The sequence below is a fragment of the Falco biarmicus genome, chromosome 1 (genome assembly GCF_023638135.1).
Source record: "Falco biarmicus isolate bFalBia1 chromosome 1, bFalBia1.pri, whole genome shotgun sequence".
NCBI classification, from domain to species: domain Eukaryota; kingdom Metazoa; phylum Chordata; class Aves; order Falconiformes; family Falconidae; genus Falco; species Falco biarmicus.
In genome coordinates this window covers 119266614-119338702 of record NC_079288.1, presented here as the reverse complement: position 1 = coordinate 119338702, position 72089 = coordinate 119266614, and positions in this window count along the sequence as shown.

Genomic DNA, 72089 nt, shown 5'->3' with positions numbered 1-72089 from the left:
CTGTAGTACTTTAGGATCATCACAAAAGACTCCTTCTTTAGCCCCTCCCCTCTGTTTAAAAATTTCTGCCTCTTGAATTTTATAGTAGGGAGATCCATAGCCTGCTTTCCCTCTTTTCAGGTGGCACTGTGGTCTTGCTGAATATTTTATGATCAATAAACAGAAAAAGAAATGCATTAAGGATATTCTGTGAAGGAACTGCTGCTTCAACACCTGTCATCCATTCAGAGGAGTGAGAAAAAAAATATGAATTTTGAGTCTTCTCTATAATTTTAAGAAATCTCTCCAAGGTGAGATGCTTGGCAAAGATGTGTTTCATTCATTGTTTCTGTTTTAGTTACTTATGTGTTTTATAAGATGCTTTTCAGTGTCACAAAGCATGTACATTTTCTACACCTCCCTTCCAAGTTAATGTTAACCAACATAACAAGAAACAGCCAACATGTATAGGGCATAGCATTATGAGCACTTTTTAACCAGACTGAAGCAAATTCGCAAAATGTCATTTTTAAGTGCCTTCTGAGGTCACTAGGACTTCCAGGTTTCATGTGTCACTGGAGATCTGCCTTGTTGTTGTCAGAGAGGGCTAGCCTTTGTATTGAGACAGTACGGTGTCTTAACCAACTGCCTCCAGAAGTGAAGGGGATTTATGGCAACTGTTCTGTCCAGCCTCAGAATGTTGCCTCTCCAAGGCCTTTTTGGGCAGAACAGTGACTTCTATCCCCTTTACTTCTAGAGGCCAAAAGGGCTGCCTGTCCCTCCCCAGACAGCATGTGTCTTGGCTCACTGTAATGAGTTTGCATGGCAAGGTTTTGGTAGGGGGGGGCTACAGGGGTGGCTTCTGTGATAAGATGCCAGAAGCCTCCCCCCCCGTCCAAGAAAGCCAATGCCAGCCAGCTGCGAGATGGGCCCACCACTGGTCAAGGCTGCAGCTCCTGGGAAGGGTGCACGTCAGAGAAGTTCCTGGGGAACTGTCTCCCGTGGGGGGGCCGCGGGCTGGGGCAGGGCAGGGGTGAGGGGGCAGGAGCGGCAGAGGCTGCGTGTGCGGGACTGACCCCCCATCCCTGTCCCCTGCGCCGTGCGGGGGAGGCGGGAGGGACATCGGCAGTGAAGCTGAGCCCGGGAAGAAGGGAGGGTGAGGGTGGAGGTGTTCTTAGATTTGTTTCTATTTTCTCATTACCCTCCTCTGATTTGGCTGGCAATCCATTACGCTAATTTCCCCAAGCGGAGTCCGTTCTGCCCGTGCGGTAACTGGTGGGCGCTCTCCCTGCCCTTACCCCGACCCACGAGCGTTCCGCTCTGTGTCCCCCCTGCCCGGCTGAGGAGGGCAGGGACAGGCGGCTCCAGTGGGCACCTGGTGTCTGGCCAGGGTCAGCCCACCACAGGCACAAAGTTGTGAATTAGTGGAGTAGCCCTGTTGATACATCCCTTCTGATATATTATTGAGTACTGTCGTAGTTGTATGCTGTCACTTCTTTGCACTGGACTCACCATAATTATTTTTTTTCCTGTTTGACTGTATCTTTGTCTGAATAAATTTTCAAATTCTCTGTTCCTTTGATATCAGCTTTCAGCATTATAAGCATTCTTGTTCTCAATGTTCTGTTAAATGTCAACAGGTGATGACTCGTGCTTTACTGTTGCAATCTTTCACTTTATCACGCAAGATGTGCATTTTTTTACTCCAAAATTTAGTATTTAGTGACACTATTTAGGACTGTTCTGAATTTATGGCTTCGTGCCCAAATTGTCTGTACATCTCTGAGTGAAATGTAAATTCTAAACTACAACCTATTGCCAGATATTATTGTAAATTTGATCCTGTGATGTAAAGCCAAATTTCACAAAAAATCTGTCACTGTGTCAGTGCTAGTATCTTCTTCATGAACAGCAAAGGTGGAATTTCTAGTTAGTGTTGTCTGCACAGGTAGCACTAGATGATTGGTATGGGAAGATGGAGCATCCGTGAGCAATGATGTTTTGTTGATCCATAAATGCTAGCTAGACTTTTGTAAGATGGAGCAACCAAGTACTTAGCAGAGCTGGGTTCCGAGCAGCTTCAGTGTGCCTGTTCCTGTGCCAGGCAAGGATGTTGTCCTCTACTCAGATGGATGTTTCAGGTTTAGTTTTATTTTAGTCCTTAATGTGAAACTGTTTTTTAAGAAACCATGAGCTGCTGCAGAGGAGGATGACTTTAAGCATTTCATTAGAGCCCCTTTTCATTTTCCCACAGGTGGCTCTGTGCTGTACAAAAACAACACGGGCACTGCTTACGGTGGAATGTGTTTAACCTTGAAGGTTTGCCAATCTAGAATTTATAAATAGTGTGTCAACAGAGGAAGCCAGGCCCCTAAATATTAAACAGACTCAAAATATTGAGTGTTAAGGAAATGAAATATCCTGCTTTTCTACTTTGGCTCTAAGTAATAGGCTTTTTGGAGTGAAGTTAAAGTAACTCACTCAGTATGGCAGGGACCTGCTCATGACATTTCTCACACCTCAACCTTTGTTTGAAGCAGGAGGCTGATGAACATTTGAATATGTGACCATCTTGGCATGTGTAGGTTTTAGAGCTAAGAATTAGTGATGTTTTATAACCTCAGTGGAAAGAAGCTTCAGTGAGTTGTGCTGAAAAATCCTCGTTTGATATTTGAAAATGGAACAGCCAAAGAAAGATTTTGAAAAAAAAATTGCTACAGGCTTCATCTTGCAGGCTTTCATAAAAAGGTGAGATGAAAGACAGCAGATGGATTTATCTTTTCACTTAGCAGCAAAACTATGAATCAGCTTCGTATAAACAGATCTCAGCCAAATATAGCTTGACAGTAATTCTATAAGATTCATCAAGTCAAAGGAAGTGATTAGGTCTGATGCCATGAAATAATATGAAAGTAGGATATCTGATATGATTTCAATATTTCAGATGTGAGTCCATTAAATACAACTTTCTGATGAAAGCGCTACCCTGTGTTGCAACAATTTTCATCTTCATGTATTCTACAGAATGGTGCACAATTCTTATACCTTTCAAATTCTCATTTCCAGTAATCTTAAGAATTACTGAAACAATTTCCAAAGTGCAGATAATACTGTGGCTTTCAACTTCTGTAAAATGGTGAAGGTGAGTTTTTAAGCTTTTAAAACAGTTTTTTTTTAATATTAGTCTAACCGGTATGTTTTACATATTCAGGCTCTCAGTACAACTAATGTCTTGAGCTGCAAAAACTCCAGACAAAACACACAGTGTAAGATACTTAATGAGATGCATCACAGTCTTGCTTGCTTTCTTTTGTAACACCTAAAGGTGAGTCTGCACTGCCATGAAACAAATCGGGCATTTCCTGTTGCATCAAGGCTCTCAGATATAATTTATTCTAATGAACTGTCAAAGCTCCTCAAATGGCAAATTTCTATTTAATAACTTCCAAAAAAGCATGTATTTAAAATATTCTTAGGTTCTCACGTGTTAAACCATATAGGCTCCTAACTCTCATCGGCTCAGTGGGAATCAGGTGCCTAAAAATGCCTTTGTAGGTTTGACTTAACTTTCCTTACAGGTTTCACTGCATATATTGTCCAATGTACCTAAGTCCCATTTTTTAGGTGACTTAAAGTCAATTTGAAAAAAAAAAATAAATTAGATGCCTTAGTATAAGTTTGCTATCTCAAATTCACATATGTACCTAAATCTGTATGTACCTAAATCCTGGGAGGTAGGTAGCTAAATGCCTTCTGGATGTGTTACTGTTAGATTTCACATTAGTTACCAGCACATATTAAATAAGAGATGTGTGGAAGTGTTTTATTGCTTTGCTTATTTGTATCTTGTATTATCTAAAGCACGCTGTATTTTTTTTGGAAACCATTACAAGGTTTGTGTACTGTTTGATTCAGCTGTCATGTGTCTTTGAAATGATTAATTGATGACCCAAAGCACAGCACCAGAAGAGGATGTCCTTGTTAATGAGTCTGGAAGATCAGGTCTGAACATGCAGCGTTGGGGGGGTTGTGCTGCAAAATCTCATTTACACAAACAGATGGCAGGCAGAGGTGGCTTGTGCACGAGAAGTGTACTGGGCAAGCCAAGGAAAGAGCTGGCACTGTAGCCTGCAGAAATTAGGCTAGTTGTTGGAGTGCGCAAACTCAGCAATCTGGTAAGTGCCCAGTTGCAGGAGCTCTACCAGGCCAGTGTAAAGGTGAGTTTTGCCGATATTACATTGCCAAATCATGATTGTCCAACTTGAGGCTAATGACTGTGGATACCGTACCTTCCAGGTCCTCAGTAATTACACTGATCTTGGGCAGAATCATCTCTTTCCTAGCTATACTGAAGAATAAAAATCTAAAAGTTCTGTAATGAGTGTGAAATTTCTGAGCAAATGAATAGCATTAGTGATGTTGGCAGTGTCTCGTGGAGGAGAATGATTAATAACAGTCCTTCTTAGTGACCTCTTTCCCACTACAGAAGAGGCTGGATGTGTTTTTTAAGGACAAATTTAAAGCAGATTTCTCTGAGCAGGTTTCCAAACCAAGCTCTTAGGGGGATGGTCTTTTTCGAAGCATATGTCTCAGGTTAGATATCTAACCATGTAGTTAGGCCCTTAATTAGAGTTCTCTTCTATAAGGGCTCCTGGGTGACTGCAGGAGTCACTCTGCAGGGAGCTCTTTGTAAAGCTAGGTCTAAGTGCCTCAATTTTCAGCTTCACCTCTGTGAAAGAAGTCCTGCGCAATACGTAATGGATTAAATCCGCAGAGTTCTGTTTAATAAAGTTCTAGGGACTTCTTTAAGGACTTATAAAATGCTGGTAAAGCGTGAGAGAAAGGAAAATGCAAAAAAGAAGGTAGCTTTCTCGGAACTCTTCCATGTCAATTCACTGTTTTCAGAGTGGATTGTTTTAATGGCTTTTTTTGGAGATGTCCCTGAGGATAACAGCAAAATGAGTTGCAGAATGTCTGCTTACTCTAGCAGAAGTATTCCGCACTGGTGTCTTCACTACTGCTTGCAATTAAATAATCCGTTTGGAGTTTATCAGTTCTCTGGGCATTGTATACTTATCAATCAGACAAGCGAGCTGCCCTCATACTTGTGAGATGGTATTTCCTTGGGAGAGTGAGGGCTCAGCCATCATGCGTTCCCCTGTATGTGCTGACTGGGCTGTCGAAAGCCTTATGGAAGCTGTTAAAACCGACAGTCTCTAGATACATCTATTTGGAAGGTTCATTCAGCTTACTGTGGGCTCTTTGAAACGTGCACTGGTGCTTGCCCGAAGAAGGGGGAAACGGCAAAGGCAATCGCCATAATCTTTTAACGCAGTATGAGGGTTGCACAGTTAAAATCACAGTAATATTAATGTTAGGACTTTGGTCAGGAGTTCATCTATGTGTTTTACTCTGTTGATTGCTGTTTAAAGCAAGCTTGGTATGTCACGATGTAGTCTACGGGCATCATCATGATGGAACACTGAATAAACCATATAGGTGTGCTTCAAGTTTAAATCTTAGAAAATTTGCCAAATAATTTCTTTCAGATGAAATCATGGCAGTTGAGGGTGAGCTTCTGTTTATGCGGAGCATATTATGGGATACTTACTCCTGTGGTACGCTGGTTAGCAGTGCTATAATACCTCATTGATTACATTGTTTGCCTAAAGCGAGTGCGGGGCATGCTTACAGCTTTGCTGCATTCAGGGACTAAGATGTAAAGTTTAATGACAGCAGCAGCAGCAGGAAAAAGGGTACATGCTTGGGTACTGTGACTCCTAAAAGAAGGAAAGAACATAACAAATATAAAAAGGGGAAACATCTTGGAGGCTATCATATGCATTTTTCATTTAAGTCTAATGAATAATGCTGAAAGGAGACCGAGGCACTTGGCTTGTGTACTTCACATGGAATAAGAAAGGCTGTTATTCCAAGAAATGCTATTGGCTACAGCAGGTAACAATCCCAGCTCAGTAACATTAAATACCGTGCAGCAGTCGTATGCTTGCCTGATACGGAAAGAAATAAGTAAGGGAAAGAGCTTCCTGAGAACCTGCACTACATAGTTAACAATGCTTTTATTTTTATTAACCAGAAAACCACCATTCTTTTTCATACTTTGAACATTATCTTATGAGATAAATGCAGCCTTTAAGTGTTTGTCTTAGGTGGAAACATATTCTACACACTAAACTTAGCAAGAAAAGAATAGGCTACATCCTAGTTTCAAGCAAATGACTTGTTTCGCCCAGCAATTAATAGCTTAGTGCTCTGGTGGGACAGAAACAGCCTTCAGGTGAAACTAATGAGTGTTTCTGATAAAAAGAGGGACTGCCAGGTGCTATCAATGATTGTATATGAGGAAGAAAGGTTGGAAGTTTCTTTTGTTTTCTTCTTTCCTCTTCTGTGCCTGGAGGTTTTGTTTTTGTCTCTGGAGGAAGGAGGTATGTTTGTTCTTGCAGAGACAGAAGGGCGTTCTGGGCAAGGGAGCTCTTTTAGTAGTTCTCACACAGAAAAATGCTGCAGGACTTGTTGAGCCCTAGACCATCTGATGGTGAAGCTACATTTTCTCTGGGTGTGGAGCTGGGCAGCTGCCTACGGGACAGTAAATGTTAGTGCTGGTTCCTCTTATCACTGTTGATTTAGAGATTTCCCAGTCTTGCTTAAGAAGTGGTGTGGTGAGCAACTTGAATTTCCAGTCTTTGGCAATTGTGCAGTGTCCAAAATAATGCTGTGATGACTAGCTGAGTATTGCTAGTGGAGACAGTCTCATAGTACTGTAAATAATATATATTTTTTTCCTTAAAAATGACCAGTCTTCTAAACAAGCTTGTTACTGGAAAGTGTTGCCCTCTTCTGCTTGAATTGTTTAGTGCGCTGCTTACTTTAAAATACTTCAAAAACTTTTGTCATTTACTTATGTAGGGGTTGATTCAGTAAGAAAAAATCCTAAATCTTTTTTTTTTTTAACATTGAGAGCCTTTTAGTCACTGTAATGCAACAGACAACTGTCTTAAAATTCGTGAAGCGTAAGTACTAATTGTTATTCCATTAAAACAGTGTTGCTTCACAGACCAATTTTAGTCCTTTTCTTTTTTTCTCCTGCTTCTCTTTTCTCTAAGATTTCAGTGATGATGGTTGTGAGGTTTCCCATAGTAGAACAGAACTGGTAATGTAGCAATTGCTTGCTGAATGAGGATCTAGTGTCTTTGATAGTGTATCTAAAGCTTGCTTAAGATGTTGGTCTGGGAACTTACTAGGACTTCAGCTTTCTAGTATTTCCCTGTCACAGTGCTGTGTGCCGTTGAACTTCTAATGGGGTGAATGTGTGCAGGTTCTCTGACTCTCCTGGCTTCCAGGAAAGACTCCACTACCTGTGAAGACTTTGAGTGAAATCAGGAGTTAGCCATGACTATTGTGGCTGTCATATAGATAAGTCAAGTAAATGAAGAGAGATTTTTGGGCAAGGATGTTATTTTTATGACTCAAAATATCTCATAGGAAGTCTTAATGCTTTCCATATTTTATACTGAGGAGTGAGCTGTTTTTGTGAACTCAGATATGTGTGTGTAACTACTTGAAGATATCTGTTCTTTGTTGGTTTATGATGTTATGGAAGACTAGATTCAAATCATGATGTTAGTAGTTAATGATGTCTTGAGTGAAGACAAGAAGACTGGGAAATATTTGAAACATGAACCCAAATTTAACAACTTACTCAGTGAAGCAATCTTCTTGCTTTGTGGTGTAGATATAAAACAGCTTAAACAACTCACTTTCAGAAGGCTTGAGACGTAAATGAGTGACAAATGATCTTAGTAGAGATTATAAAGGAATAATTTGTGGTGCAATATGCCAAAATGAATATGTATGGCAGGCTGCAAATGCATTCATGGAACTTTCTTTTATCTTCAGGAAAAAGTCTTTCATGCTGTTCTGAATACGGATGATGATTACTTGTATCGATCCACTTCCTTGAAATTTTAACTATGCTTTGTTTAGATGTTCTTTTTTTTTTTTTAAATATGCAGTACAATCACTAAATTAATTTCTCTGCCAAGAGAGTAAGGATTCTTATGAATCTCATTTCTACACATGCCATAGTAACTTTCTGGAGATAAAATATTGTGATCAGTAGTTAAAACAGTTGTTAAGGGTTTGTGAATTTCAGATCATGCAAATAGTAAATGAGGAAGGGTCAGTAACTGTTGGTGAATTCTTGGTGCTACAATCTATTGTCCTGGACTTCTATCGCTGTAGCTGTCTACTGAATTGTAAATGATGTATTTACTTCAATGCTACCTAACAGTCTTTTGTGACTGAAAAGATGAACAGTTGTGCTGATAGTAAATTGTACTGTACATATTGATCTTTTAATAATCCCCAATTGTAAAACTATGCTATTAACTGATTTCTTTCTGCAATGTAGAAACTGGATTCTGAATATCTGTTTTGCAGCACAGTGGCTTTTCAATAGCACGAAGTATATTACCTAACTTTACTTTTTAATTATTGTCATGCTTTTCTCTTCCAGTTGTCCTAGAAGAATGTGCTCCCATTCATACATCCCCTGCAGTAATCTGTTAATAACAAAGCCAAAAAATATCCTTGCCATTAGTTAACTGTATTGTGTGAAAGTACTTGTTGGCAGCTGCTGCCCAAAATGACACTTTTTTGGCAATCTGACAGCTCTTGGCTACTTGACTCCTTAAGTAGTATTGAGGCCCTCAGTGCCCAGCTGTATTCCTACAGAAATGTTAGAAATCAGCCAGCTTTTGAATACTGAGAATATGGTTAACACATGCCCATGCTGTCTTCTGTCAACTCTCTTTCGCTTAGGGATGTTTGATAGTGCTTAATAGTGTTTTCAAAACTTCTACTAGTGAAGTCATAATCCCAAGATGGGTTAACATGTCTTGCTCTGGAAGGTACCGTCAAACTAAGTATGATCTTTCATGCGTTTCTAGTGGAGTCACAAACTAATTCATCAGAATATGAAAATGTGGTGGTTGGTCAAGGTTTTTTCCTGCCAAATTTTAATCTGAATATATGTATTTTTTAAAAATACAGTTCCCCTTTTGTTTTGATTTCCTGAACTCAAAGCATTTATTAACAAACACACCAAAAGGAAGCTAAAAAAAAAAAAAAAGCTAAAAAAAAAAGAACAGTTAGCAGAATTATAAAGGGAGGTAAGTAGCTAAAAACTTCCCCTTATAATTCTGCTAATTGTTCATTTGTATCTGCTTATGAAACTTCAAAACCTCACAGCATTTCCTTGAAATAGACTAGTATATTGATCTATGGTTTTTTTTTTCTAAAATTACCTTTTTCTACAAGACTTAATTTTTTCACTTTAAAAACTGTATGTTGAGGTCTTACTTTAATTCTGGGTGTGTTAAGAGGACATAAGGTAACCATGATGGACTAAGAAAGATGCCCCTTAATTTCTGAGTGAATGGCATGTTACTCGAGTTACCTTAATATTGCCTAGTTGATAGTTGATTGTGTGTGTTAAATTAAAAGGGAAGAAAATTTTGGGAAACTGAAGAATATTCACAGCCAGTTTTTAATATTAGGAAAAATCAGCCATTCTACTACAAGTCTGGTTGACAGGTCTGGTTATCTAAGGTCAGTCTTTGGTTTCCATCAACTTACTGTAACACATTCCGAAGAAAGGTATAGTCTAATGTGTTAAAGACTCTTTTGGAAAAAGAGAGAAGCCTGTTCAGTTCGCATGAAGGAAACAGAACTATGTAGAAAGTTTTACATATGATTGATAGATAGCAGGTTGAAAGTGTTCAGTTTTGCTGCTGCTTTAGCATCTCAAAGTATAAGGTAGCTTAAAAAAATAATCAATTATATCTCTGGGGAAATCAGTATGCTGAAAGCAGATGACAATGAAATCTGCAGACTGACAGGTATTTTTACTCAGCAGAGGGCTTTAGAGCGAGGAGGTGCAAGAACTTCAAAAGAAGCCAGCATGTCTCCCTCCCTACGTGGTGTTATGGAAGAAAGTAGGATAATTTTAAAGTGGCCTACAGTGGTAATTGTATGATATATCTCAAAAGATTGAGATGTCACACAGTGGCTCTGCTGCATATAAATTGTCAACATTGCATGTAATTCTTTGCCTTTTCTTGGAGCACGTATTGCGAAAATGAGATGGCTAGGTGTCTAAATCACATAAATGGCTATTTTGTCTGTCACTGTTATAGATAAAAGCCAATAACAACGAATAAAATAAATGACCTGAAAGAGAATTTTAAATCAAATAACTTACCACTTTTGTATCTCTACTGATGACATTTATTAGGAGAGCTCTAATAACAACATGCAGCAACTTATTGAAACATGCTTTCACAGCAGTACAGTAGGGAATGTCTTGCCTTGGTCTCATTACTGCTACCAGAATTTAAGGCCTTATTCTCTACCTGTTATTTTGGAAATTTTACCTCATAGTGTCTTAAGAATTTGAGGAATAGAAGGATGCCTGACAACTGAAGCCTTAGAAATGAATGCTGACAAAGTAAAGCGTCCAGCTGCAAGACAACTTTCTTTTTTAAAAAGTGGATATTCCATGTCGCTGCTCAAAGATAGGATTCTCTGTCCCTTGAATAGGATTGATTCTCTGTCCCTTGAATAGGATTTCTTTAAGCAGATATTGTTCTTATTAAGTGTGTGCTACCTGGAGAAATTAAGTTGTAATCACGCTTCAGAGACCTACCTTGTATCTGCTGGTTAACAGGTGAGTAAAAGTGAAAAGTTTTTGCTTCTTGTAAAGTTTCTGAAAGTTGACATGGCAAAGTGAAAATATTTGGATTTCTGTGCTTAACATATCCATGACTAGAGTCATTCATTAATATGATTGAAAGAAAAATTATATTTAAAAGACCATTGGAATGTGCTTATCAACACCTATCATAAAGCCACTCCGTGGATACTTAGCTTTCAGCACTTGTGCAATCCTGTTGATCTCTACTAAGCTAGTGATATAATTAAGCGAGTGTTTTCTAGTATCCTTTGGTGGCACAGGCCCAAAGTATCAGCTCTTTTTCATCCCTTTTTAGTATCTCTTTTACTTAAAGTAATAAAGTGAGATCAGTTTTTTGATCTCTGCTGATCTCCTTATCCCCATACTGTTGCTTTTAATAGTACTTTAAGACTTAACAGCTTGCAAAGAGAATTAGTTGGGAATTTTTGACTGAATGTTCTCCTTCACAATACAAATTTCTGAAACTTAGTTATAAAATGCATTCTGTTAAATTCAATTTCTTTATGGTTGGAAGAAAAGACTTGTTCTAAAAAAGTGATGTAACTTTATATCTTATGTCTGCATATGGCAGCATGCATCCACTCAAGGAAAGGGTTCATTATTGGGCCATATTTTTTTATTCAGATTAGTTTACTTATTTGGTAATGGCTGTGTTTGAGTAGCTGTACCTTGAATTTGTGAGGCTAGTGTCTGTCAGTTTATTGTTTGTCATGACTATGTTTTGCTGAAGAATGTAATTTAACTGAAACTGTGATTAAAGACCATTTCAATTTTTGCCAAGTTGATTGCTTGGCAAAGCGTCAGCATAAAATCAGCAGCTATTGCACAAAAAATAGCATGTTTTAAGTCAGTGGTGTACAGTGGGTCATATTATAGCATTGGCTTAGCTGTAATTGTTTCCCTGGAAGTGCACCCAGATTTAAGTTGGCTCATTATTTTAAGGCAAAACTGCATTATTTGCATTGAGGGCATCATTAGGGTTTTGGGGCATGCAACCCCACAGTTAATGAATGACATAGCACCGGGTTCAGTTGCCAAGACTTTTTTTTTCTTTTTTTTTATTATTCCCCTGGGGAAAACTTGTTAAATGTGTTGGAAGTTTAAAGCCAAACTGTTTTATTTGAGGAAATCCTGGGCACCCCAACAGTGTTCAGATTGATTTTTATCAATATCCTGTTAGTTTTGAGAGGTGTCTCAGCCTTTGATACCGTTCCTAAAATTAAACTGTTCTTTGTGTGTGTGGTGGTTTACAATTAAGTGCCATGGAACCACTTGTTCAACGTCTCTGCCCCGCCCCGTCGGATGGGCAGTAGAATCAGAAAGAGGGCAAAACCCATTAATTGAGTTAAGAACAGTTTAATAATTAAAATACAATGAAATATAATAATAGTAATGAAAAGGGAGACGACAAAAAGAGAGAGAAAGAAATAAAACCCAAAAAACCAAGTGATGCACAATAAAATTGCTCACGACTTGCTACTGATGCCCAGCCAGTCCCACAGCAGCAAATGGTGGCTCCCAGCCAACTCATCCCAGTTTATATACTGAGCATGCTGGTCTATGGTATGGATTATCCCTTTGGCTAGTTCGGGTCGGCTGTCCTGGCTCTGCTCCCTCCAGCTTCTTGTGCCCCTCCTCACTGGCAGAGCATGAGAAAATGAAAAGTCCTTGATTTAGCAACAGCTAAACCATCAGTTCTCAACATTATTCTCATAACTAAATCCAAAACACAACACTGTACCAGCTACTAGGAAGAAATTTAACTCTATCCTAGCTGAAACCAGAACAGTGGGAAAGGATATAGATGTGTTTGGTAACCATAGCCTGTGTTTTATGGTACCTTGTCAGGCTGCAAGGTGATTAAGAGCGTGGTGTCAATAGGCTTTGGCTTCTTTGACTGTAACCCGTTTCATGTAAACACATTTAGGTTCAAAGTAAGTAATACCATTATATAAAATGAGATGGATACTGTATTAGTTCTTTGGTGCTAATTCCCAGTATGATTAAATAATTCCAAGTTGTTTTGTATTAAATGACAATATAACTGTCTTGGTCGCCTTAAATAATATGTTCCTTGAACAACCATATTTTAGAGCATTGCCGTTATTTTTATCGGGGCCACCAAAACCACGTTACAGGTAGACATGGTTTGAGAGAGGTGTTTTTGTTGTTTGTTTGTTTTTTTGTTAAACTGTTTTGAAATCAGATCGAATTGCATCGAGAAATGAGTAATGGTAACTTTTAAAATTTCTTCTATACCACTGTGGTGATGGGTGAGGAAAAAGAACTGTTTGTCACTCTGCAAGTATTCTGCTGACTTGTGCTGGGACATTTCATGAGTTACACTCTCAATTGAAATAAATTCTGTCTGTGGCTAATGGTCCTTGCCTTATGTGAACAGAACTGAAAAATAAAGAAATAATAACAATGAAATGGTGTTTAATGACACTGCAATTGTCTGAGAAGCCACTGCAAGTGTGCACCCTAACTAAGCATTTATAGGAAGATAGGGGATGCCTACATATAGTGTGCTGAGGTCTTGGGAGTACATGTTCAATTGACTCCTAATCATCTTTCCTTTATTAATGGTTGTTTGTGACTTCAGTATTTATGTGATTTGATGGTATGAAAGACACGTTTTGTAAAAGATGGTAGATTAAAATAGCTGTTTTTCTGGTAATTGCATATAATACATTAATAAAAGGAACTTGCAGGGGGCTAGCTCTGATTATTTCATTGACATCTCCTGAGTTAAGAGAGAAAAATGACCATATCCATGTTTAGACAATTTGTTCAGTAAAGGGAGATGTTTCCATACAGTGTTTTGGTTGATAGTACTAGTTCTAATAATAATGCTCTTTTGTTAAGTATTATAAGAAAGGAGTGATGTCAGCCCAAGAATATACTAACAATAGTTTCCTAAATTACTTAAACTCCAAAATATCAACAAACCCAAACAAAAAAACCTAACACCCACAATCCGAAAACCCACCCAACCCACTAAACCCCCTCCAAATCTAAAAAAAAAAAAAAAAAAAAAAAATAATAAAAATCCCCACCTGTAGAGGAAACCTTTGAATGCTCCAGACTCTATTCTACTTCTCAGATATTCACCATGAAAATAACAAAAAATTATATATATTCTAATTTTCAACAGTGTGGTTTGGTTTTTTTTTTTTTTTTCTAATTTACGTTCAGGTTAAATTTTGCTAGGTTGCAACCACAGAACAGTGGGCAGTTCTGGGTTCAAAGCCATTCCCTTCAAAACCAGAAAGTGCAGGCAGGGGGTTAGCTGCAAACGATGTTTTACTCCTCTGTAAAGCACCTCAGACTTTACAAAAATATAGTATATGTGTTAAAAACAAGTCTCACCGATGCTAATGTGGAGGAGGGAGGGGAAGCTTTATTTCACACTGAAAAACAATAGTTCTTTCTGTGAAGTTTTTGTGTGTGTGTGTGTGTGTCATTCCGATGTGTGTAGGTAGAACAATAAAACTGTCACTCATGTATTTTCAGGTTTTTTTGTAATCCTGAAATTGTGCAACCCTACAGCAGAGACATTACAAAAGGCTGAGATGTTTGTGTGTTTGCCCATACCTGCTGAAAAGCTAAGAAAAGGTCTGGAAAGCAGGGATAGCAAGCCTGTGTGTGGGCTTACCTGTATGCAGAATTCTTGCATTACAATCTGAATCTCTGTAATTTGCCTTTAAAGCAATATCTGGAGGTTATTTGCTCTAACACAGGCATGCCCCTCCTGCCCCCCACCCCCCAGGGTCAACTGAGAAGAGGTTGGCCTTTGAATATCTGTGGGGCTCTCCACAGCTTCTCTGGACAACCTGCTCCGGTTTTTCATTACTCTTCTGCTAGACATTCTTTTTCTGCCGTCAAAATTTTCCTTGTTGAAACTTTTCCCATTGCCTCTTTTCCTTTCACTGCATGCCTCTGAGGAAAGTCTTACCTCCACCTTCTTCGTACCCTTCCAATAGATAGCTGACCATCAATAGGAGCAATAAGGTTACTCCTGCAGTAATTTCAGTTTTCTTTCCTAAAGTCTTGATTCTTAAAGAAGATGTAGACCTGTATCTCCTGTAATGAGATTTTTTTCTTTCTTTTGGAATTTGTGTCAGTACTCATACATAGCTGTGAGAAGTAGCTGAAGATGTTAACGGCTGTAAATAACCCAATTATTTTTAACTATGGGTGTGTAACCCGCAAAACTGTGGTCAGTGATTCTGGAAGGTGAATGAATATAGTACAGGGATATGTTGAGATGAAAAACGCAGTCAGTGTCTGTTTCTTTAGGGACATATTTATCTCACTCTGAAAGAAATATGTTGCAAATACATTTTTATTTTGAAGTACTAGCTATTTGTATTTCCTTACATCTTCAGACATATGCTGATAAGGTAGCCTATGCTTGTTTATTTGCATGTGGCCCCACTGGGCTTTTCCCAGGTGCTAAGGTGAGCACTACATCCTCCAGGATCAGTACGTTATGGAGCACTTAGATCAGCTTGCACAGATGCTAAGCATCCAAAAGCTGTACGGGAACACGGGTATGAATTGGCCAGTCTGCTAGATACTTAACCTGTCATTCGGTTCAGTTTTCAAGCTGCAGGAAGGACAGATTGTTAATTTTTTAATATTTTTTTTAAAAAAAGGCACTGAGAATACATTAAGAGGAAGTAGTCTCCTATAAAGAAAAATGTCTAACCCCTCCCCCCCCCCCCCCCAAACCCCAACAGAACAACCCTCCATAAAAGAAGATGATAAAGTAAACCTAGTAAATTTCTTAAGCAAAATACTATCTCTTTCATCTGTCTTTGGATACATTGATAAATATTCAGCAGTGGATGTTCATTATATTTTTTTGTACTTGTAGAAGGATTTTGGCAATTCATTTCTAAGTGGCTGTTTAGATAACTCATCGTACTGTGCAAGACAAGATCTTTTTGTATATTGAAAAAACTACAAAACATCATCAGAGAAGGAATGCATGGTACATTTTTCAGTATGAAAAGCAGCAGTAGGCATTTTTCCACATCAGGGTCTAGGTTGGCAATATCAAATGCTTACTGTTGATCTGTGAAGAGGAAAAGGAAAAAACCCCAAATAAATAAAAAAACCTAAGCAGGAGACAACATATGTAGTTGACACAAAATTCCAGGATATTAAGGTTTTTAAGATAATTTCTGCTGTAAAACATATGCTTCCGTCCTTCTCTTTCTAAATTAGTAGTGACAAATTTAGGAAACATTCCCTATTAATGGATTATTTTATAACTAACCATTATGGAGATTTAACATGGCTATACTATCTTGTTGCTAGGATTTCACTGACCACAGGATATAGAATAACTTTTGTAGAAGCACTGCAAAAGTAATAGCAGTGTTTGCTATGACACTGTTCCTGTTTGAAAAGCACCTATGATGCAAAGCTAGTTCTACAGTGTCTATAGGCATGCTGAAATGGCTTACTAAATAGGTAGCAAAGATATTAAAGAAATATAAAACCTTTTAATTGTTTTATGTGGATAAAATGCTTGTAATATTTACAAATGATGAGCAGATGTAAAATACAGGCTGTGAAAACTTGTAGTACTATATATGTTCCACTAGGAAGAATTGTCAGAAGGTCTTGAAAACGTTTTTGTTCTTCGTGTTGCCAGTGTGACTGTCAACTGAAAATTCAGATTTTGAAAAATATTCTGAATTTTCAAGGGCAGTTAGCAGGATGCTAACATGTTTTGTGGCAATCTCTAGGGAAGTGATGGGTGATAACAGCAGAGTTTCCAGATATTTGTGGACGTGTCTGTTTCAGATACCTTTCTTTCCTTTAATTACTTTAGTATATGTGAAAACAGTACTGTGCTTGATTTTGCTGCTGATGTGCTGGCATCTCATCCCTTCAATGTCACTTCAGAACACTCTTCAAGGGCTGTGCTGCAGACTTGTCTAACATCCATAAAAGCAGTGGTAGCAAAGGAGTGGAAATAATATGTCTTCAGACTTCTGTGCTCTGTCTCTGAAAATTTAACCATGATATCAACTACATGTATCTTGTTAGCAGTGTTTTTTGGTAGTTGCTGTTGCCACAGTCTGAAAGCAGTACTTGTTTTACTAGTTGCAGGCGCACAAAATCATACCAGCTCAGACTAAAGGCAGTCCTACTAGTTCAGAATTTTTGCTGTTGAATGTGTCTAGTGGTACCCTGCTTCCCTCTATGGCTGGTGTCAGGGTTATGGCCTCTATAATTTGATGCTGTAGCTGCCTTGATTATGCTGCTAGGACTCATGAAGGCATAAAAATTATTGTAGAAACTAGCATTTGGATGTCAGCATTACTAGGTGTGTTTATAAAGTTTTCTTAGTCTGACATAAATGAATTTATAAGGCTTGCTTTGTTAATAAGCAGATATTGTGGAGAATGTCATTACGTGCACTGATCTCCTGCTGTAGTCTGTTATGCAGCCAGTTGAAATCATCCATAAAGCAAGCCATTAGAATCATGAGGAAAACAAAACAACAAAAAAAACAAAACCCCAAACCCAACAACAACAGCAAAACATTAAATGATGTTAGGGCATCCAATTAGAGAAAATAAGGAAATGCCCTTTAGTGCGTGTTGGGGGTGGGAAGAGAGAAGGTTTTAGAATAGCTAAGCGTATAAATAAGAATAGCTTAATGAGAAAGGAAATGAAAAGAAAAAAACTATTGGTTAATATAATCCCATTGTTTTATTAGAATATATATTATTATATATTTCTAAATATTCTGACTTGGAAGAACATTGATTAGAGAACCTAGTACAGTAGGAGGAATTTATGAAACAAAGATGGTAGTTTGGAAAACACAAGTTTTTGCTTTTAATTCTAGAGGAGATTGGGAGGAACAGGAAAGAAGTAGAAACGTGCAAGTCAAGTATATGCAGAAGTGAAGAAAGTGTGAATGGGAAGAGGAGGTGCTAGTCATTTTCTCTACTGGTTTTAATATGTTAGTTGAATCTATGTCATTTATAGAACATCAGTGGAATGCTGGAATGAATTGGTTATGCTTAGCAAAACCTAGGTATAATAGAAAAAAAAAGTGCTAGAAGTATAGCCCCATTTAAGTAGTTATCATAAAAAACCCACAAAAAACTACTAACAGTTGAAACAGTAGCTCCAGGGATTCATTAAAGCATACTGCTGTTGTGAAAACTGGTACTGTTTAGTTTTGATGCTTCACGGCCTTACCAGTACACTTTAGTTTTTTATTACTATTAAAAATATTTTATTTCTTTTTTTTTTAATCTTCTATACCTTCATTAAGATTCAAGCAATTTCTGCTTTTGTGATGGCTAGAAGTGCGATAACTATGTTTTTCTGATACTAATGGAATATCAGTGCTAAATTTTTAGACCAGTTAGATTTCATTAGGTACAGTTTAGACCAAAGAAATAGGAATCTGAGTAGGCCAAGTACTTGCCTATAATATTCATTTTCCCTGTCCTCAGTGTGAACTGATATACATAATGAAAAAGAAGATTGTATTATTCCTTGGTGCAGTAGCTCAAGTTTACAGTTTTTCAAGCAAGGCTGTCATGTTTAGGGGGCTGGAGGAGACTTTCGATTAGATGACTGATACTTAGAGCCTATTTCCATTTGGCAGTCATCATTGCATTTTTAAGGATGGGTAACTCTTGCCCAACATTATCTGACACAAGCTGCAAAGCTGTTCGTGGATTGGATCAGGTGATGTACTGAAGAATTACATGATTACTTTTATATTACCACTTAAACACTAAATTTTCCTGTTTGCTCTAAACTTATACTTTATCCTTGCTCTTTTTCTGTAAATCTAAGGTTTGATTTAGTAGCCAGTTATTGTCGCTTGCTTCCTGATCAAGGACTAGAAAAATGAGTTATGTTTCTCCGAAACGTGTTCCTGCTTTCCTTGGAGTAACCTGTTTAAATGCACTTTTAATGATCATTGATAAAAAACTGGATAAAAGAGTGAGAGAAGCCCTGTCCCCTGGGAAATTAACGGCAAAACTTCCATGGACTTCCTGGGGCAGGATGTTACCTCTGGTGTGCAGGATGTCTTTCTAAATTTTGTCTTTTACCGATCTAGAATAGAAGTGCAAAGCTTTAATTTATGGTAACGCTTTCTCTCTTTGTGCAAGCTACAAGTGTGTCGGTGCTTTGCTGTTTGGAGTCTTCAGTGTATGTGGAGCAGGGACGTGGATGTTTGCGGTTCTCTGTGTAGTCAAGCAGGCTTGTTGCACTCCTAAAGCTGCTGCTGCAGGACTGATCTCTGATTCTGAAGTGGTGCAGGGTGGACTGCTTCTATCCACAGTGCATAGCTTTTACCCAGGTCTGTTCTGGGTCATAAAATACATGTGCGCTTTTTTTTTTTTTCCTTAATTTTAAAGTATGTGAAACAATACATTGCAGTCTACCAGAGTGGCGGTGTGTGACACGAACATCTGGGGGAAATGTGAGAGCACAGTGCGAGCTGGGATCGTGTTGGAGGCCTGGTTGAGTGCAGAAAGCCAAGCCTAATGTGGTTTCACCTGTGTTGACTTACAAGAGCCATTCCTGGAGCAAATGATCTGTAGAACCATGATCAAGCTTTGGCTTTGTTTGTTTTTGTGGAGGAGTGGTTCACACCAGAAGGGAGCCCAGGTCTGAAATAACATGCATATTACAGAGACCATCAGGGGATTTGAGCGTTAACTACATAGCTAACTTATCTGACCATGTAGATGTACCCAAAGTCATCTAAATATGGTATTAAATTTCTAAGAAGGTCCTTCAACCCTGATGACCCATTTGTGGTAGCAAGGTAGATCATTAAAGCCCTTTAAGTGCTTTGAGACTTTCTGAGATGTTCTCTGCATTGTTTCTGTTTATCTGAATTCTATTGAGCCATTTAGTTGAAGCCATTCTGTATGACTAAACCAGCTAGTGGCACAAAGGTGAATGTAGGTGAATATTTGTGACCAGTGCTAGTATAGATATCTGATCGAGAAGGGTGTGCAGCATACCTAAACCATTTTTGACTCTTCTCCGTCTGTTATAACACCAGTCTCCCCTAAACTACTCAGACTGGATTTAACTGCTTGTAGAACAGTTTTGAATGAAAAGTTTAACTTAAAACAATTTGACCAGTAACAAAATAGTTTTCTATCGATTGTAATTTGCTTTGTGTCTTCTGAGCACCTAAATGCATGCCTCTGTCTTCAATAATACTATCTCTCTCTGGTTAACTATGCCAGTTCTCCCTTCTGTGTCCCTTACTGACGTGGCTGAGGTGGGTGCTGTTGCCGAAGCTTGCTGGTTGGAAGCTGTCCATGTGCCGAGTTGACCAGCTGGACACTGGCTGGTTGGCTGCTGCCTATGAAAGACACAGTACCCTTAGCGGAGGTGGTAACTGGGGAATCTGTTCTTGGTTCAGCAACTGACTTTCATGTAGCATGGAGTATTCTATGTCTGGGACTATTACCCTGTTTCCATATTTCAGCCAGATTTAACTTACAGGTTCTGAACTTGTTGACAATTGGGATAGCATGCTACCTTTGCTTCCTGCAAAAGACCAGGCTTAAAATCTACTTTAATAAAACTATTGGCAAGTGGAAAGGATCTCTTTCAGCAAATGATTGCCTGCCACTGAGTTTTGATTATTTTTTTCAAAAGACAGCTTCTACCTTCCTTTGCTAAATTGTGTTTTGTCTGCTCTGAAGGCTGAACTTGGCTATTCATGTTTAAAGGAGAAAAAAAAAAAAAAAAAAGGAACGCGCATCCCTGAGAGTGTTTTTTCACACAGTAATTTCATTAGGGAGCCTCAATTGCTAGAACTAGACGCTTCCGTTCTCCCTGTTTGACTTCACGTTTCATGGCATTTTATGTCTACGATAGCTGAGAATTTAAACCCCTTGAGAAAGAAGATGAAGAGCTATGTGTTTGTGGGGAAAAAATATCTTATGTATCTGCAGTTGCTTATTGCTTCAGTTTTTTTAGCATAAATAGCACCTTGGCCGGGCACTACACAGAGGCAGGATTTCAGGAATGGGCTGCAGCTCTGATGCAATTTCATTAGCTTTTCTACTGTATGTTGTCAGTGTGGTAATCTGTATACATGAAGACTGGCTCTAGGATGCTGTTTATGTCATCCTACCCGTGTTGTGCTGAGATCCCTTTGCCTTCTCTTCTAAAATAAGTAAGCTACAGGAAGAGGGAAGAGGGCTATTTATTTAACATCTTTCTTAGAGGAGATGTTTCCTCTTGAGTCATGAACTTGACTCTGCTGAATGGTCAGTTTGTCTGGGAATCTGCCAGAATACAACTTCTGCAGTTTTGTGTAAGGAGTTGTCCCTGAACTATTGGAAGATGGTCTCCCCCTGCCCTCCAGGTAAGGCGATGTCTAATCTGAGAGAAAAATTGTTTCTTGGCTCCCTTGTTCTCTTCCAGCCTTCCCCACCTTCTTTTCCTCCCCAATAACCGATGTGTATATCAGGATATCCAAACTCTTTCCTACATATGTCAAGGAAAAAGAGAGCAGTTGTGCAAAATAGACTGTGAACCAGTAGGTTTCTGCTCTGTTGTGTGTGTGTTTTTTGTTTTTTTAAATTATTATGTTGATGTAAAAGGGTGAATTTTCTTTAGAGTGACTGAATATTTTCTTAGGCAATAATGCTTAAAGTCACCAAGTGTCATCTTAGATTAGTGGCCTGACAGACCTGACAAAACCACCTTGCTTTGAGACTAAGTATATTTCCAGGTGAGATTGGGAAGTTTGGTTTTCCTTTTTCCTGAAACAGCTTCTGGACACTTAATTCCATTTTTGGGGGGACTCCTGTCCTGTTATAGTATGTAAAGATTTTTCTCCAAATTGTGCAGAGTATTTTTCATAGGCATTTTTCATGCATGGAAAGGCCTATTGGTCAATGACTCTGGGACTTTATGTCCCTTCTTTTCGCTGTTCTGAAATTTCACTGTCACTGTGCTATTTTTCACATGTATAGTTTCCATTACTACTTACAACGTTTGCTAATTTTACCTATTAGAACTTTTTGAATTATACAGCATTGCCCTCATCCTCCCTTTATTCTGTGACCCTTGTGAGTGAATTCACTAACCAAATGCAGATAATGTCAGCTAGGAAGGCCGCTTCAGAGAAAGTGGCTGCTTCAAAATTCACACCCTTAGTCTATTTTTACTCTTCCCTTCTGAAAATAAAGGAGTTCAAGCAGCTTTAGATTTCTGCTTTATGCAGAAGACTCTGTATTTGACACTGTACACTACAGAAACTTGCAAATGTGTTGAATCGGATTCTTGCTAGGGTGCTTTACACTTTTCAGTGCAACTATTTCAGATAAGGTCCCTGTAACCAAGAACCATGGACTTGGTCTCTATTTTTCTGTTTGAGAGTTATTAGATAGAGAATCATAGAATGGTTTGGGCTGGAAGGGGCCTTAAAGATCATCTAGTTTCAATCCCTCTCACTATGGATAGGGACACCTCCAACAGACCAGGTTGCTCCAAGCTCCATCCAACCTGGCCTGGAACACTGCCAGGGATGGGGCACCCACAGCTGCTCTGGGCAACCTGTGCCAGTGTCTCACCACTCTCACGGCAAAAAATTTCTTCCTAATATCTAATCTAAATCTACCCTCTTTTAGTTTAAAACCATTGACCCTAGTCCTATTGCTACGTGCCTTTGTCAGAAGTCTCTCCCCAGCCTTCTTGTAAGCCCCCTTTAGGTATTGGAAAGCCACAATAAGGTCTCTGCAGAGCCTTCTCTTCTCCAGGCTGAACAACCCCAGCTCTCAGCCTGTGTTCACCAGAGAGGTGCTTCAGCCCTCTGGTCGTCTTTGTGGCCTCCTCTGGACTCGCTCCAACAGTTCCGTGTCCTTATGTTGGGGGCCCCAGAGCTGGATACAGGACTCCAGGTGAGGCATCAAGAGAGTAGAGTAGAGGGGGAGAATCACCTCCTTTGACCTGCTGACCACACTGCTTTTGATGCAGCCCAGGATTCAACTGCCTTTCTGGGCTGTAAGAGCACATTGCCGGGCCGTGTTGAACTTTTATCCACCAACACCCCCAAGTCTTTCTCCTCAGGGCTGCTCTCGCTGATATAATACGGTGCATTGTTTTATTTGTTTTCAGTGACCTTAGAATAGCAGTGTTGCTAGGACAGTCACAATTTAGAAAGGAAGCCAGTGTATAAGCTGCCAACTCCAGGTCTAAGTTGTGCCGATCCATTTCTCCAGTTACATATTTGTTATTTGTCAGTGGTGGTGTGGCAATTGTGTGGTATCCTCCAAAGCAAACAATGATGAAAATGAAGTGTTGGTGTCATTAACATAATGAACCATGAGACTGGAACTTCGAAAAACTCAGCAAATAACAGTCTTTTGCAAGCAAGCAGTTCCAAGTCTTTGTGCAAGGCAGTCAAATCATACTGGAGTTCAAAATTGGGGAAGAAAAGAATTAATTCCGGTGCCATTGCAGTTGATGGTAAAACTTCACTGGACCAGGGCACTGGCAGACTTCCTGTTGCTCAGCATATACAGATCTATTAAGGATCTTTTATTTCTTGGCATTTCCCTACAGAACAACTGAAAAATTTCATAATGAAACATTCAAAGCTCCAAAACATTAAATTAACTAAAGATCTGAAGCCCAATGCCTATGGGTAGGTTTTGGCTCGATTAGGTTGATGTAAATCATTGAAAATGTTGGCAATAGCAAGCAGTGTTGACTTTTTGAAAGTTTTATTGGGAAACATTGATTGAGGGAAGGAGAAGAGAAAAAGTTTATCAGGTGTTCTGTGGATTCTGCTTATCGGCTTCAGTGCGATCATCTATCTCGTTCTCCTATCTCCTGTCATCTGAGTTCTTCATCCATTGGCTCTAGACTTAAGCTATGTGCTTTTGAACTATACTATCTCTTTGCTGCAGCTGTACTGTGCTTAGTGGAGTGGGAATTAGACCTATAGGTGTTACTGGAACAAAACCAGATAGTGTGGATACTGGAGAAAAAAAATTCTGATGTTCCGTGAAGTGTTTTGCAGTTGATACATGAAAGTGTATCCTGTGAAAGTTGATACATGAAAGTGTATCAAACTGCTCCCATGTGTTCTGATTGAATGATTGGCAAATTATGTTAAAAAAAAATAATTGGAGGGCTGGAGGGAACCTATACATCCTTGTAATCAGAAAAGCAGTACAAAGTCCCTGAGTGTCCCATATAGCTTAGTGTCTAAGCAATGAAAGGTCACTAAGAGAAGACAAACAATATGAAGTAATGGAATTTGTTTGTTTCAATCATGTTTAACCTTCATAGTTCTTGAAGTCCTTTATCCTACCAAAAATACATAATCTTTTGACTTTTAGCTTAGGTAACATGTAAAATTGTGAGAGCTTATTGTAATTTCTAATAATTTGCTGTTCATTTATCTGTAGTATAATTAAAAATGGAGTTCGAACTCTTTCTCATGCTTTTGGTAAGGACACGAATTCGGAGCAAAATTTGCATAATAACATTTGCTTTTGTCGATGTTGAGAGCAGGAATATAATTAAAAAGGTGAAAGGCTTAAAAGATGATGGTTCATAATGTACTTATTAAAGCTCTGATTAAAATAAAATGTCTAAGGAAAAAGGATTAAGCTGCTTTAGTGTTTCATTTTTGATTTTTCTCATTATATGTGTGGTGAGCAGATGACTCAACAGTGCTATAAGAGAAAAAGCATCCTAAGCTACTGCTGCTTGGGCAAACCTATTCAACTGGAGTTTTTAACAGCTGTTCCCAAGCTTCATTAAGGCTCATTATGAGTTGTCATGTAGTAGAGAACTTATATTTTCAGATGATCTGTGCACAGCAGTAAAGATAAAAGTCTATCTTAAGGCTGCACTAAAAAGTACAGAAGATGATACATATTAAAAATAGATTACTGAAATTCCCTAATTAGCTTACGTAGACCTTTAAAAGCAAAGCACAATCAGTGAGTTTTAAAGAGAGATGGGAAAAAATGACTCATCTGTGGCTGGACTTTCTGACTCAAGCCTGATGTACTCATTAGTAAAGATTATTTACCAATTATCCTTTAATAATATATGCATACTTAAACACATGTTCATGTGTTTTATTTCCCCAAAATCTAGTGCCCAGCTGGTCTGTTACAAAGTGTCCTGAGGTCTGATTTATGTGACAACAGAAAGGCAAGTTTGATTAAAACTGTGCAAAATGTTTGATTCTTCTAATTGATAACATTCCATGAACTTCAGTTTTGAGTCTAAGCAGGGCTTCAAATGTGAATACCTCTGACTTTTGGAGAGTACGGAATGGGGAAGGACAACGGTAATCACTCAGATTTCAGTTTTGCAGCAGTACAAGTCTGCTTCCATGTCTCGTTTAGCTTCCCATAAATTACTAATATTTGTTCCTCCTCTATTTTGAATGGTGGGAATTGTAGGCATTTTGAAGATGGCAAATACGTTTTCCAGAACAAAGCTAGGAAGGATCAACTGTTATTCCTCTTACAGAGAAATGATCAAGATGAGAGGAGAATGGGCAAGGGACGGTCACACCACTCTTCCTCAAAGATGTTATGCAATGTTGGCATAATGCCACTCATTTGTCTGAAGTGGGGATTCAGGGTGAAAAGTTGAGACTTTTTCTGAATGTAGGATCAGAAGGAGAAAGGGCAGGGTGCAAATGATGTGGCAGTCAAAGGACAGACGTCTTCTCTCCATTGACTCTGGCTGGGTTTCCCCTGTTTTGAGAGGATTGAGCAGGATCAGACACCTGAAACTAGAATTTGCGCAAATGCTTCCGCAAGTCTTGCAGGTAATCTTCTTGTATCTCACTGTTTTGGTGTTTACGATGATGTGCGCTAGTATCTTCAGGGTGCCCTGTTTGTGTCAGAAAAATACTAGGGCAATAAATTGCTTTGTATGAAGAATATCTATAGTTTTTCAAGAACTTGCGATGACAAAAGTAAAATTGCAGATAAAATTAATCTGCTGCTGGCCTGTGTCACAGGCACCATTTAGCATCAGCCTAAAAATAAGCATTTCCAGTCCTGCTGCTATTACTCTGCCTGTAATGCTCAAATGTAGCATTCAGAGTTGGGTTCTGATGGGAATAAAAGTCTGATGTTGTTCATCTTCATAAACCAACTCTTCCTCTTGTTGCAGGTGGTTTTATCTGGATTTTGCAGGTATTTTCTAATGTCGGTACTGTCAGTGCCCTTAATTTGTAACTAATATTATGCAATAGGTAATTTCTTTGGCTCTACTGTATGTCCTTTTCATAAAACTGGTATATTATCTGGGATAATAGGTGGCTCTCACTAAGGAGAGACCATCTAATGATGTCTTTCAGGCCAAGACTGAGATATGTTGGCAGAGCTTACATACTGTGCTTGCATAATGTCTGCTTACAATAAAGGCTAGTAATAACTACAGCTATCAGTGTCGGCTTCCTCAGCGTAAAATTTCCCCCCAAATTGTAACATTCAGGGGTTTTTCCCCCACTTGACTCACAGAAGTGCTGTTTTCTTTCTGTGTAACTAGAATTGGATGCAGGCAGAAACCCTTCTTTTTTGGAGGTGATGTGTGGTGGAAGGTCTGTAAATGAGACAAATAACTGAAGCAGCTGGATGTTGTGAAACGGCAACCTCGCAGCTGGGGAAGGCTTGTAGGTAGTCAAACACGAAACTCCTTCAGGATACAAGGGGAAATGTGAAAGCGCTCTGTGTAGAGTGCCTGAAAAGATAGTTTTAACAAAAAGATCTGGAGGAGAGGAGAAACGTCCAGCAGGAAGCTACGAAGGGCACAGAAAATAAGAAGCCACCAACTTAAAGGAAGAGCAATATATAAATGCCATCAAGAAACCTTTTATCAAAGGTTAGATGGGATGGAGAAGGCTAGAAGGGAAAGCGTATGAGGGAGAAGAGAAAGACTAAATGAACATTTTGTTTTTCTTGGAAATTTGTTCAGACAGAAGTTGCTTCATTTATAAAGAATCTTCTCCAGGCAGTTAATTAGCTTTGTCAGTCAGCTGTCGTAAACCAGATTATTGAACTGTTTCATATTTGAAATTCTTTAAACTAACATCTTGACATTGCCAGTAGGTGTGTTAATAATCTGAAGACATGAGAAGAATTTATTAGCTTTGGTGTGCCTATTTGTGAAATGTAGTAGAGAGTTAACTTCATATTATCCAAACACAGCTTGAGCTTTCTCCTGAAAGGTTCTAATTGCATTTTGAAAATGCTATTAGCTTACTTTGAGGTGGCAAATAGCAATAGCGTTGTGTGGGAGGCTCTGTGTACATAATAATGAATCCTAATGGAGCAAATGGCAGTTTCATGAGTGCCACACTGCTAAAGAGAAGAGTGAAAGGAGGAAAGAATTTGTATTGCTATTTTCAGCTAGCAGCTTCTAGCATTCTCTGCCATGATTTCAGTGCAGACTTGAGGTGTTTTGATTGCTGTCTAAATGCTGAGTTGGGCTGGATGTGCGTTGTAAATAGTCATATGGCTTTATCTGTTTGGCATGTTTTCTTTCTCCCGGTAAAATGAAAGCCTTTATTCACAATAGAGCTATTGATTTCATATTAGATTATTTCATATAATACATATTTCACAGGAATATCTGTGTCTGTGAAGCATTATTTACCGTTGAAATTCAAGAACTTTCTTCCTCCACCAGACTGATCAGTCATATGCTCGTTGTTTTTTCTTTTGACTATACTTATCACCATATAAATTTCTAGTAATAAAAAACACTATCATATGTCTCAAATGAAGTATCCATGCCCTCCAAACTGGTGCATGTCAGTTTTTTCATCACGTAGATGCTAGTAACCTGTCCCACCTCCCTTTTTGACTACTGACTTAGTCTTCTGGGCAGGCAGGTCCCTGTTTCCCGTGGCTACTGCCAACTGCTCTGAGCTTCAGTCTCTTTGCTAAGTCAGTCCTTGTTTTGTTTAATTTATTAACTTCCATTTGCTGCATTTTATTCTCTTATTCCATTCTATTCATGCACTCCTGTGTTTAATGTTTAGGTCTTGTCTCATTGGACTGATTCCTCTGTTCTGCTGATATCTTCATGAGAAGGGCCATCTCAGAGAGACCTTGTGGCCCACGGCAGCCCAGAAGATTCAAAATGCAGGGAAGTCCTGCTCAGATCCTGCAGCTGCTCAAGGATGCCTAGAATGGTGGCATTCTTCAGGGAATTTCACTCAAAAAATGGGATTAACTCAGATCATGCTCTACCATGTACAAAGTAATATTTTGCTTATCACGTACCCAAACTTGCCTCCCTTGATCTGCTGGCCACGCTTCTTTTTATGCAGTCCAGGATACGATTTGCTTTTTGGGCTGCAGGTGCACATTGCTGACTAGTGTCCAATTTTCCATCCAGCTGTACCCCCATGCCCTTCTCTGCAGGGCTGCTCTCAATCCGTTCATCCCCCCGGTCTGCATCAATACAGAGGATTGCTCTGACCCAGGTGCAGGCCCTTGCACTTGGCCTTGCTGGACTACCTGAGGCTTGCACAGATCCACTCCTTAAGCCTGTCGAGGCCCCTCTGGATGCCATCCCTTCCCTCTAGCTATCAACTGCACCCCTCGGCTTGGTGTCATCTGCCAACGTGCTGAGGGTGCACCTGATCCCACGGTGTCATTAGTAAAGATATTGAACAGTACTGATCCCAAAGCTCTAACTGTAGAGCCAGAAAATTATGTTTTGCGAAATAATGGACTGTCTCGACAAGTGTTTTGATAAGTGGTTTCGTAGTTGACGAACTCTTGTTTCTTTCACGTGGGATCTGACAATCTGGGAACTACTTCGCTGGCGTTGCAGCCATGTGGGACAGTAATTGGGTGAATTCAGAATGCTGTCACCGAAATCAGTACTTGGGAGATGCCTACTGGAGTTTTTGGGGAAAGAACTAAATTTTTGGTGTTGGCCAACTACTGTCTTTCATAGTTCTGTAATTAGGTCATCATCATGACATCCTAAAGCATGAGGGGAAAAAAATTGCTATTACGTACATGTTTTTTTATGGACAAGATTTTTTCAATTCCCATCTAATGAAATCCTTTCTTATATATCTAGTGAAATATTTTGTCATACTCTAACCAGTTTTATAGTGTATGATTCGTGAAGAATAAAAAGTGTAAAAATATTATGAAACTTTCCTCTTATGTTCTCCAACTTTGGCAGATGGTAGTACTGCCTGTAGATCATTCTTTACAAAGCAAGCAGAGCACAGCTCTGCCAACTTTGTCATGCTGTACTTCATATGCATCTCTGGCCAGCTTGGTACATCCACTTAGAACTAATGGTCTCTGAGGCTCAGCCCTGCATCTAACGTTCCAGGCTGAAATCTTTCTTATCATCCATCTTACCTCTATTTATCTTGCATGAGTAGCCTATTCCTATGATACGATAATTAAGCTCTCAGTTTCTCTTTCTAAATCCTCTTTTGACAAGTCACTTATCTTCTGTGTCTTTTTTTTAGGAATTCGTGTAAGACTTCATTGTCCTTCTCCCAGGTTGTTCCCTATGCGTATCTGTCTTGTCCTGTCTGCACTAGGAGTGCACTTCTCATTTGCTTTTGGAATTTGATCAAAGATCTACTCGGTTCATCGTTACCGTTATAATTTTTACAGTACTATATACCACTGATTCTATTTTCACCTGACCAAACTTAGCTTTATAATTACCAACTATGTCAGTCTAACATTAGAAGATGTGTGCGTGCTGAAAAATATAAATCTTGACTATTTCAATTGGAGGGATAAGTGATAATAATAAAATCTGTGCTCTAGAAATTGATTCTTAGAAAGAATACATGTAAAAACAGCTGCAAGAATTACACATTCATATTTTAGGAGACTTCCTTGCAAACTAAAGGGTTGTAATCATGGTGTTCAGAAATAAGACTTTGTCCAATGAATGGTCATGCAAATTTTGTTAGAAACTTCAAGGAGTCCAGGATTTTACCCCAATATTTTCTAAAGACATTTTTCCATATCCTAAGTCACTTTGCGTATCAGCCTGGATGATAAATGATGGCATTATTCCACAGAAAAGGTACCCTTGAATTTCCTCCTCTGGCTAGAATTTTAAAGAAAGATTAAGATAAAAAGAATTTTTAGGCTTCACTTTGCAAAGCTGCCCAGAGGGTTGATTCCCTGAGTTTAATGTAAATCATTTTGAAAAGCTCGGTCTCTCTCTCTCTCTTCTTCCTTTTTCTCTTTTCTTTGTCCTTGGGACTATAGGAATAGTGGTTACTGCTAATACTGATTTATTTGTAGTAGCACCAGACCTCCCGCTTGTTCTGTTTGCAGACTGCGATGTTCATGTCACTTCCTGTGTAAAAGAAAACTTTTGCTCCCTATAGATTGGGTATATTTGAGTAGTTGGAGAATTGCGTAGCATTGAAAAGCAGATCAAGGGATCATGTAACTTGCTTGTTTCGCGCAAAGTTTGCTTGCTCCTATAGTTTAAAGAAAGCAAGCTGCACTGCCTCTCACTTGCAGGGTCTCGTAGCAGCATCTGAAGGAAGAATGGGCACCGTCAGCTAAGATTAAATACCCCCCCAAACCAAACCAAACCCAAAACGCCTCCCCTCAGTGCCACCACTCAAAAAGAACTCCCAGAAGATGAGCACTAGCTTTTTCCCATAATTTTTAACTTCACAAGAAAGAGTGTGTTAATTACTTTAAAATGAATAATTGATTATCACCAATAAGCACTAATCCAGCAATGCATTAATTAACTGTGCTTTGTTGCCTAAGGTCAATTCTTCATGTGAATTATTTTGATTTGTATGAATTCTTGGGCTTCAATGGGTAACTTGGTTTTCTGCCAGGAAGAAACACTTCAAAATGACTTCTTTTTTTATTAACTGCTTTGATAGCATGACCCTATACGTGGTATATATTATGGTAATATCTAGTATATATCACTTTTGTAGTCAAAATTGGTGAGCTTTGCCAATGTATGTCAAAACCCTCTCCTTTTTAAGAGGTAAATCCCAATAGCTGATTAATTTAAATGTTAATTTCTCATGTGAGAACTTCATGCTTCGAGTAGGAGCTGAAGAATGTTAACCTGAACAGAAGACAACGTGATGATTTGAAAATAACGTTGAACAATGTTCTTAACTTTCAGGACCCCCTATCCTTTGACACTTTGATTTGTCGTTAGCAAACTAGTCACTTACACTTCATTATTATATGCTAAGTAGATGTAGGATTTGATAAAATTGCAATCGTTTGGTTAGAAAATATTTGATCAGGAAATTACATCTGGATTTATTGAAAATGCTGTTAAGTTTCAAGCCTTCTCCTAAAGCCATTTCTAAGTTGTCCTATATTACTTTTTTTGAGAAACTGTAGTTTTGAAAAATCATTTTAAAATAGGATTTTTGTTCAGAAACAACAATGAATCTTTCTGAAAGGTCTACCTTTGTTTATGAAGTGATCCAGTCCTTTTTTTTTTTTTTTGGTTGCTTTCAGCTCTGAACCTGCATGAATTTCTCAAAATACTTTATGTCAAGGTCTGGGTGCTTAAAACTTCTTTTGGCTATTGTAAATCGTGCATTTTGTTAACCTACTGTTTACAAAGCAATCAATTATTTTTATATCGGTGAATGTGAAAGAGCTATCCCTACCTGAGGCTGAGTAGGAAACGAGATGCCTGCAGCCCACGAGCCATCAGCATAATTGAGTGTAGCTGCTAATGGTGGTGGATCCACAAGGTAAGGGTTCCTGGGCTGTGGTGTGTTACAGCTGTGCCTGCTGTAAGCCCAGGCTATGCCAGCTCTGTGTTACTGGGGTCCTTCGTGGAAAAAGAGACTTGATTTACCCTGTTAGTGTGGTTTCAGTTGGAGAAAAGGATGCTTTGCTTCAGGACGAGTTTCTGTCCATATTCTATTTTTTGATAACTGCCTTGATATAATACCTTTGCTACAAAACTGCCACTAAAGCATTCTTATTTTGAAATATGGTGACGTCTTTCTTAGGATACTCTTGCTAAAGGTTTAAGCATGCAAACTCCTTAAAGACCTACAGACAGCTTGGAGGTTTATTCTTTTTCTTACCTCGAAGGGGGGAAAAAATGTGTCAGAGAGTTCTTACTGTAAAGACTGTTTAAATTGATCGTGCCATTTGCTTCAAACTAATCACTTGGGCTTACAAAACCAATTGGTATCTTCAATAAGAAAAGAGTAAATACTACAGCTCATTAACTTCTCTGGAAATATTTTTAAATATTTGTACCTTATATTTTTATTCTCATTTAAATAGGTGTGAAACATTTGTACCTATACTTCTGTAGGTATTTTGTGTGTATTGATCCCCCACCGTTAGTACTTCAGGTGAAGGACCCAGTTTTGCTTTTGTGACTTCATTGTATGATCAGCTCTCAGACTGTTTATAAGACTTAAGTTGTCTAATATATGTCGGAATCAAAGTAATGTACTTGATCTGTTCAATTTGGTCTTAGAAACATTAGCTTTATTTCATAGTTTGTGTGTGGAAACGTGGATGAGGGAAGAATCTGAAAGCAAATGTGGTTTTCAGCTGTCTTACGTCCTATAACATTAATGAGTCTGAGAAATTTGGGATATTCATGCTCGTTCCAGGTTGTTTCCTTTGTGTGGAGAATTTGGTGGTGAAGGCTGGTGCTGTTGACACTCCTTATCCAAAGGACCCAAACACATACAATTTAACTGACCTGAAAGCGATTGACTCTGGTTTAAAAACTTACCTGTCCCCTGGCAGGAGGCTCTCCTGGCTTTCTCACAGCTCTGTTCCTCCTGCCCCTCTGGGGCACTGCGTTCAATTCATTGCTGCGCTTTGTTGTCAAAGGTGTTTCTGACGGCTGTCGGTGGCTGGTGAGCCTGTCCCTGCGTGCAAACCCAGGGCGTGCTCTCTGGGAGCCGTTCCTCTCCGCAGCGTCTAACGCCCCAGTTGAGTCTATTGAGTCATAACTAACTGGGGTGATACTAATCTGCAATTTCCCCTACGTTTTAAACACAACCACATGCATGAGAGAGGAATGCTGAAGAAGTTCGGTGTACAAGGACTGCAAAAAGAGAACACTGCAGTGGTTCAGAACGTGTTCTCTGACTCAGTATGGAATTTAGAGATTGTAATTCAGCATTTTGGGGACCAAACTGGCTGATACAGGCAAATAATAGGGTTATTTTGTTGTGTATTTTTTAAAGATGTTTTAATACACGTGCTGTTGGAGTAGGTTTTCTGACCTAATGTTTTAAGCGGCTCATGTTCCTTAAATAGTGAGGTACTAAAGGAAATAGAATAGGTTTTGGGGGATGGTGATAGTTACAGAACGGGTAATATTTCAGAGCACTAGGTACTGAACAGCAGTTGTAATAGCTTGAAGTATAAAGTAGGTTCTAATCTACGGATGGACTATAATATAGGTATATATGATTTTTTCTATATGCATGGCAGTATACATTAACTATTACCTATTACATACAATTTCAAGCCCATGTTTAAAAGTCTGTCAATATATATTATATAAATATTTTTTCAGATTTCTATATAGAGAGAGGGAGCAATGGGCATACTGAGTAAGAAAGCAGGAGATTGTCTGTACTGCAGGGAAATTGTTGATGTTAATTTTACATGTATTGGGAAGAAATAGGAGTGAAAAAAGGAGTGAAAGGTCACAAAGAAGAAGAGCGAGCCTACAAAGTTTGGAAAAGTCTTTGAACTAAATCACTATTCGTTTTGACATTTGATACGAGCAAAAGAATGTTGGAACAGCTCAAGTGCTTTAAGGATAGAAAGCAGAAGGATAAAAGTTATTGATTCATAGGGGGCGTAAATGACAGGTCACTTAGGAACTATGCAGATCAATATTAGATGTGGTGGATCTTTCTATTAATTCTGGTCTAAATGACTTGGTGGCACATATCAAGAGCGGTTAATTCTTCAGTAGGACTGAACAGGAGGTCTGGCTGATCACATTAGTGTGTTTAGTCTAATGTAAACATTTCTAGAGATCTGAGTTTGAGCAACTCTTTCAGAGCTGGGTACGTGAAACGGAAGGCAAGGCTTTCCAGCAGCAATCAGTAGAGGAAAGGTCTGACTTTGGGCTGAGACGTTACAGCAAATGCGGTCTGCAGGGATGCAAAATATCTGTCAGGGCTGTACCTGAGCCAATCTGTCAGTCCTCCCAGATTGCTCCTGTAAGTGGTCCATGCTGGGGGCTCTGGTCCTTACCAATTACATGAAGGAACTGCATGTCTGTCTCGCTTCAGCACGCTCCTTTCAGTGAACGTTTTCCTTCTATGGGTTATGTGACTGGCTTTATTGATTGGGTAGAAAAAGCTTGCCTGGCAAGATGGGTACTGAAGTAGGTCTGGAGAGATCTGGCACAGTTGCCTGGCCTGGATGGGATCCTCTTTCCTTTCAAGACATTGGCAAATTGTTTAATCTGTGCCAGCTCCCCAGGTGCAATCTGCAGAGAAAAGGCTGAAATCAGCTGAATTCTGGAACAGCTTTTCTACCTGGAGTAAAATCAACAACCTCCCTAACTCAATCTGCATTGAAGGTGCAGGGAGAAAGTGTGTGGAAGTACTAGGATTTCTGTTCTTGGTCTGAGCTCCTATTGCAGACAATAACAGAAAATCCATCTCCCGGTCATGTCAGAGACTCATTCTTAAACAACTATAACTAATAGAATTTTTGTATGAAAATACTGGCGCTTTTTTTTTTTTGAGTTTCAGAAACAGCCAGTAAGTAGCTGTTTCAGTGAAGATTCACACTAGCACCAATGCACCCTCTTGCAAGCTGAGGTTTGAAGTCGCTCATTATGTATTTGTTGGCCAGATTAAATAGCATGTGCCCAAAGTGGTTTCTGTGGAGAAAAGTCCATAAATAAAGCATATTCCTGCAAATCTTTCCCCAACTGATTCAAAGACCAAAATGTTGAAACCAATGTGTCTATTGGCAGCTTTTTTTTTTTAATAGTAAAAATATATGGCTCTGGGAAGTTTTGTGATTTGCACTTCCCTGGTCCTGTTGGTATGGATGTTGACTGAAAACTCTTAATCGACCCACTATAATCATATGAAAAATACTTGCAGTACTAAGACCTAATGAGCCAGAATGGGGACTTTTTGATGTCGGTTTCATTCTAATTCAGTATAAGAGGAGCCCTTTTTCTTTTGTTTCAAAAAGGGGAAAAATGGGGGAGAGATAATAAGGGAGGTGGAAAAGATATACAAGTCATGTACTCTGTTTCTCCATCCATGTTTCTTATTTCTCCTTGAAATTATTTTAGTACCAAGCAAATAATTAGTAAAGAATGATCAAATGTCACCGAAAGATTGAAACTCAATGTATTATCCTTCTGTGCTGCTAAGCTTGACAGTAACTTAGCACACTGTGCTGAAGGCTGTCACTTCACTCTTGCGTATATAGACTGACCATATTTTCTGTATACTGCAAAACCCCCACCTGTTACAGAAATGTGCTACTGAAGCTAATAGTCAAGGTCAGTGGTGTCCGTGTCTTTGTGCTCAGACTACTGTTCCGTAAGGAACGCTTCTGCAACAAACACTTTGCCTGCTGTAAACTGGGCTTTAATCCTTATGGCCCTAGCTCTAAATTTAATTCTACTTCTCTTGGTACTTTTAAAATACTGTTGTGTGTGTATATATGTATATATTTCACCCAATACAGTTGAGGTTTTTTTTCTTTCACACGAATGTACCTAAATTAAACTCTTTTTTTAAAACTCATTTCAGTTTTGATTTGGCAGATACAGCAGGCTAGTAACTTGGAATAAATGGTCTCAAAATGATGTGGGATTGAATGCCTCCAGTTGTCATTACTGCTTACAGAAATAAAGGCTGCAGGTTGCTGTGAAGGGGCAAGGAAGACTGCAGATTTGGAGCTCGTTCTCCAGCTTTTGTCAGTTGGCAGTGCTCTGTTGACTGTAGAGCTACACTCGTACAAATCAGCGGGCTAACAAGCTTTGAGGCACAGTCACACTTTTGATATCTGCGTATGCAGGTCACTCACCATGCCACTGATCGTGCACAGCAGTTTTAAAGTCATGGTGTATCTTTGTGCATATGAGAACGCACTGGGTCTAGTGTGACGCTGTCAAGATGGTGTGTGCTTATGGCAGAATTTTTTTTATAGGTGGGGTGATGGAAGCACCGTCATCCATCAGGGCGGTCAAATTATCAAGTGTTTTATATTATGTTTAGGCATTGTCCCCATGCTTGCTGCGGAAACCAAAGCTTTCCACACAATAGCTTTCTGTGTGGTTTCAAAATGTGCTCAAGTAAATGTAGCACTTGATGAAAAAATGGCTTTATAGCGCTGTGATTCTCAGTAATATTTTTTTCAAGTGCATTTTCAATGAATATCTTCAATTTCCTTTTCTTTGTGCAGGCTCACATTTCAGCAAAAATATGAGCTACCTTCACCCTAGTGAAAGCTTTAACATCTATTTCAGAAGGCTTTGTGGCAATATCACTTAACCTAGAAGCAATACTGGTATCTTTCTTCTTAATTGCACATATTTCTTTTTATTAATGAGGCTCCCCACCATTATTCAAGCAACAAAATATGCACTCTTGGTCATGCTGTTTTACTTCTCTCCCTGCATGCTTCTTTTTAAGGTGGAATGCTTGCTGTGCTGAGAGCTGTACCCAAGCTAAGTGGATGTTAAGCCACTTAACCTTCTTCCCTCAAAATTCTGTTTAGGGGAACTGTATTTTTTTGAAGGTATAGTTAATATTTTCAGAGATGCATGCTGAGGGACTTCCCTGCATACCAAAACAGGTAATGCAAGAAAATCAAACAAGGATTTTGTTTTCCTTCATGTTTTTACACTCCTCTCTTCTTTTTCCCAGTCACTTAAATATTAGGGGGGAAAAAAAAAAAAAGACATTCTAGTTTTATGGCTTTATAATTGCTGCTAGACCTAAATGAGAACCAAGAACGAGTTCACCTCATGGAGTATTCTTGATATGAAGTCCCTGGCCTATCCTGGAAAATGTTTTTGACCATTAAGCTCCTGGCAAATCTAGTAGTACTGGTGCTGAACAAAACCCTGAGGCACTTTGGCATTAATGAAATTGAAGCAGCACCTTGTGACTCCAGCTTTAATCACTGGAATGTGTAACAAAATTAGCTGCAATGAATCTGACATCAACTACAGGAAGAAAAGCAATTTTTGGATAGGAGGAACTCTGTAAATACATTGTGAAATGAAGTTATATATTAACCAAGAATTGGAATATGTATACATTTTTCTTGCACCTGGTTATTTTATTATCATTTTATTCCTGAAAGAAGGAGAAAACACCTTCCTTTTTCTTTCTTTCTTTCTTCTGAGAAGACCATAAACACATTGGGCAGAAAGGTGAAATCCTGCCTGCCTTTCACAGTGCAATGCTGTGGAAGATATCCGTGTCACACGTGGAGCTGTGTAATAGCTTCTGTTCTGCAGCCTGTTACCAGCAGGCAAACCCAAATATTTAAGTTCAGTGTTTAAAAGGTGATCAGCTCTTGGTTCCTCTTAAACATTGAGTCACTGTGTGTATATCTACTGTCCTTGACTAGATGAAATCAAACTGGGTCTTGTTGCTGTGCTTAAGGAATTACAGCTAGACAAACTCCTGTTCTTTCTTTCAAGGTTCTTCTGTTGTGAAATTCACTCCAATATTTTTCAGGTGATTGAAACGGATAATTTGAAAGGTTGTATGTGCATAGTTGAGTGTTTGGAAGCATCTGAACTGAATTTTGAAAACTTTTTTCAGCATTCACAGAACAGTAAATATATTTGAAAAAAGGCAATTAGCTTGAATTTATGTAATCACATGAGGTTAGGACCTGAGGATTTGACAAAAACATAGGAGACTAAGGTGTGGGATTAAAAAAAAAGAGTGTTAACAATGCTGCATTTAGGGTTTGTTTTTTGTCTTACAGGGAGTACTTGGAATAGTTGCTATTGTAAGAGCTTCAGAGAAATAAGCAAGATGCATGTTTGATTCTTGCCATACTTGAGAAATATACGATGAGCATTTTAATATTAGCAGAAAACTGGCAGAAGTTTTTAATGCAAGTGTTAAGTTAAAACCCAGGAAGAAACGAGTTCAGGATACTGAAGGAAATGATGACGGCTAATATTGGCTCTGATTCATGTTGGAGAACAAAACCTTTCCATGTTGTTCAGATGACTTAACTTTTTTTTTTTTTTAAACACTTGAGGCTGAAGGCTGATCTCATTTCAGCTACAAGTAGCAGTGAAATATGAATACTTGTTTGTTGTACGTTGGTGATGCTAGCTGAACAGCATTGAAAAACTCTTTGCAAGGGAAGGAAGTCCAGAAGGGACTTAGTGGTAGTACTAAAGCGCTGGTCCTTGACCTGGGTGTTGAATGGTGCTCCTGGTCCTCTAATTCTGACACACAAGGGAAATGCACCAGCAGAAACCTGCACCTGAGCTGGGAGGTCCTGAAGATGCAGATGCCTGTTGATTGCTTGGGTAATGTGCACGTGTCTAATCGTATTGGAAGTGTTAGCCCACGTGCTGAATTTAGATTTTGTTTTGCTAGATGACTGGGCAGTGAGGTGTGTATGGTGGGGTGTGCTGCTGTGAGGTTTGGACATGTTACCACGAGGCTGAAATAAAAGTGTTCTGAGATGAGGCTGGTGTTAAGCATTTGCTTACGTGCTTCCCTACACCAGGATGCAGAGGTAACTTTTAAGTTCCATCTGGTGTGCGCTTCATATTAAAATTATCCGAGCTGGCTAAAAATATGGATGTCATCTCTGATCGGCCTGTATTTGTGTTTTTGTTCTCAGTGTTCTGTTGCGTGGTCAGGAGGCAAAGGTGTATCCACATTTTTTACAGTACTTAAGTAGAGGTAAGCAAGAAAGTAAGAGGAGCTGAAATGTGACCCTCCAATTGGAAATGCCAGTTGTGAAAACAAGGTTGTGATGTTTACTCAGAGGATTTTCTCCTTGCCCAAAGACACTTATGCTTACAAGACTAGATGTCCCAGCAGCATATGATTAGAATTTGTGATGGCATTTGGATGTCCCTTCTAGACCTAAGAATTTTAATGCTGCTTCTGGCTTCTGTGTCATAAAATTTAAATGAGAACCTCTAATTCTTTCAGAGTGCCAAAAATATTTTGTAAACAGTGTTTTACAGCGGAGAGCCTGGGCTTCTGGGGTATTGAGAAGAGTTATTGTTAGACAACAGTCAGTCTCTAAGCGACCCTATAAAGAGGACGTAGCGAGAACAGAAGAAATGTGAACTGCCTCCTAAATAAGTGAACTCTGCCATATCAAATGGAGGTCAGAGAAAGGAAGACAAAGTACCATAAAACAGAGATCTAGGGTTTATGCTGCAGTGTGTGGAATTGTTTATACTAGGTAAATGGGAAACTGTATTTAAAGATGTACTAGCCTTTGGTTTCCAGTTCATGAATTTGATGCATTTGGCAGTAAAGTTCATGTTTTAATTGGGAAAAATCCAGAAGTTTTTCGCTGCTTTGTTCTCTTCTCTCAAAACGAGTTCTCTTTGTTATTTGTAACTTTGATTGCAAAGGCAGAAAGATGTCTTTTAGTAAATGCTTGCTGATGTAATTAGGTTACTATCCTGATAATTCAGATCGATTCCTAACTGTGCTTAAACTAGACCAAAATCTTGGTTCCTGACTGTAGCTAGCTTGAAAACCTGTAGGATAATGTTGGAGTATTTCTTAAACAATTTCCTTTTTTTTTTTATTTTTTTTTTCTTCTGCTGAAGAATGGAATATGGTTATTTGTTAACACTTACAGTCAAAGCAATTAGGAGACGTGTTCAGTTTTATATCTGAATTTCAACAAACACTTTAAGCAGTTTTTGATCCGATCTGGCTAATGAAAGACCTTTATCTCTTGTTGAGAAGGAGTGCCAAAAAAGTTTCTGTGAGAATTTGAAAGGAAATGTTTTGGCCCTTTTTTTTTTTCTTACAGTTTTTTTGTACAGATGGCAGGTGAAACTTCTTGATATACCAAAACCCCATTACATGTGATTAGTTTCAAGGAAACAAGTTTATAACTAAAGAACTGATTATTTTTTTTTTTTCACTTGAAATATACTTACAGTTCTTGAAAAGAAAATGAATGATTTTTTGCATTATGTGATTGAAACAGTGTGTAAACTGAAGGGTTTTGCTATTTTATGATAAAAACAGATAAAGACAGTAGCATGTGATCTTCATTGAAAAGAAGTGACCAAAGTAGTAAGTTAAACATTTATGTGAGAACAATGAAAATAATAGAGAAAATGAAACTAGAAACTATTAAAATGTGGGGTCGTGGGGTGGTGTGTGTGGTGGGTGGGCAGATGACACACAGCATCTTGCTGGAAGAAATATTTAAGGTGTGTGTGGGGTTTTATAAATACTTATATCTATTAGAACAAAGAATTAATGACTTACAAGTTGAATGGTTAATACCTACCAGAATACATGAGGGAGAAATAAATAGAATTTTGATTTTCAAGAAGTCTCAGAATATTAGGTAGGTTCCAGAGGATTGCAAATAAGATAATACTGTGCTGTATTTAATACGTGTAAAGTCAGCGACCAAGATAATTATAGGCTTGTCAGACCCATATTATTCCAGGCAAGATAATGAAGAGCCTGATACAAGACTCAATTAATACAAAATTAAGAGAAGTTATAAGATAATGCCTATTGGCATGCATTTATAGACAATAGATTTTCTTAAACTCACTTTATCTCTTCTGACGAGATAACATGTTTGGTTTGTAACTGTAGTGTTACTAATGCAATGGAAGTATTTAGAGCATTTGACTTGCCACCATCTGGCATTTCAGCTAAGAAAATAAGCAAATGTGCAGTCAGCTAGTGTCTGTTAAATGGATGGAAGATAGTAATAGATAGGGCTCAAAATGTACTTGGAGATCAGAAATCATACCAATGAAGTGGAAGAAAAAGAAATTAACTAGTGGAGAAAGTCTGTAAACAAAAATAACCAAGGCAATGGTACATCTTTGGGAGAGGGAGGGAAAACAGAAGTACTTGGTCATGTTGATCGTAAGCAAAGTGGTGTATTTGGACATAACAAATGATAGTCATATTTTTTTGGTTGGACTTGGTAGCAACTAAAAAGTCGCCTTGATGGTACAGTGAGCAGAGTCTGCCTACCTGCCCCGATCTGCTATAGTGTCATTCGGTCATAGTCAAGAAGAAGCCCAAGTCCATAGCCTTGCAGGTAGGAAAGCTGAGAAAATGTGTCTCAGGTTCTAGTTTGTTCTAGGTAGGCTTGCGTGTGTTCTTTGATTTTGTTTATTCAGTGGTGATCACCATAGCCCTTTCGGCACATGACAGCATTTCCCTGCACCCGACCGTGGCATCCTGCACTGCCCCAGCCGGGCACAGAGCGCTGGGTGCTGGTGGGGAAGGGTGCGTGGATAGGGTGAGGCAGTTCTCAAGGAGGGCTGTCCCGGGTGCAAGCTGGTTCTTGAGGACCTGCTGCTGTGGAGAAAGGGAAGTGTAATGCAGGTGTAGAGGAAGGCATGGCTCTCTGAAATGGGTGTCAGGTCCCTAGTGGCCTCCACCCACAGCCCTGAGCTGAAATACATCATGCTCGGGTCTTGTCGCTCTAGAAGTGGCAGTCCATCATCTGTGCCCTGCGGCTGGTCTGGCTGCTGTGGGTGCTGAGGGCAGGGCGCAGCCTTGCTGTGATCTGGTGGGCGCCATCCTTTAGGTGTGCGCTGTGCATCCAGAGGGCAGGCACTGAACTTCCTCTGCCTCTTCTTTAGGTTTTAATCTATCTTCCACAGAAGCTGGTTAGATCTTGCTGGTTTTGAGTGTGCCCAAAGACATAACCTTTGCTACCCAGTGTATTTAGAAGTTAAATGGGGAAACAAGGTGTCCAGTTACCTTCTTGGTTTTATGCAGGCAACGCACGATGTTCAACTCTGGCAGTACCTGCTTCATCTTGACCAACTCTGCTTTTAGGCTGGGAGGGACAACTGCAGGGTTGTGACATTTTAAGGTGTGTGTGAAAACACTGCTTTGAGGCTTGCTTTGTGGCTTTTGTTTTGTTCTGCTCACTGCTGGGCAGCAGAGTAGCCTAGTGGAAAAAACAGGCAGGCAGGAGCACCAGTGAATTGCTCACCCACCCTGCTAACTTCCAGAACTTTCAGAAGATACTTCGATGTGATCAGCATAATCCAAACGTGTTTGTGCTGTCAGATTGGCTGTTTTCTTAGCAGAAGATTATTCAGTTTCACGTCACAGTTGTTAATACTTCTGTTGCTTTTGACCTCCAGTAATGTATGTAGATATATTTATGTTTTAAAGCCTGCTGCTCCATATTGTATGGTCTTATTCTATGTAGTTTTGATGAAGTTCATTACAGGCTGAGCACTCTGTCCTCTCTGGGAAGTAGAGATAATTCCCAGTTTAAAAGGAAGACTGATTTCATATGCAAGCTATGGGAATAATGAACCATCCAGGGAAGAAGAAGAAGAAGAAGAAGAAAAAAAAAAAAATCAAAATGAAGGGAAATGTAGATAATCACTTCCAATTGAAGAACAGTTGAATTGAAAAAAGATGGATAATTTGATAATACGTTGTAGTGAGATGAAGTGGAGCATGCTTCTCTGAAGAGAGAGCAAGATGTGTTCAAGACTAAACAGCTGAATAGGTGTGAATGAAATCTTTTCTTCAGTTTCTCTTCTCTTAAAAATTTCAGTTTCATTGCTCTGTTTCCTAGATGCCATTTCATAACAGAATGGCTTCTATCCAGGGATGGATCTCTGCTTTAAAGTGATGCTTAAAGAAATTATTATCCCTGGGGGAAAGGAGGTATGCGCAAAAAGCGTGTGTTTATAGTAAGGTATGCCTCATCACAAAATAAAATCTTCTCCCTTACATGCAGTGCCCACTGTAAAATTATAATTGTGTGGTAAATGAAATGATCTCTGTAAGAAGATATCCTGCCTCCTCCCCATAAACTTTATACTGGTGAAATCTGGTGGTAAGTCTCATAATTAAATCCAGCGTGTGTGTATATGTGTTAAAAAAAGTGTCTGGGAAGACAGTAAACTTAAGAGCAACCTTTATTGGGCTGCTTAACTGAAAGCTGTGTGTTTTGAGTATGTCCTCTCGAATACTGGCTTAAAAAAGAGGAAGAAAACCAAAAATTAAATAGAAGAGAGGGCTCAAACCCATTCCTCCAAAAGATGGAAGAAACTCTTTTTCCCTGCACTCATGAACTGGCAAGGCTGACCTAGCTAGTCACTGCCTCGTTTCTGTTTGTCATTATTCCTGACTGATTACAGAAATTTACTTTAAACATTTACATATTCTGCTGTTGTCATTTAGGTCAAAACCTTGTAGCTGCAGCGAATTCCACAGATGAATTGCCCTGTGTAGGGAAGAAGGGGTGATAAATAGGAGTTTTGAATTTTCCTTTTTTTACTTGTCGGAGTGGTCGTCTCTTGCAAGAAAAGATGAACAGAAAATAATAAATGATATATTCTGTCAGCTTATTGTTTTTCTTCGAGAATCTCTTCCTTGCCCTATCACTTGGGTATAGAGTCTTAGCACTACTAATCACATCTATCAGCTGTCTGAATTAATCAGCTATCACCTGTTCCTTTGGAAAAGAAGAATCTTGAAGTGAACAAAATATACCACTTGAGTATAAATTTGATTTCTGCGATGACTTTATACTATCTTTCACCTTATCCTATTCCCTTTCTTATGTAAAATAGCAATGTGTTACTTTTTTTACCGTTACAGTACATTGAACAGTATTACAATAGTTTCAAAAGTGTTTCATTTGGGATTCAGACGTTCCAGAGCTCAGTGTGTCTTTAATGTGTTAATGATTCACGTGTAAATGCTAGTGTATAACATCTCCTTCACTACAATTGGTTTTCTTTTATTTCTTCAGCAAAGTTGTTGTCAATGCGCTTTTTGGTATCTGGAGGATGCATGAAGTATCTCATACTAACTTTATTTCATGCAGTAAACATAATTTTACGGATGGGATTTTCTCCTAGTGTAGTCAAAGTCCTCTGAGAAATCCTACAGGGTAAAATTTTTGGACCCATGCTGTTCTGTTTGTGTAATACTTTAAAGTTGCCATTGCGCAGAAATATAACTCCAGCTAGCTATTTGGGGCGATGACATGCAGGTTCCTTTTTCCATCTGAGCTGACACCAGGGAAGCAATTTCTGGCTTGATTAGGCACCTACCATGACTTTCAGGCTGCTTGCTTGAGGATGACCTGACTTAAATTGTGAGGAAACAGAGCTGATTTTCAGCTGGCCCCATTGCCTTATGAACGATGCTCTGGACTCGGCACTGCCCATCGATGGCAGCCCCTTATCACGGTGCAGGGCCTTCTAGTTGCTTGTGGTTCCAGATTTGCTTTCAGTTATCTTCTGATTTTGGGCAGATGAACCCGGGCCTGTCTGTCATAGGTCTCTAATGGGGTTCTTAGGAAGGATGAGCTTGGTCGGTCGTGCCTCGGTAAGCCTGTGAGAGATGTGAGACGCAGAGGGGGGAATTTGAAAAAGTGAAAGCAAAATGCAGCTGGGAGCAGATCTGTAGCTCCTGGTGATGGAAGCTCCTGATTCTATAGATCAGCCGCTGCCTTCCTGAAGCAAAGCACTGGTACTGACTCAGCACGTGGAGCTTTTTTCCTTGAACACTTGTTCAAAGAAAGAGGATTTGTTCCCGACTTTGCTTTGATTTCCTATGCCCCACCGATAGTTCTGAATGGGTGGGCTTGCTTGGGTTCAGCAGGAGGGTGAGACTGATAAACGAATCGGTAAGGTGGCTAGCTGGAGGCTGCACACCAGAATTTCAATTAAAGCCACACCTTGTTAAGTCTGTAGTTGAAGCTGGGGAAAAAAACCCCTCCTTTAATAAACCCACAAAGTAGTGTGGGAAGGTTGAAAGGTCAGTGACAGAAGTAATCCAATGAAGATTTATGCTTTCATCTTGTTCAAAATGTCATTTGGGGAATCTGCTGAAAAATCAGCTACTTTTTTATCTGTACAGTTCAAGAACCAAACATTTCTTCCTTAGTATTGGAAGAGTTAACTTTTAAATAGTGCTTAAAGATATTTAGGTGTTTGGCAGTTCTTGAAGATATTCGGGGGTTTGGCTTTTTTTTTTTTTTTTCCCCCCAGGGCTATTAAACAGTTGTTGCCGTAATGTTACATAAAAACGTGACACGAGATAAAGCATGATTTCTGCTGAGGCATATACAATGTTTATAAAGCCTTTTAAGGAAAGCCTACTGATTGCATTCTTGCAACCTATCAAATGTCTTGCATAAAATACCATAAACATTAAAACTTTTGCTTCCATTAGATAATGTGTGCAGTTGCTATGCCAATGGCACAAATATCTCTTAGAAGCATACTGTGAGAAGTGTAGTAGCTGAGTAGAAGCATTGTATTTTTTTACCAGTACTTGCCTGATGCAGGAAAATATTTACAGCAAGTAACAGTCAAACTTGAGGGGAGATCGAGATGAAACTTCGCTGTCTAGTCAGGTCTTGACAGTCAATAAAGAGACACTAAATTCTCGCTATTTTAAGTTGAAATGGGAATTTGATTGCCATGATTGTAGTAGGGGAACCTGCCTTTGCCTTTCTCCTTTGTTCATGACCTACAGGGAACTATCTAGAGCTCAGGTGACTCCTACGTATTTGCCATTGGGTCTTTCTGAGCAGGGGAAAGTTCCATCTCGTGATGTGATTCCCCCTGGTTCCCTGTCCCTGCTCTGAGCACCGTAGGGAAACTAACTCGGAAAAGACAGTCCTCTTGAACCAAGGTATATCAGCAGCTTCTTCTTAATCCCCTCTCATAAAGGGACTAGTGACAGAATTACGCCTTGAGGATGTTTCTGAGCACGGGAGTTCCTATGGTGGTGTGCGTTATGTAGCTCTTTGTTCAGGGCTGTCTGATACCTTCTCACCATGTCTCCTTACCCAGAGAATTTAGCCAGATCTGTTGTAGCTGTAACTTTTACGTAGCAAATCTCACAATGGAGAAGTCTAGTGTCTATGAGCTGCTTACCTGTCTCTCGATTACCACTCTCAGTAAAATGTTTTTCTCTAGTCAGTACGTAGGACGTTACAGTGATATGATATACTATGTACCTGTAACTTACAGTTGTGAACAAAACTGATTTTTGTGCACGTTGGGTTAAATATAGTGCCTCCGAATAATTATGAATTAAAAATAAAGGCAATTCAGTGTTATATTCTTTCAGTGTAACCTACTACTTCACTGAGTTAAGTAAATAGTGATAACGGGGATGTTTGCTTTGGTATATCAATTAAACCATGTGATGCTCATGTAGTGCAAGTAAGATTTTTACCGAGGTGAAATGTATTCTCGGAGCAGAATTGACTGTTATAAGTAAAGAATGCCCCAGCCTAGGAGGAAACGTGGCTGGTTGTAAGGATGCTTATTTGCAAGTGGGAAGACCTGTGCTCCCACCCTTGCTTACTGCCCCCTGAGATTTAAATAATATGTGTTCACTGTAAAATACATAAGGTTTATTTCAGACCTGTGCATGCTTGTCCTTGTGTAATACAGGCCTAATGGTAGTTGTCTTTTGTTAAGTATATTTTGTAGTTTAGATTTTAGTGTCTTTAAAAAATATGGCTTGTAATAGTAATTACTGGGCTCGGTTGTGCATCCTATCTTTCAACAGAATAATATTTTTGTTGCCCTTTATCAATATAAGGTGATTAGGCCAAGAAGATGGCTGTTCTTGCGTTTTCTGGCTTGGAGCTACCCAATGTCAGCAAGTCAGGCTGCTGGCTATAGAAACACCTTTTGCTATTTTCTCACTTAACTACAAGTGAAAATAAATGGCAGTAATGGGATTATTTTTTTTCCTGGCATTTGCTCTGCCATATGGACTACCACATTTTTGAATGGCTATCTGTAGTTGTCTCAGGTGTTTAATACTGCAAAATACAGATGTGTTAATATGAAGGCAAATTCAAGGTGAAAACACATGTGCACTTTAAATGTTCTGGACCTGTTGAATTCAAGGAAGGTAAAACAAAGGTTTGCTCCATGTGAGGAGACTTTTTTTTTTAAAAAAAAAAAAAAAGTGGCTGAGAACTGGAGTGAAATAATCTGTTAAACATGAGGGACTAAAATTATCATACTGATTAAAAAGGGAAAAGGAAAAGAAGCACTGATCTCTTGAGATTTCAACCAGCCTGGGCTAACTTTGAAGTACATCTAGAAAATAGGTCTTAGTCTTCTTTGACTTTGAACTGCACCAAAAATGTTACAAGAACAGCTTGGGATCAAAGAGTTCAGGAGCAAACTTCACATTTCAGGAGATTAATGGCAGGATTTAAGTTTCTGACTGTGTTCCATTTCTGGTAGTAATTAGTATCTTGATTATTCTTTTGCTTATTATACGATAGTATGGCTTCACAGATGTGAGTGGTGTCATGTTAAAAAAAAATGGATGCAAAAAGGCTTGAGTGGGAATTTTTTTCTCATCTGAGCTTCTGAGGTTTTGGAACAGATCGGTTCATAGAAGCTTGGTGGTGGTGTAGTAGACATCTAAAATACTTAGAGTTGTACAAATAAACACCTTCTTGTCAGTTTGCTGTTTATGTACCCTTTGTTTAGCTTCTTCTCTTACACTTTGCATTCAGTAACCATTTGATCATTTTGTACTGTAATTATGTTCATCTATGCTAATTAGGTATTCAAAAGTACTACATATAAAAAATCATTGGTGAAAGTCATAACTTAATGGCATACTTTATAGTATGAGAGTATTTAGACTGAGACTACATGTCACCATCTGTAAATAGTGTCATATTGTAGAATATAGATTTGGCCCATCCTGTGTTGACCTCTGTTACTCTGATCTCACTTTTAAATTAAAGCTTGAATTGGATTGGAAAACCTTTTTGCTGGAGTTCATCAGTGTATGCTACCGTAGCAGTTCACTTCTTGGTTCATAATGGAATGTATTCTTTCAGCAGGAGCACCAAGAGCTAGATAACTAAGGAATAACATGCAGGTGAATGACTTAGATATTCCACATTCTTCAGGTGGGAATGAGGTTAAATATTTTTTGTGTTTTAGTGCATTAGCAAACAAAGGGAATAAGATTCTATGAGAATATTTCATTTAAATCTGGCAAATGGATATGTATCAGTATTGGCTGGAGTTATCTGAAGTGGTTTACACTAGGCGTAGTACCATGACAATATATAGGTTAGAAAATGTGTCTTTGCAATGTCAGGCAATTTTGTTTAACTACATTCTATGTCTGTTTGCTGAGCTGACTGTATTGCACGAGGAACTGGTGGCCTGGAAGTACTAAAAGCAGATTGTAAGAAATTGCCTGCACCCAGGAATACAATCTTCTTGTCTAATAAGAGCAGTAATAAAGTAGATTATAGAGTTATTTTCAAAAATGAAAAGCTGGAATGAAAAAAAATGAGTGTAAAAGATAAAGCAAGTCTTATAATGGATTTACATAAGTCGGATGGCACAAGATTTATGTGACTGAGTAAGTGCAATAAACCAGAACAGATCACAACTGGATTTCCTGCTCCCTTTACCTGGGTTTTCCATGAAGACCTGTAGTATATTTCACATATATTCCAACATCATGTTTTCAAGTGCAAGGAGTGACTGTGATTTGTACTGAAGAAGTGGGGTTTTTTGGTGTTTTTTTTCTTCTCTCTCTTTTTTTCACTCACAAGAGTCAACTGTTAAACTTTGGAGGAAAGCCATCTACCCCTTGGCTAATTTAGTTTTTAAGAATAACTTTGTAATTAATGAAGTTTACAGTTGTTCATGTTTACAATGTTCGTAGTGCGTGTGTTAAGAAAACCTGATGCATTTTATTTGCATGAAGACTAGAAAATTAGTGACTGGAATCCTGTAATTCACCTGAAAAAGCTGTGTGCAAGTGAATCAGGTCTCGGGTGGCAGACAGACAAGTGTATGTCAGTGCATGAGATCCTCTTGTGGGAAAGTGTGCATGCTTTCTGGACTGTGAAGTGGGGATTGACTTCCTAAATTAGGCATATGGTACAAATAATATTGAAAAAGGTGCCAGGTTTGGTTAAAGGAATTGCTTTCCTTTGTGTAGTGGGTTTTTTGTTTGGTGTTTTTTGTTGTTTATTTTTTTTAATCTTGATTTGCGTTTTTTGGTTGGTGGTTTGGATTCTTTTTCTTGTTCTTCCCCAGTCTCATGCAGCGTAGGGACGGAATGCAAAGGTCCCTCTGGTTCAGATCTCAAATGTGACCCAGAGAAAAAAGAAGAAAAATTGTTGAAGGACTTCACATGGCAAGCCGAGGAGGGCTTTTTCTCAATAAAAGGACCCATTAATCACTATTTATCAACTTGGTGAGATCCTGCTTCAGCAACTTTTTGACGGCTTTTTGTGGGGTATTGTCTAATCCTGTGACTGAGCTTATTTGGATTCTACAGATGCTCAGCTCCTTGTCTGAGTTTGCCCTTACAGGAAGTAAAGAGCAGAGTTGTCACTGTCATTTACTGACTGTGCCGCTTTGAAAACAATTCCAGTCACTGTTTCCTTAAGCAATTTGATACTTGCTTTGTTCAAGTGTGTGTGTGTTAAAGTCAAATGTTCTCCTGGCTACATCAGAGGTGCTGAGTAACTGCATTAAACCTGGTGTGCTTTGGCAATAGAGGGGAAAATAAAAGTCAATAAATATTTTCTACAACACTGATAAACTCCAAGGGCACAATGTGAGGTAGTTATGAGCCATGGGGGATAATTTGAACAAGTATATCTTTCTCTTCAAATTACCTATTGCTGCTTTAATACTAGATAAGTGTGTTTTAAATCAGTTCTCTTTGAATGGTTCACACTGTTTGGGTTGGCGTGGGGGGCTCTCTAGTCGACAGATTCACCAGCATGTGTTTTCCTCTGTTATCTCCAAATCCTACATAGGGAACTTAAAATCACTTTCCATTTTGCTAGATTTGACATAACTATTGACTGTCCAAACACTGTCTGCTTTTAGGAAGCTAGGCTTTGTTTGAGCATCTGGACCATCCAATCTCCTGCTTACCCCGGATTACTCTTTACCTTGTTGGTTGACATAGGTAAGCCTTTAAGGCTACAGAGCATGGGTTTGGTAGAGATAAGCGGTTAGGTGCTTTCATGTTTACTTCAACTATGCAATGATGGGGTGAGACTCCGCGGGGAAAATAAATAAATGTATGTCCCGGATGTTAGGTGTGGTGTCTAAGTGCCTGGCACTTGATAGCTGCTTTGCTTGCCCCTGCAAGTTTTTTGTGCTCTTTGGAGAGCATGGAAAGGACCTCTCCAGGACTGGAGAGGCCTGAGCTTGTCCCGTGCTGGCCGGGAGCTGTGTAACCACTCGCTCGGCACAAAGCCAGAGCATCAGTCCTGCTGAAAATTGTGGCGTGAAGCTTGGGCTCGGTGATGGCCAAGCCATGTTCAGGTCGCTTAAAAGTGACCTGATAACCAGGACTGCCTTTAATTTGGAGAATAATTTAGTGTGCACTAGAAGTCCCTGGACAGTACAATAGAAGGATGAAAGTGCCGTTGCAGGGATGCTGAAGTCAGCCTAAATGATATTGTTATGATCTGCTCCTGCTGCTTATGGTGCTTGCCTTTTCCTCTGCCCTTCTGTGTGTACAGCGACCTGTCTAGTGCTCCGTTAGCAGGTTCATCACACGGGCACATATAAACAACATTAGAATCTCTGCTGTGAATGAGTTAAGTTGATCCTGAAGCTAAACATTTAATTCAGCTGCTTACAGCTGTGTGAATATTTTCCTGGATGTTCTGAAGTACTCTGAATACTGAAAGTAGCCAAAGCTTTCCACAGCATTTTTGAGAATGTCATTTATTTTTCCTGGTTTTGATCAATGGGTAAGATCCAACCTCTAACTTGAAGGCTAAATTTTGCAAAATTCCCTTTGACTTCAGTGGAACAGAGTCTTTATCCATCCTATGAGCCTTTGATTTGCTAGTCTTTGATATTTTTTTTTTATTTTTTTTTTAAATATTTTTTCTGAATATTGGAGCTATGTGAATTGATCTTTGAGGGTCTGTGCTTGATTTCCATCTTTGATGTCAGTGGAGAGTTTACTTCCCAAAGACTATATATAACATGTCTAACGAAGTGAGAAAAGAAATTTAATGTATTTGAGGCTTAGTTTATTGGTGGTGTTTGCCATCAATCTTAATAATATTTTAACTCCACGATTTTTGCACAAATTTAATAATATGAATACTTTCAGTGTTTTGGAAGAGTTGCAAAACCAATTACAGAAATGTCAGAATTTCCATAGGAAGGTAACCTTCCTCTTAGCGGTAGCAGGTGAACAAACCAAACTGATAGTGATTAAAGTGTCAGGATATAATTGCACTTTCTTCCAAATAAACCATCAACTCCCAATAAATAATTAAAACAAGCCATGTTCCTCAGGATGCAACACTTCAGTGTCTGTGATTAAAAAGTGCTAGGAGGCATTATTAGATTTTTTTTTTTATGATAAATTTTCTCTTATTGTCGGACTGTCAGATTTTATTACCTTGCAGTTCTTTGGGGTATATTTTCTTTTCCCCAGGTTTACTGGGAAAGTACAACTTGTGTCACAGACTGCAATGAGATATATGCTCCATCATGATTTTACAAGTGACCTTTGAATGATCTCTATTCTAGAAAGAAACATGTGAATCTAGACTTATGATAATTAAATTTTTCAAAGCAATGTCCCAAGAGCCATAATATGTCTACTTGAAGCGTTGACGTATAAAAGAGGTTTTTTCTTCTGTTCTATTCATATTGTCTCTGGCTAATTGCTTACTGTTTGGTGGCTTAATAAAACATTCAGTCTTAATAAACAACACAAAACCCAGAAGGACCTAGGGAGCACCATATAGCCATGGAAATGGACTGTGTCGGGCTCGTTGGTGGTGATGAAACACCAACTAGATCAAAGATATTTTGACTTCTGGAATCCAGGGGCATTTTGTGGGACTGTCAGGTTGTGCTGTTCTTAAACTTCAAGCTGCTTTATTAGACACAATAAACAATGTATCTCTGTGGTGTTCTTCTGTTCATTTTCAGGATAGAAGCACGGCTTTTAAAAATGTGATTGTGTTTTTTCCTAAACCTTTTTTCACTTAAACTTCCTTTTTTTCTGTGATAACATTTCTGTTTTTGTCTGGTCTGGTCTGGTTGCACAGTCTTCTCTCTAAATGATAGAAACTGTTGAAGACATACTTATCTTTTCTCTAGAAATTGAAGTTTGAACATGAATCTTACATTTTCATTTTGCCTGGTTATGGCTCTTCAGCTGATTAAACCCCCTGAGCAGGTACAAATTAAATGAAAAATGAGTAAAATGTTCTGTAAAACAAAATATTAGCAAAAAGTTCTCATTGGTTCATTTCTATCAAATATATTTTTAATGTTGCACATGTTTTGGCCAGTGAATAGGGGCATTTTTTTAAAATCTGGTTGTCAGAAACTTACTGCCAGTGCTCTGCTACATTAAGAGGTGTCATGGTTTAACCCCAGCCAGCAACTAAGCATCATACTGCTGCTTGCTTGCTCTTCCCCCCTTCCTACTCCTCCCCAGAAGGATGGGGAGGAGAATCAGAAAAAGGTAAAACCTGTGGGTTCAGATAAGAACAGTTTAATAATTGACAATAATAACAACAACAACAGTAATAATAATCGTAATGAAGAGGTAGAGGGGGAGAGAGGAATAAAACCGAAGGAAAAACAAAAACCTGACAAGTGATGCACAGGACAGTTGCTCACCACCCGCTGGCTGATGTCCAGCCAGAACCCCAGGAGTGATCAGCAGCCCCTGGACAACTTCCCCCAGTCTATATACCGAGCACGGTACTCTCTGGTATGGAATATCCCTTTGGCTAGTTCGGGTCGGCTGTCCTGGCTCTGCTCCCTCCCGGCTTCTTGTGCCCCTCCTCGCTGGCACAGCATGGGAAACGGGCAAGCCCTGGCCTTAGGGTAAGCACTGCTTAGCAGCAACTAAACCATCGGTGTGTTATCAACATTATACTCCTACTAAATCCAAGGCACAGCACTGTACCAGCTACTAGGAAGAAAAATAACTCTATCTGAAACCGGGACAAGGTCTAAATAATTTAAAAGCAACATCAAAAAAGATGTTAGGCTGTACAGTACTGCCCCATCTCTGACAGCTCTGGACATTTGAATGAATGGAGTTTTAGACACCTGGAGAATTTAAGACACAATTTGAGAAATGTAGGCATGTTTGCAATTGGTCAGCGGTTGAGGATGACTGCTCAGTATCATAGCTTTGGATATAAGGTACATGATTTGGTGGATTCTGTAAGTACTCCCTGGAGGAGAATGAGTTGCAGGTTCGTAGCAAGCATTAGAATTAGAATGAAAGTGTTCCCAATGCATTTTAAGCCTAGGTCAAGTGCGTGTGTGTGTGAAATTCTTAAAAGTCCAAGTCAAATCTTTTTACTGTTGTGAATAATCACACCTGTTTCTTTGGGCAGGATTTGGTTAGCTTGCTGGACGTAGTTCTCTACATAATACAAATGGGAGTTGCTTTGAGAAACTAATACTTGGGTATCCGGATTTATAAAGGTGTGTAAGGAGGAAAGAACCAAAACTTCTTCCAGCTTCTTGCTATCTTTGTGAAGGTGCAAACATGTAATTGATCGATTCTTAAGCCTGGGGCATGGTGGTCCTGGAAATGACACACATGAAGCAAGAAATTTAAAACTAGAAATGGGGCCAATGTATTAATAAACCCCTCTGTAGGTGAAGGCTGTGACCTTCCATTTTCAAGCCCAAACTTGAGTATGTGTGCATGCTCACGCTAGTGCTTTGTCTTTGAATGCTTGCCTCTTCTCATGCTGGTGGGATAAACTGGGTGTTCTCCTTCTAGTTTTGTTTAGTTTTAGGAAAGCAAAGTGGATGCAAGCAAGCTATGCACACCATATGATACCAGTGATGCTTCTGCTTTTAAATCCCATTTTGAATGTAATAGCATAGTAATAACTGTTGTTCTGAGCAACGCAGATTGGTTGCTTTTGAGTGTAAAGTTTTGCTGACCTTTGATAGTTTACTAAAAAAGAAAACTCTTCATGCCAACAGCTGATGAACAACTATTCAGTAGCTAATGTCATCCTGATAAGTCATGCTAAAGTTGTGTCTTGCTCTCTGGGCATTGATCTCACAGGTAAAAAATAAGATAATTTGTTAATTTGCTGGACTTCATATTTCCATTTTTTCATCTGTCCATAGTTCTATACTTTCATATAAAGCCTGATCCATGGCTTGTACATTCCAGCAGTTTTTTGAAGCTTGCACAAAATGTCCTCTTCAGATCTACAGAGATGTTTCAGCAGGATAAGTGTCTGTGATTCACTTATACAGAACTGTTTTCCAGAGCTTCATTATTGCTGAAACAAATTACAGGGAGAGACAGAACTCAACCATTCAGCAACATTAACCTGTTTTCCCATATGCTGGTCTCACCTTGATCAAATCCCCACTCTGTGTAACAGGCTGTAAAAATGGAAGTGCCTTACAGCATGCCCTCCAGGTCTGCTAATGAAGTCTAATTCCCACCAGGGAACAGATGACAGCATGCTTCAGAACTGAAATATTCTTCAGAAGATTTAATTTATCCCATATTTGGACTTTAGGGAACAAGGCAAGAAGGAGCTGAAAGAACCTCTTAAATAATACAAGCATGTTGCTGATGTTTTTAATTCACTTTTACTAAAAGCAAACAAACCTGAAGATCACTTGTCTGGGATGCTATGGCAGTTGCCGCATAAGAGCACGTACGTCGCAGACCCTTGCCCAAATGCATATCCTTCTCATCATCCCTCCTCTACCAATGCATCCTGTTTGCAGCTTTTCTCATTTTTCTTCTGCCCACCCTTCATTTTTTTTTTTTTTTTCTCCTGCTGGAACTCACTTTTATCTGCCTTTCCCTCTTTCCCCACCTTCCACAGCCTCTTGTTTTCGTTTCTTCAGATCAGCAGTCCTTGTGGCACCTTTTACAACTGTCATTCTCTAATAACGATTAGGAAATTAATCAGCACTATTATGGTCTCTTTTTTTTTTTCTTTTATAAAAAACCAACTCCTTTCTGGATTTTAAAAATACAGGTACACATCAAGGTTTTTGACTCTAGGCTAAATCAAGTGTCTTTACTTGGAAGTAGCCCATGTCATTTAATTGAGGGATGGGAGGATCCAAGTGTCTGCATAGTGGCATTGGGTAAAATGCATTGCTACACCCTCTTTTGTTTTTCTCCCAGACTGTTTAGAGTTAGCAAGTGTTATTATAGAGGATCATTGGGCTGATCATGACATACAAGAGCAGCTGTGGATACATGAAATAGCGATTTACATTTTGTGCAGTTATGGTTGGAAGGTATGAACTGCAACAAAAATAATAGACACTTGAAATATTTGATTTTTCTGGGATTTCCTGTCGATTGGACAAGTCTTCTTGATGGCATGTCTGATAGAAAGTTGTGAGTGAAGTGGAAGAGAGGTCTGAACCCTTTCTCCGCCTCCTGCCCCCAAGTGGGTAAAACAGTTGCCTGCTGGAAGGTTTCTGTTTGAGCTGAGAATAAGAGCTGGAGCTGTTTTAGTGAACTCGTTTGTCCTTGTAGCGGGCTTGTGCAGGGACAGACGATCTCACACTGTAGCGAGGCAGCTGATGGGATACCTGTGGTTCCACGTCCTTGTGTATCGGCAGGCTGCAGCCCCCTGCCAGGGCAGAAACTTGAATAAGAGGTTCAAGTATTAACCACAGAAATATTTTTTGACTTTCATAATTTCAACCAGCAAAAGAGATTAGCTATCAAACATGAAGCAAAAGGTTGGTGCTGTCTGGTTTTTTTACTGGCAGGCCTATAGATGTGTGATATACTAGCAATTACCTGGGGTGCCTCATTTCCTCTCTTATAAAGTAACGTGCCAATATTTATGTGACTGGGTTAAATTTCTGGAGAGTGTCTTGGTTTTGACAGTGTTTCCAGGAGCAGAACATGAGTGCTTCGTTGGGTGCAAGTGTGTGGTAATGCAAAAACTCTGCCCTGAATTATAAGCTGCCTAAATGTGAGGTGTAGAGTGCAGCCTTAAACCCTGTGTCCTCTGTGAGCCTGGGGGTTTGAATTAGGTTTTTCTCTGGATTAGAGTTTGAGCCTGGTTTTTAATTATTTTTTTTAGAATGAAAAAAAAAAAAAAAAAGACTATAACTACTTATACTTCTAGTGCCCTTTGACAAAGAAGCTAGCAGTTAGGCTACTTGGAAAGTTTATACTTTTGGTCACGATGTTTCAACTGTTTTCTGCATCCAGGTTTAGCCCCGAGTATGTGTCTATATAGCAACAAATGCAGGAATCACAGAAACAATAAGCAAGCAGAATGGACCTAGGCATTTGCCTCTGTAGTTGGAGGAAAAAAATCCAAAGCCGCAAAAACCCAAACCAAAACCGAACACACACACACGCACCCACCCCCAAGTTTTAAAAATAAATAAATAAATAAGTCTGGCCATCTAACTTGCTCTTGTTTTCACAGGTTAAGCAATATAGGCATAGGACATGAATTTTTGGTTTCTGTTCATTTTTGAATATGGCAAACACCAGAAAGTGTTTTATCTTTTTATTTTGTGTACCTGCTTTTCACATTGGCATTCTTTTTTTCTTCTAACTGTATATCATCTTTATGTAATCTCACACACATACAAAGGCTTCTCCATATAGAGCTTTCAGCTATGCTCCAGCATTCAGAAGATTGAGACTGTTTCTAAAGATGTGGGTGTGTTGGGTGTGTAGGAACTTTGAAGGCTTGCACAGCATGAAAGGAGTTGCAATGCCCATTACCAATGCTGATTATTTTTTTTTCTGATCCAAAGAGGCTGTTGTGCCGTCTGTGAATCCAATATATGTATTTATATTTTTAAATGTTTATCCCTTTCTAAACATCCGTGACCATATAAAAGGTCTTCTGAATAGCTTGCTTTCAAACATTGCAGCCTGTGTCAATGTACCTTACATCTGAAGGACACTTTCTAAATGAATATGTGCTGTAGCATTACAAGTATGAACTGGGCAGATGCCCGCAACCTGTTTATCTGGCTGTACGTATCTAAGAAGCTTCACACTGAAAGGCTGAAGTATAACTGGAGTACTTTCTATGTAAATGTGGAAGAATCTTGTGAGTTACTAACCACTACCGCAATATTACTTCTTAATAAGAATTAAAAACCCCCCACCCAAAATACCAACAAACTAAAACCAAAAATATTGCTCAAGGTAATTTATTGATCCTTGAAAAGAAGCTGCCAGGTCTTGAAGTCACATGGAATTACTTTGTTTTATGTATACATTTCTCTTCACCCAGGTCATCTTTGGAGCTTATTTCTCAGTTCCGTTCCACGTATTTTTATTATTGTAGCAGAACACACAACCTGTAATTTTTATCTATGCTTCCCGCCCCTCCCCCCCCCCCCCCCCCCCCCCCCGCCAGCATTTATTACACCTACTGACATGTAATTTTACTGGCTTAATCGTTGTGATTAAATTCACTATTTCAGTAGGCTCCCACGGAAATCACCTTAATCTTGACATCTTAAATGCAGCTTCTGTGGTCAGGTTCTTGCTGCTAATCAAGCTTTTGCATGACTTTTGGTGGTGGCAAGTGGCTGCAGCTGTCCAGGGACAGAGAACTGGCCAGGGGAGCAGGTAGGGTGCTGGGGATGTGCACAATGGAGGTCAGGATGCTCTTGTGGCTGGGTATAATTTAAAGCAAACCTCACAATTCTGCTTTGGCCTTAAACTGTGTTTGTACTGCATTTCCCAGCCCAGAGAAGCGGCAGTTATGGGGTCCTTGCATGGCTCTACAGCTCTTTCATACATGCACTGGTCTGCGCTGAACTCCAAGCTGATGTGGATTCAGAGGTTTTGGTGTCTGAGTTAACTATATTAAGTGAAGCACTTCAGCTGTGGCAGTCACACCTTTGTACCACAGGCATATCTGCTGCATAAACCCAGCCTCCTGGGAGGCAAAGATAGTTTAAAATTATTCATACCTTCTATTCTGCCTCAGCAGTTCTGCCTGAGAACCTGTATCTCAAGAAAGCTCTTTCTTCCTGACCGCATCCTTCTCATTTTGTAACCATTTGTCACTCCTTCTCCACCCTAAGTTACAGTCATGTGAGTCGGTTCATATACATGTGCGTTTCCTCCAGGAAAAAAAGAAAAAGTTCCAGAAACTGTGCAGGGGTCTTTACCAAGACAGGGCGCCCAAGCTAAGTCTGCTGAGAAGGGTTGTGGCTTCTGCAGCAATCTGTAGGGATGTGGCTTCTGCACCATGTCTGTCTGGCTCGGGCTGCGGGCGCTGCAGCCACCTGTGCAGGCACACAGCTCTGTGCAGAAGTACGAGCCGAGGTTTCCTGTGCACCCGTCAGGCAACGGAGCTTTAGGCACTCGAAGGGCAAAAAACTTAGCCAAGGGATGTCACAGCTTGTCCTTCAGCTTATTGTTTGCAGAAAAAAAAGGTCCGAGGGATGGATTTACACTGGAAGAAACCACAAGAAACTCTGGTGATGCCAAATGGCTTGTGGAAAACTGGCATGACATCTTTTTCGCTGGCTGTGGAAGTAAAAAACGTGTTCTGATAATCCTGAAATTATACTCACATACCTTCTTCTGTAATGTTTCCTGGACAGAAAGCTTATGAAGTGTTGAAGCTAACAATATTATCGTTGCCAGTTACTCTGGCTGCCACCTCCAGCTTAGATTGTCTGAATAGACCTAGCCAATTAGCAATACTTCCCATCCTGGTACTGGATGTAAGTGATTTCCAACAGAGAACAACTCGGAGAGGCTCCTGCAGGATCAACCAATTACCAACATCCCATCGGCAAATCTGGTAGCACTGCTTCAAGAGCTCTGCTAAGCTGGAAGCTGTTCTCACCTGCTATTGCATGTCTTTGTTTTGCAGGTTTTTTTCACATTTCGAAGATGCTGGTAGCTGCAACTAGGAAAATAATGCTGTGATTGTGATTTAAGATTCTGTTTCAGCAGTGCACTCTCCTGTTAGATTGATCATAGCACACTGGTAGGTCAAGAAAGCAGGGGCTCTATCTATAAAAAACACGTGTGTTGTATACTCATTAAGTGTACATTATACATATACACGCACGCATCTTTTTCTTTCCATCACGTCTGCCCTGTTAAATATAGACTGATAATAAATGTGCATTATAGATACAGTCTTGTAATGCTTGCACAAGTAGTGTTTGTTTACTCCGAGAACCCTGCCCAAGCGTCTACACTTTCTTGTTTGTTGTTTGCTTGCTATTCTGAAATGATGTTTGCTTTCATTCAAAGTAACTGACTTTAAATTATTTGTTGGTTACTCTGCATCTGTTCTTCATGGCAAGTCTTTACCAGTGAAAAGGGTCTTAGTATGAGAAAGGATCGTGCCTGTAATAATGATTTGCTTGCGTGAAAATGTTTCATAAGATCTTATTAAAAGAGCGTTACAGTTCAAGAGGGCTTGGAACCTAGTAAGGTGATTTCTAGTGTTAAGGGCCACAGCATATTTAGGTTTAGAAGCAAAGAAAAATACACAGCGATTAAAAAGTAAATGATTGGTGAAAACTTACAGCCATTGTTGCTAACGAGTTGAAAGTTTATTTCATGGTATCGTGATAAACTTTTTTCCCTATTAATATATGAAATATTTTTTCTGAATTATGCTCAGATACATTTTTTGCTGTTTTTTCTTTTTCTTCCATCCTTAGTAGGTTGTCCAAATACAGTTTTACTATAAATAAGGTTAAAACCTTAAAAATTGGTTCATTGTTTCAGTTCATTTGGTTTTACCTTGTCAAGCTTGGAGAACTCCTTTCAATGTGTTAGCTTCTGTCCAGCGTAATATTTACTTAAAATGCATTGAAGCTAGAGATGCATGTGCTGCTTAATTTAATCACTGTGGTCAGTGTTTTAATAGAGAATAAAAGGAATATTTGTATCTTCAGAGGCTACAGTTGCTTTTAACTATTCCATATGATTAAAATATCCATGCCAATATTGCTCAATTTTAGTAATATGCTCAGTGGTCTGGAAAGAATATATTTTTATTTATTTATTTACATCGTGATCGTATGTATATAGAATATTTACTGAACCTAAAACAGCTTTTGGTACTTTGAAAATTATTGTTAATTAACTTCTCTTTTTAAATTCCTGCAAGCTAAACTGTAGTTGATGAGTTATCATGCTAAAAACAATAAATCCTGAAGCTTTTTCATAAACATAGTCATTCAACCTAAATGAGATGCTCCATCAATGGAGACAAATCAATTCTTTAATGCCATATTTCTATAGCATTAATTTGTGTTTAGAAACACCTCAGTATTCATATATATGCATCTGTAATTCTGAGAAGTTGAGCATCAGAAATGGGATGGGAAGCCCTGATATGAATCTTGAAGGAAATGAAAGTGTCCGCTGATCTAGTCCTGCAATTGTGGAACAAGGTCTGGTATAGTGCCGATATTTTTCATCTCTTAATATTCTGCAAAATAACTGAAGTACTTGTTGTTTGTGTTTTTGTTTTTTTTTTTCCCTTTTCCTCACTTCTTAAATCTTTGTTATTTATATTGAACATTTTGCTGGAGCTGGGAAGAGAACTTCTCGGTTCGATGTCACTTACTGGAGTTATTTGCAGGAATTGTAATAATAGCATTGAACATATTTCCCCAAAAGGATAAGAAAGTACTTACCTGTTGTAGAGTTTAATTGAATGCTTAATTTATTCTTCAGAAAGCAGTCTGTTCTCTCCAGAGAACTACTGGTTGAAGTTTTAAAAAGTACTTCTTGTTCTCTGATCTCGGAGAACAAATAGCTGCACCATGGTGGTTCAGATGGGAACAGATGTTCCCATCCTTTCAAAGTCTGAACCATGCTCCTTTTTGTTCCCAGGAGGAAGAAGAAATAAAGGAGATCCTGACCGCTTCATAGTATTGACCGTTTGGGGATCTCATTCCGAGTGGAGAAGGTTCTGCATTTAGGAAATGAGGACTGAAAGATGTAGTTAGTAGCTTTGACAGCATCTCCTTTGCACACAAAAATGCAGAGAGAAGATGAAAGCCAGGTCTGGGGAACATGTTTTTGTGGAAAGTTGAGACTGTATTGCCTGCGGAGTGACAGTGATCTGCCTGTTCAAATTCATTGAACAGGATGGCATGTGGGAAGAATTTTGGGTTTTCTCAGAAGTCTGTGAATTGCTTTCTACCCCATCCTCTAACTTTGGAGCAACGGAGCATTCCCCCTTTCTGCTGCTATTTATACTTACGTTTTAAAGAGGGCAAACAGAATTGCAATAGTGGGTGGTTGTATTTTTTATAATTTTAGAAGTGACAGGAATTGTTATTTTTCTTCAGCTGTTTTTATTGAGCTAGTGTACAACTGTGCAGCTCAAAATCCAAAAAGGACCTGTACCTGAGGTTGATAGCTTCTAAGGAAAATGATTCTACTTGCATGGGCAGAACTGATAACAGTTTGACATAACTTGGAATATTTGAGTGCCAGGTAAAGATACTTCTCTCCTCCCTCAGAGGGTCAGAGAAGTGTACTAAAAGGTGGTTTGATGATGACTCTGTTAGCAGTACATTGCCGCTGGAGAAAGTATTGCGTGCCTGAGAACATAGTGAATCATGACAAGACTGATTTTAGGTGTTTTCGGTAAAATGTAAAACCTCACACACTATTTCTTTGGTGGTCCTTCAGCTTATTTAATTCTTTGCAAACTTGCTTGTGTGAGATGTAAAAAGCTTATCACTGTGATAGTCTTTTTTGTGGTGGTTTTTTGGTGTTTTTTTTTTTTTTATTTTATTTTTTCTGATAGGCTGTTGTGGAGGTCTTTTCAATTGGGGATATTGTGTCATTCGTCAGTTGGCCAAGCTCCTAAATTCTGCCTGTTCCCTCGGAACTTCTTTTACTGGAGCTGTTTGTCTGGGCTGTATTTTACAGCATGTTCGCTACAATATTTAGCAATGTGAAAACTAACTGGAGTTTGAGGCAGGGTGATTAGGCTGCAGAAGACTAATTGCATGTTTCTGATGAAGGCTTGGTCTCTGTCCCCCGACTGCTAGAAGTGTAAGTGAAAGAGTGAGCGGCAAGGTAGAAGAAAACGGAACAGCAGAGCTCTACTTTAATGTGCCAGATACCGATGGAAAATGTGTAATAACCCCTTAAATGAAGCTATAAGGATTACCCCAACCTTTGTGTACTATTACCAGCTAGGTAGTGGCTTCTAGACGATAGATATTATCAAATATAATTAGGTATATTTTACGTAAAAAAAATCAATTCTACCTGAGAGGCTTGCAGTTTTGCTCGCTAATCTATCTCAAAGTGCCGGCATAAAACAATATTGTTTGGAGGTTGTTTTGCTAGAGCAGTATCAGCAATGTTCCAGCTGCTCACGCCATCCATGAGCTCGTGGACCAACCAGATGTGCTAAACCTTCTGGGGAGCCTCTATGATCAGAAAGCACAGTCCATTGTGGTCCAGTACTCTGCTGGGGATCTTGTGTGTGTATACAGTCAGTTCTAGCTGCTGCTGGCCGCTCCCTGCAGCATGGAACATCTGCCCAGAAGTGCAGAATGTCAAAACCAGCACAGGGATATGAGCTGCAGGCGTGCCATCAAATAATTGTAAGCCCAAAACAGTGACTGTTGTACCTGCTTAGGCAAAAAGTTCCCCTGTAGTTCTTTTACCTACTTTCAGTGTTACTTTTCAGGTGATAATGCATAGAAACTGTTTTAAATTGCAAATAATGTAATGTGAGAGTTGTTATAAATTTTTTATTAAGATTGCTGTGGAATAATAATTAGAAGTTTAAAAATCATAGTTTAACAGCTCCCAAGACTTCTGCTGGGTGGTAGTCACAACTGCATGAAGTGGATTTTTACATGCCAGTGAAATCTATTGATGGTATTTTAGAGTCTCCTTACAAAGGTGTGAATAGTAGGTAAGATCTGAGAACGAGGTCCCTGCTGTAGTCCAGTAATCCTGTGAAGCTCCTATTCCTCCCCTGCTGTTGCTCCATGTCCGTGATGGGCATTCCTTCCCCAGTTTCACGGAAGTTGATGTTTGAGTTGGCCACAGATGAGTCTGGAGTGCCTTTGGGATCCAGCTGCAGGAGCAGAGTGTTTCTGTCCATGGTTTTGCAGGGTAAGCGTGCGGGGGTCTTGCAGGGAAGCTTCCTACTATGTTCAGCTTACTAAAAAAGGATTTAACCACCTTTAATGTTTGACAGCAGTATGGAGGAAACCTCTGGCATTATAAATGGTTACTAATATCTTTTTAAGTGACATATCCCATCATTTTAATCTGTTTTGCATGTTGCTGTATGAAATAATTTTGAAATTAAATCTAGAAGATCAATCATATATGCCAAATGATTATTTAAATCAGATGTTCTTAATTTCTTTAATTTTTTATATTTTGATAATAAAATCAAACAGCTTTGCATGAAAAATGAATTGAAGGCTCCACTAAGAATTCTTGTTTCTGTGGGGACTGGAAATTACTGTGAAGCTCTCTGAATATTTTAAACAACATCCTTTCAGAGACAAAGTTCAGAAATTAAAAAATCAAATTCACCTGTCTTCTCTAAGTATTGCCTTAAAGTTTCTTTTATTATTTGCAAACACAGAATTCAGTTAGAGTAATCATAATTTTTTTTGAAAGCTGTAATGGCTAGGATAACTTGTATCTTGCTAAATATGTAAATGATGGAAAACTCGGTGACAGAAGTTTCTGTAACCCAGGGGACTATGCTGTACAGCAAAGATACAAGGGCTTAGAAAATTGATCTCTTTGATTTGTCAAGGAAAGGTATACCATATGTTAAGGCATTTGAAAAGTCTGATCTTGTCTTTTATTTATAGGGTGTGCAGAGTTGAGGTTGTGGAATTGTTTGAGATGAACCCGTCTAAATTCTCTTCTGTTTATAAAATGCTTCTGTACCACTTGTTTTAAAAATAGATCTTATCTTTATTATTAGGAGTTGTTCAACATAGACTTTTCGAAACATTCTAGAGGAACTGGGTGCAAAACTCCCATTTAATGGAGTGGGATTTGAGCATCTGAGTAATTCAGTATCTTTGCAAATTTCTAATCTTTGTGTATGCTTTTGAGAATAATGTGTTAGCATCTGCTTAGTTAACCAGTGTGAACAAAAAACACTCTTTATCTGGGTAATGCATGATACATTTATAATAATAACTAATAAGAGAAGAATGTCTTATTTTTAATTTTGAAAGAGAAGATCTTGCCTAAGGCATTGTATGAAGTGCCAGGCCTTTTCTGGAGTTAAATAGGTCAAAGGAAATGCATGTGTTTTTAAGAATTTGATAAGTTAATCTGATTTCTTTCTGATTTTTCTCCAAGAAAAGTCCTCTACAGGCTGAGGATTTTGAATGATTCAGAATTTTAAGCTGATCCATTTGGCCATGTTTGACTTAACTATCAACTGTGGTACCAGTAAGTAAAATATGTTCTCCAGTTTCTCTACCTGTTCCCCCTTGAACTTTACGACGACTTTTTTTTTTTTTTTTTTTTTTTTTTTTCCCCCTTGAAATGTTGAGGAAGCTGAAAATGACCTAGAGCTGTGTAATTCTTCTGGGATCTAGGGTTTGGAATTACAATTTTTCTATTTAAAAATCATCACATCTATACAGTGTGTGTGTGTGTGTATTTATTCCCTGGGTCTTGCTTATGTCCTGTGGTGGTGTGTATGGATATTTCCAGCCTATAAATAGTTAAGCATTTGTAGCTATTTTCTAACCATGCTGAGTTTGTTCATCTGCTGTTGCTATTGCCACCTGCATGACACATTATCTGTCAGACTTTGTAGCCCTTTGCCACCTGCACTTAGCCACTGCTGTCCTCTGCTTGTGGCTTGCCAAATGCCTTGTCATGCTGCTGCATCAGGGTGAAAGAACATGTGCGGCAGCTGTGTCTTACCCAATATCTGTAAGTGGAGATAAAGCATCCTTATAGATGGTATTTGATAGTAAAAGTTGCAGCTTCTCTAATCCAAGCTGTAAAAGTCTCAATTTTCAATGTGTGCATGTTTTGAATTAATTTTTTTGCTTGCATGCAGTGTATTCCTATATAGAACAGCTTGTGATTCTGGTTTTATATGTAGTATATATCCACGCAGGACCTATAGCTGGGAGAAAATTTGTTATGTATGAATGAAAGATTAAGTGATAAATTATTACAGAAAGAAGTGAATTTGTGTTACACTTAACTGGCTTTTTTTCTCCAGTGCTTCCTTAGTCAAATTTCTAATATTTACAAATCAAAACGCGTGTTATAGCTCCTGCTGTATACTTCAGTATTGTGTATATGATGGTTTCATCGGGAATTACAAGAATGAGTTAAAGATTGTGTGTTCTCTCAATCTCTTTCATTCACTTTCTGGGTTTTTTTTGTTTTTTTTTTTTCCTTCTCATGGAGTGATAGAAGGGTAAGTTTGCTTGAAGAAGGTGTTTAAGAAACCTCTAGAACACCATCCAAAAAAGCTTCTGTGCATTCCCTAGGCACTGCTCTCTGCACTCTGAAGCAGGGCACTGCAGATTCAGTACATTCATCTAAAATGCAAATGATTTCCTAGAAAATCTAGTTTGGTAAGCAACTTCCCTAATTTTTACATGTTATGTATGGCTTTTAAAAGAAACATCAATGATCTAAATGTCTTTATCTTAAATTTACTTAAGATTTTGTATGGTTCTTGAATACTGACATTACTTTACGAAGTATATAATTGGTGTGGAAGATGGATAGCTAAGGTGTGCGATACTGGCTCTGATAATCAGTGTAGAGTGAGATGACACCCCTTACTGTTTTTGTCAGGCTGCAGTGTTAACTTTTTAATATGTTGCAGTTAAAAAAAACCCTTTTGCTGTAGTTAGGTCAATACTTTCATTTGGTCTGTCTCAAGGAGGAGAATTAAAAGCAGTTATACTTCATCCGCAAGCCAGCTGCTCAAGCCTACTTGCAGTGCAGGAGTGTTCAAGAAAGGAGTTGAAGTTCAGTTTCTCTGATTTGATCAACAATGATTTAAAGCCAGACTTTCAGTGTCCCAAATACTGTAACTGTTTTCTCACTTGTTGGGGGTCTGAAGAGAATGGCTATGTTGCTTAACCCATAGGTTTCTTTAGGATTCTCCTTTGTTTTTGTCAAAAGAACCATGTAATAGGTTAAAGTAGTCATTGGGAAGCTTTTTGTCAACTGAATTGCATTTTTCTGCTGGTGTTTGGTGGGACAACAGAATATGAACAGAAAAAAAGGCACTGGGGGACTTAGGAATCATAAATGTTTTATTATACTTTTGGGGGGGGTTGGTGTTTTGTGGTTTTGTGGGTTTTTTTGTTCATGTCTGTAAGTGATAGTGGCTGGTGACTGCAGATGTGTGCTCTGGTAGTGAGGTGCCTGCTGGCTGTCACACAGCTCTGGGCTGAGGCCACAGTCTCTGCTGCTGGGTTCCGTGGAGCCCAGCTCTCGGCTTCCTCTTCCACCCTTGGTGTTTCTCCTTGCCGAGTATTGGAAAAGGGTTCTCAGGGAAGAGCTTTAAGGTGACATGAAGTGTTTCTGCTTTCAGGACTGGAGGCATACTCATTTGAGATGTTATCAGAGAAACATCTTCATTAAAGAAGTAATTTAGTAAAGAAGTGGCTATGAATGCATGCAAGAATAATGAAATATAAAACATTTTTCCGGTGGAGCTCAACATTTAGGAGGCAGACCAGAAAGAGAAGTGTGGCATCATACGCTGTTAAAGGCAATGTCTTAGACTTACACCCTCAATTTGGACTAATGAAGATAAACACTGTCAATGAATTAAACTGTCTGATGATCGCTTTTACAGAAAAGTACCAAGCAGTTTAAATGTGATCTAAAAATCATATCAAATGGAGGCAAGTGTGCTGAAATAAAAAAATACAGCTGAGCAAAGAAATCAGTCATGCTCAGCATTTGCAGGCACACACAGTAAAAAAAACATTTCCAGCGAATTTACTATCCTACTGTGCAGGAAATGTGTGAGACTGAGGGGCAGGCTGTTATACAATGGTATAGCTTTGTTAAAGGTCTATATACACAATTCCTGTGCTGACCATCACTGTTAATATAAAAGTCTATTCAGATAATTAGCTATTAGTCTGTTGGCTATTTTGCGGTTGAGGTGGAGGCCATCTCTGAAAGCTCTATACATACCCTCAGCTTACTAATTAGCACGGATACTAGTGATAGATCTCATTTTTCTTCACTTGTTGTTAACCTCAGAAACATCTTCTTGTTTCCTTGGGAATTTCCAGCTGCTTTTCCCCCCTCATATGCTCTCCATTGTTACACATCTAGTTATTTCCAGTTCCTGCATTTAGCATCCTAGCTATTTTAATAATGCCCTTTTGTGTGTGCCATAAAATACCAATGTTGTTGTCCCAATATAGCAGTCAATAACATGTTGCCCTGTTGAGTCAGATACACATTTTTCTTCCCTTAACCGTCTTTTTATGTTTTTTTCCATTTGCTATTTAATCCTTGCCTGCATTGTTATCCTTCACCACAGAACAGTGGAATTTCTTCTTCTGATTTCATTAATGTGCCGTCTCCTTCAGGCTTCTCCTTTATATTCCTTTGGTTGCCAGAATATCTATTTTCTGTGGTTTCTGTTCCAGGGCTTAACACTTAAACCAGTCAATGAATGGGTTGGTCAGAAGTTAGTGTGTGTTGCAGATAAAGATAAAATATGATCAGCCAACCATATGGCAAATCTCAGCACAGGTCTGAACACATGCATTCTCCCACTGTGAAGACTGTTAGTTAGTTGAATAACAAAGATGTTTGCATTAAGTCATTCCAAATTACAGGATGGAAATACTGAAATGACTGAAGAAAGTTATTAGAAAGTAAGCTGGCACATGAACCTTACTAACATCTTTCTATTGCCTTCCTAGATTTCAATATTCAGTAAGTGTCCAATTTCTTAAGCAGGAATAAAAATTGGAAACAATAGCCAAAGTAAGTTATTTTCCAATAAATAGGAATGTCTTCTCTCATTAAAGAACAGTAATTGGCTGCGGTATGTTAACGGTGTGGCCCAGAGCAATTTTATAATAACCTTCTAAGTGCCTGCAAAAAAACCAACCCTGACACCCCCCCCAGAAACAAACCAAATAAAACCCCAACCACACTTTATTACTTTCAACAAATGCAGTTACTGCATTTCTTAATTCATTTTAGTTGAGCTGTCAATAAATTTTAGTTCATTAGATGCAGAATTTAATTAGCTAGGATCATGATTTACGTGATTTCTGACTTGCTTGCTATTTACTATTTCTAGTAAATGTTGCCCTTGGCAAAATAAACATACTTAATTTATAGCTAGTGGTGAACAATTATTTTTCATTTTGGTGGCACTAAATGTTACCAAAATGCTGTCTGTGTTGGGGTTACAAATACCCTTTTCTATTGCCACAGCCTGCAAATGTGTTACAGTAGTAGGGAGTCTGGGATCCTGAAATACCAAGGAGACACTGTAAAGCCGAAGTGATTTATCTGAAGGGGCTGAAGGTGTCGTTTTGCCAAACATGACATTTGTGTTGAGCTCAGAGCTGGGAAGGAGGAACCCATTTTCTTTCCCAGGTTCTCCAAGACTGCAATTCATGGGAGTTCATGAGGTGCCTTGGCTGATGGCTGGTTATGTTGCTCTCATGTTTAAAGGGCTGTAGTATTTTCTTTGAGACAAAATGGACAGAACTCTTTATATTTGCAAGAACTTTGCTGGAGGAGAGTAAGGAACTGAGAGAAAAGGGATAAAGGCGGTTACTGAGTTTCAAAAAGGATGGCAAGTTTTGCCCTTAGTTTTTCAAGCATTATTGCTCATCCACCGCTCTACCCCACTCTCTTCATCCCGCAGTATCTCCAATCAGGATCTGTTTCTAGTTCCTTTCTACTTTTCAGCCTGTGCTGGATGCAAGGTGGCTCTGCCTGTGCTTTTCCCCACCGTGGCAATACTGTCGTGGGTGATGCTGGCAGCACACATGCAGGGTAGTTGGCTGCCACCGACAGCAGCGTGGGCTGCCGACCGTGCTTCTGCACCTGAGCCGGCAGCTTGAGCACTGACTTGTGCTCTGCAGAGGTTTCATGGACCACCCAGCCCTGACACAGGTTTGTGCCAGGTCTGGTGTTTCCATGTTGTTCTCCCTTGCAGGAGCTTGGTGTATCTATACTCGCTCAGCTCGCACTGATCTTTCGGTGAGATGTGCACAAAGTGGACTGGTGCGAAGCCTGGCGATGTCGAAGGGGAGCCAAATGTAGCTGCAGAAGTTTGACATTATGTACGTCTTCACAGGTTTGACATCTGCCTGTGCTTTGCCAAACTGTCATGTGTATCAGTACAGCAGTCCCTGGGAGAACGGGATGGTTTTGATCCCAGGTGGTGTTCAGGGAAGAACATCTGTCAGTTAAGACAGCAGCGAAAGTACTTTATAGGTCTCTCTAATTAAAGGTGAACGGTCTGAACTTTCCTTCTAGCTTTTAATAAGAAAAGATCTTATTCTGAATGGCTTCAGGTCTATTAGCAGAGCAAATAAAATTCTGTGCTAAATTTAATGCAGGGTTAAAGCTTTTACAGCAAATTGAAAATCAGAGATTTTAATTTGTCATTATGAAGATAGTTTTTTCATAAGTTTGGTAAAGCCTGTGATGTTTTATTCCTGAAGAGACCCAGTCACTGAACTTTTCCAAATTACCATCTGTGAAGTATGTTGAAGTACTGATAAACTTAGGTTCAAGGAGTGCAGCTAGTCAAATCCGGGCAAGAATTGGAGAGGCAGCCTTCTGCTGGGATGTGTGAAGGATCTTCCCCATTTGTGCTTAGCCGCTTAGAGTCCAGAGCTGTGTATGTTAAGCGTCTGGTACTCGGGATAGGCAGTGAATTACTACTGCTAACATGAATATGTCCTTGTTAATGCATGTAATGTATAAGCATATCACGCCTACTAGTATGGAGGAGTTAATGTTAATAGGTTTCTGAAAACACAGTACATGCAAAATGAGAGATGGAATAAGAAGTCTTTATGCTGACCCTAAGGCCAACTCTTTTACGTGTTTTTGCTTTTTTTTCTACTGTTGTCCCTGAGCACCTATTACACTAAACCCTAGTTTGGTCCTAAACCCGTGCAGATCTAGGGTAGCTGGGCAGGCTTGTCACCGCTCATGGTGATTTGGTCTTGGTGCTCTGAGACAGAGGAAAAGAGGATGGAATGCTGGACAATGGGACAATCCAAATGCCTTTTCTCTCTCTCTCTCTCTCTTTTTTTTTTTTTTTTTTTTTTTTTAAATGCTAAACCTCTGAAAAGTCCATCTTTGTTTTGTTACTCAAGAAACTTCCATGGAGCTCAAAAATGTCCGCTGCAGGAGGGAGTGGTGGGTGCTGAGAAGACAGACAGAATAGTCCCTGCTGCTGGACAGGGTTTTGAGGGGTCCGTTTTTGTCAAAGCTCTCAAGTTTGTAGCAGGTGAAGTTTGAGAGGAATGAACAGGAGGTTAAAAATTGGAGGCAAAAATAAAATATTTATCTGTAAGATAAATATGAATAAAGATCTGTAAATATAATAGCTTTACAAAATAAGTCAATATTACTACAAAGAAAGGAAAAGACTTTGAAAAGGCTGTAGAAAACTGGAAAAAATACATATTTGAGGATTTTTTTCGGGAGGAGGAATGTGTGCTAAATATTAAGGCAAGACTCGTGCCTTTCTGAAATAACAAATAATTGCAAGTCTCATAGAGGGGGGCATAGAGTTCTTGATCTTTACCACTCTTCTTATTCTCAATTCAGGTAATATGGTAATACAATTTTAACACTGCACCATTTTGAGTGGAAAGAAGAGTCTTTAAAAGCAAAAAACAAACAAAACCAAGCTAGAGAGCTTTCTGATCTTACACTAGGAGAACATACGGTACTGGGGTTTCAAAACCTGTCACAAGCTGCACTGAGGAATAAAGACCTGAGGAAGATTACGGTCTGTCTTGAAACAGAAAATATAAAGTAGGATTTCTTTTCCTTTTAAACACATCAAGAACAGCAGTATATCATAAGGAATAGGGAAGGCAGGATTAAATCCTTGAGAAATTGCATCTAGTGGAAGAGTATGAAAGATTCAGTTTTCCTTCAACAGAGAAAGTGTGAACACACTGAGGTACAGATTGTTAAACTGTTAAGAGCAGAACGATCCAAAAGACAAGGGAGACGGGAGATAAGAAAAATATCAATATTAAAGTTATTAAAGATTTGTGCTGCTCTGAACTGTAATATGCAAGGAAGAAAAATGAAGAGAATTACGAGAGGAAGATAAAATGTTACTTGATGTGATGATAATGATGATGGCATTCTGAAGGAAGCAGGAAGGAGTAGATAGAAGTTAAGAGAAGGAATAAAGTGTGTGGGGAGGGGATGGGATAGGAAACGATGGGGGGGAGAGTCTTTGTGTGTCGCTCGAGAGCCTGGTCTATGGGATATTGCAGCGGCAGTGCAGTTGCCTGGCTTTTTTAGGGGCAGCCCTGAGGGGCTCATCGGGCAAAGGCGATAGCACCAAGCAGGGTGGAGGTGAGCTTATACTCAATTATATATACATATATGCATATATTTGGGGAAAGCAGAAAAGGCTGAGAGACATAAAACCAGGACACATTCAGGGTTTGGGACTATAGGATATGGGACTAGGGCAACCCAGCAATACCCCCAAGGACTGAGTAGAGTATTGTGACTACCAATTTGACTGTTACCATTTTATCTCAGGGAAAGATACCCTGTGGAGTATCGGCAGACTGTAATTATAGGTAATTTTATTGGTGATGCTTCCCCTCATAAAAGGACAAAACCAGAACAAATTAAAAACCCTCTAAAAACTGCAGGTGGCTTATCTTGTATGCCCTATCATTCCAGGAATTAAAAAGTAAGCAGAGTTTCTTTTTCTTTTTCTCTTCTTTCTTTTTCTTTTTAAAAAGAAATTAAAACTATCGCTTTCCAAAATGGTAATGCAGAAAAAACTACTGTTTATCTGAAAAGTTATGTGTATGTGCGCCGACAAAGTGCCTTTTGAAGGGTTGTATATGTAACTGAGAACTTCAATGCAAATACGACATAAGCATTGATGTA